Source organism: Euphorbia lathyris, chromosome 7 (assembly GCF_963576675.1).
Source record: "Euphorbia lathyris chromosome 7, ddEupLath1.1, whole genome shotgun sequence".
In the NCBI taxonomy this organism is placed as follows: Eukaryota; Viridiplantae; Streptophyta; class Magnoliopsida; order Malpighiales; family Euphorbiaceae; genus Euphorbia; species Euphorbia lathyris.
In genome coordinates this window covers 68,791,902-68,863,990 of record NC_088916.1, presented here as the reverse complement: position 1 = coordinate 68,863,990, position 72,089 = coordinate 68,791,902, and the positions used below count along the sequence as shown (strand labels likewise).

Below are 72,089 nucleotides of genomic sequence, written 5' to 3'. Positions count from 1 at the left end.
GGACTTAGAATCAAAGCATAGCATACCAATAATGTGAAAAAAGAATATGAAATGAAAATCCATGAGAAAGAGAGAGAAAAATGAAGTTAATCTGAATCATTAAAAAACACTAATGAAATAAAATGAACTATAACCAATCATTTGCTTCCTTCATTCAAGACATTAATGAAAAAGTACTTGAAAGGTATGTTCACCTGTAGTCACAAGTTGTATTAAATTCATAAGCATTGTTTTCCAATTTCCAAAAGGCAAGAAGTTAGTTCTTAAAATTTAGAAAGCATAAACATGCAATCATAACTTATTTCCTATTCATTCCCTCTTAATCACCTCACTCCACACTACTATCGTTATACTCAAAGCTATCCATGATTATCATAACTAAATTTGCAGCTAAGCTTGAATATCAATGCAAACTATATCTAGCTAAGTCGTTTTTTTCTCATTAGCATAAGTGTACTGTCCCTCCGCCCTTAATCCCACCTGATGGCAACAACTCTCCTCAATCAAACTATAATTGTGTTACTTGGTCCATAACTATGCATAGATAAGAGACATTCTCAAATGCATTATAAAACTGGACATTCTAATAACCAATAAATTCATGCAATATCTGCACCTAGATCTCGCTTAACATCTTAAACAAAAAAAAAAGAGTGAACCACTTTCTCCTATATGGAATAAATATGACATGTCATTGAAAAAACTGAAAGGAGTGGAAGCATACCAATAGAAAATTCAAAAAGAAATAATTTTACGTCAATATGTAAGTAGTGTAATGAAATGCTTGTGCTTGAATACCTTCATGTGCGTGTTTGTGGAAAACTGTTCTACAATGTTGAACAATTTGGCAAGAACTCAAACTGTTAGGGATATAGGAAAAAACATAACAATTTTTATTAAACCTATAAACAGAGCCAACCCTCTGCTTATATATAATGGTAAGAGAGACAAATAAACATGATCATGTCATGACTTTGTACATGAGCCAAAGTCCATTATTCTTCAATCCATTGATTAACCGTGTATTAATTGAACTTTTTCCCTGAATAGCTAACCCATTGATATTACCTTCAACCCGTTGTTTTACTCATTTCACTCAACACCCAAGACCCTTAGTCGTCCACCCTTCTACTGTTATATATACTTGTGAAAAAAAATTAAATACAACAAACTAAACGCACTGCATTAAATTGAACAGAAATTGGAAGAAAATGGACCTAGTAAATCAAGTACATCGTGCAACTTCAAAAGTATAAAGCCAAATGTGTAAGAGCTTATAGATTCAATTTCACTGAAGAAAAAAATATTGAAGCTCTACTCTGTTTACAGCTACATAGTCAGTTTCCCCATTTTGACTACCAAAGGTTATAAAAGCCGCAAGATTTATTAACTGAGATTACCTAAAAGTATCTGAAAACTAAAATGATCAATAAAATGTCATAGTTTTTCAAATTCACAGCAACTTGCAATAGGAATCACTCTAAGAAGAAACACAAATTTGAAAACAAAAAGTTCTAGAAAACTTATTAATAGGCTATAAAAAATTCAATTGTCTAAATCTGAAAATTTAGTATCCTGCCACAATTCATTAACAACTTTGAACGCAAGAAGAAAACAAAGAACTAAAACTAGTGTCAAAATGGAGAAAAGGAACAATAATGCAAGAAACCACATATATAAGAAATTGAAAGAGAATGAACAATTAAATTTAAAAAATTATGAGTGGAATGACATACAACCTTGGAAATGGAGGTAATAGTCACAAGCTTACAGTTTAGACTATATAAGAAACAACAATTGCAATTGAAGAAATCAAACCTTAAAAAACGGCAGCAGACAGTGGAAACTAAAATAACAAACATGTCAATTGAGTATTTTCAATGAAGCATAAAGCTTTTCTTTACCCGAATTGAGTGATCTCCTCCCTGTAGAATGAGGAATAATTAAGATGGAAGTAATAGCTACTGAAAACAATATATAACAAAAGTAAAATTGAATATCAAGGATATATCAGAAGCAAACAAACCCGTGTAAATGGCTTCTAAAGAGAGTAGAGGAAGATTCAATGTAACACCCCGTTCCAATACCATGTAGATATTGTCCGCTCTGGCCCAATTCCAACACATTGGGCCTCACGGCTTTAAAACGCGTCTGCATGTATTGGATTCACATCTTACTAATAAGCCCCAATCACTTCCTCTCCATTTCCGATGTGGGATTCAGTTCATTCCTGCCCCCATCGCCATCCCTTAGGACCGCTCCTTGCTCAGGCCTTCTACCCCGGCGCCACCCACTCCGGATCGGGTCGTTACAGGCCCACCAGCTTCCGCCTGGTTCATCCCCGAACCATACATTGTTGGGGTTTAGTGTCCTATAGACAATTGTTGCAGGATACAAACTTAATGTAAATGAATTGTTCTTTATATCATTTGTTTTAATGAGATATATGTTTTATAACTATATATAAAGGCAATCCCTTTTAAGCACTAAATAAAGTCTAATAAAAGGAAATCCGTAAGTTTGTTTAAAGTGATTATAAAGTGTTCATATAAGCATGAAATGAGACAAAACTTTATAATAAACTAATAAACTTAAAACCACCCCAAGTCAAGTGATATGTTTAGGATTGATATATCACTGTTGAGACTTGTATGTAACAATGTCTTCTGTCCGACAGAAAGCTGATCTCACAAGCTTCATATATATAGATATCTGGACAGTTACATAGATCCGATGAAACGTCGTTCATTAGGATTGGGGATCCGATTTGAGATAACAGGATGGGTAGATTCATCCTTGTCACCTGTTCATCTCATTGGTATTAATAGGTATAACTAATCCTCAGACTCAAAGGAATGTTAATTGGTCATCCTGAATTACTGAATGTGAGACTTTGATCCCGCGGTCCCACGATCCTTAACAGAGATGACTCTGGGGTGTGAACTGCAAAGGTTGGGTGTCACAGGAGGTAATGTCAGGGTAGTTATACATTGGATTGAGCATTTATCACTCCCGATTAATGGGAGATACATCCAAGGATCGCTTGTGGAAGACTCGACTCTAAATCCTTGCAAGGTGATAGCTTAAGAGTAAGAAATACAGATTTCACTTAACCTATCTATTTGAGTTGACTCGGCCTATACAAGTAAAATGAACGTCTCGCTATATGTGACTTGACATCACCCATAGTCATAAGATTCAGTTCAAGGATGTAGTTGATAAAGGATCGAATTATACTGTAACTAATACGGAAGGGTTAACGACAGAATCAACCTGTCTTCTTAACGGACTCTGGGGGAATGATTACAGACTTGCCAATAACATACTCAGTACATCATTCCGTTATGCAAGGATTAAATATAATTCTTGAAGAAATTAATTTAATAGTTGCATACGGCCAGAAGTAGTAAGAACCTAATGGATCACACATAAGACTTGGAACCAAAAGAGAGATGGATGTCATTAATAGATGGAAGCCCAATTGAGCCCAGTAAGGCCCATTTAAATAGAGGGGGCCGAAATTTATATATAATAAATAAGGAATTATTTTAATTCCATTAATCCTAATTTGATTAGGTTTATGAATTAAATTAATTAAGAGATAATTAAGTTAGGAGTTTTAATTGGATTAATATACTCCTATTATTATCCAATTAGGTTATTTATTATTATCCTAGATATATTAGATGTATTATAAGATAATAATTGGGAATCCTATTCCGAATTGAATTCCTATTAAGTAACCTATTTCTATCTAACTAGGGTTTAGATACAAGTTATTATATATACCCCCCTACTACATGAATTTCGACTAAGCCTAACCCCTCCCCTCATTGTGATTTTCGAAACATACAATTAGAGAGAGAAAGTGAATTCACATCCCCTAGTTCGTGGACAAGAATTCATACGGCTTCCATCGATCGATTAATTTCATCTATCTTTCTTTCTCTTTGATCTTGTGTTGGTTAATTAGAGGCAATCTATTTTGGTTGCATCTCATACGGTTGATTCTAACTTAACCTCACCGTGTTATACTTCGTGCTTGGGAACTCGGAGAAGAATTGTGGGCGCTTCTTTAACAACGGTAGATTGTTCTTCAAAAGGTATTTCTTCTTATCCCTCTTTATATGAAATAACAATTAACGGATCCTATGGTTAAAAGGAAGTAGGCTAAAATTTTATATTTCCGCTGCTATACCTTAGCCTTAATTTCCTTCAGTGGTATCAGAGCCATCGTTAAATCCGTTATTTCATATATGAAAATTTAGAAGTTTTTCAATAGGATTGAATAAATATTTATGGTTAGGATTAATTAACAAATAATTTGATTAATTAATTCTAAAGATAAATAAATTTTAGTTAATTGTTAATTAAAATAGATTATGTGTATGTTCCTAATTATTTCGGTTGATAATCATTATAACAAAATCTATTAGTTTTATAGTTAGGTTAATAAAATTAGTTTTATTAATTCTAAAAGATAAAACGGAAATCTATTGTAGTTTTTCCTATTTCTGAAAATCGTTTTTAAAACCGTTTTAAAATCTGATATATATTTTTTTTAATAAAACATATATATATATATATATATATATATATGTTTTATTAAAAAAAATAAATAAATACGACAGCGGCTCGGGTCGCGCCTCACGGCGCGACCAGCCGCTGTCGCGTGGCCGCTGTCGCGCGGCTGCTGCCTCGCGGCGGCAGCCGCGGGGCTGCTGCCAAACGGCAGCAGTCCAGTTTCGGGCCCCCGGTCCGAATCCCACTTGATTTTAATTGTTAAAATCAGCTTGAAAACAATTTGTATATATATATATGTTTCAGAAATTAATAGTTTTCTGTTTTGATTATCGAATGAAAATTCGTTTAAAAGTTTGTTTTTACCAAGTTGTAAATCAAAGTGTTAAATGAATTGAAATCAAAATAATTGGGATATGCATAATCGACGTTTTATATGGTTATATTAATCTAAGGATTAATATAAAGATACAAAACGATTAGAAGTAAAATTGGATGAAAGTTAATTTGACAAGTTAATGTGATTAACCTAAATATTACATAAGCCGGTTATGTAATCAACCAATTAAATTTATTTAATTGAGTCTATGCATGTTTGGAGTTATGGACATATTTGGACCCTCTTTTAGTCTTTTTGTATTTTTGAAATAGGGCCTGCGCGTCCTGCCTTTCTACTATCTATTGTAATTTCTCCTCTCATTCGATTCCCTTCAATTCAATTGAAGTTTTCTTATAGTAGTATAGAAATTAATATGTAATTTCAAGGCGCCATGGAGAAGACGGAGGACCTAAAGAGAAATATGTAATAGTTAGTATTTCCTTAGGTTTGCCCTTTTATTCCGTCTCTGGCTCGACAGAATAATTTAGATGATATGTCCATAACGCCAATGTATGTGAATGTATGTGTCTGATGTATGCTAAATCAAATCAAGACTAAGTTAGATTATGAGACTTAAATAAAATCTCTCGTTAAAAAGTTAAGTAAATAAGCAAGTTATTAAAATCGGTTGCCCCTCCCTAATATTATAATTCAGCCGGCAGTACTGGGGGCCTTTGGGTTGTTGAGCAAACTCAAGCTCGGGGTCTTATGGTAACACCTGAATTATCGAAAATCATTCTTTCATGAATATGGGGTAATACTTAAATTAGATTATGATAATTGGATGAGCAAACTCATGTTGTCATAAACTAATGGGCAATATGGTTGAGATTAATGTGAATAGCATATTAGTTACTAATGTGGTTAGTAACCCAATAACCTAGGAGTCACATTCGAGATGTGATTGATTACATAAATCTACCTAACAAATGAGACTAGCTTGTTGAGCAAACTCAAGGCGAAATCTCAGGAGTTAGGATCCTAGCTCACTAAAGGATTTGTGAAATTCTTCGAATTAATATGGAGGGCTATTAATTTGGCAAAATAGTGGGAGCAATCTGAAATAAATTAAAAGGCCTATAATTTTAGATTGTTATACTTTAAAGCAAATGAATGACATACGTTTACTCTTTCTCGCTCTCAGGTTTTATTTAAACACACTCTTAAAATCATGACTAACACCGATCTGCGTTACATCCTTACCGATAACAAATTGAATGGTTCAAACTTCACTGACTGGTTTCGTAACCTCAAAATTGTTTTGAAGTTCGAGAGGAAAGGGTATGTACTTGATACACCGATACCCCCTTACCCAACTGATGATGCTCCCTACCAAGAATTTTATGCTTACTTGAAGCATAAATCTGATGATGATCAAACGGGGGACATCATACTTGCATCTCTGACACCGGAAGTTAAAAGGCAACTACATTCAGATATGGATGCCTATTCCATGGTCAAGCACCTCAAAGAGTTATTTGTGAATGAAACTCGGTGTGAGCGCTTCGAAATAACCAAGGAGTTATATAAAAGCAAGATGCAGATGGGCACATCTGTAATGGCACATTGTGCAAAGATGATCAACCTTATCACCAAGTTTTCTAGTATTGGAGATGCGATGGACCATGAACTAAGTGAAAACTTACTTCTTCAGTCCCTCCCCGAGAGTTACTCACAGTTCGTAATGAACTACCAAATGAGTGGCTTGCAAACCTCTCTTGTAGAGCTTGCACATATGCTCGAGTCAGTCGAGCCCATTATAAAAGAAAACGAGGAGATACTGGCCCTTGCTATTGAAGGATCGAGAAAAAGGAAAGGGGTCGCTCCCAATCCAAACCATCTTGATAAATGCAAGGGGGCTATGCTCATCGAAACGAAGGGAAAGGAACCAAAGAAGCCCAAAGGAAAGTGCTACTATTGTGGTGACTTAGGGCATTGGAAGAGAAACTGCATGGAGTACCTAACCTTCCACGAGAAGGAAAATAACGGTGCTTCAGCATCTGGTATGTTTTATATTGAAATAAATACAGTTTCACTGTCTGAATCTTGGGTACTTGATACCAGATGTGGATCTCATATTTGTACGAATATGCAGGAGCTAAATCAGACTAAGGAACTAAAGAAAGGAAGCATAAACTTGCGAGTGGGAAATGGAGCAAGAGTTGCCGCCCTCGCAATTGGAGATTATGTTTTACCTTTGCCCTCTGGGCTTGTAATAGAATTAAGGAATTGTTTATACGTTCCTGAGATGTCTCGTAACATTATTTCTATTAGCTGTCTTGTTGACGACGGTTTTCATATTTCAATAAAAGACAAGAGTTGCAATATTTATAAAGATTCGATCTTTTATTTTTCGGGAATTTCACAAAATGGGATTTATGTGTTAGATAACAAAATTCCTGCTTTTGCAATTGATACCAAAAGACATAAGCTAGATAATTCAACTTACTTGTGGCATTGTCGTTTAGGCCATATAAACAAGAGACGCATGCTAAAGCTACATTCAGATGGGCTTATATATCCAATCGATTCCGAATCATTGGAAATATGAGAATCATGTTTAAAAGGTAAAATGATAAAGACACCCTTTAGCAATAAAGGTGAGCGTGTATCAGACACTCTAGGACTCATTCATTCAGATGTATGCGGTCCTATGTCGGTCCAAGCAAGAGGAGGATTCAGATACTTCATAAGCTTCATAGATGACCATACTCGATATGGTTACATCTACTTGATGAGGCACAAATCAGAAGCTTTTTGACAAGTTCAAATGCTTCAAGAATGAAGTAGAAAATCAATTAGGAAAGAAAATAAAGACGCTTCGATCCGATCGAGGTGGCGAATATCTTTCTGATGATTTTCTGAATTATCTAACTGAATGTGGGATATGCTCACAATGGACACCTCCCTATACACCACAACACAATGGTGTATCCGAGAGGAGAAACCGTACCCTATTAGATATGGTACGATCCATGATGAGCATGGCCTTACTTCCAAAGACGTTCTGGGGCTATGCCTTAGAAACTGCCCTCTTCACCCTGAACCGAGTACCAACTAAATCCGCTAGTTCCACACCATATGAATTGTTCGTTGGTAGGAAACCCGTGTTCTCATTTATGAGAGTATGGGGTTGTTCAGCGTATGTCAAATGCATAGCGTCCGACAAACTAGATTCTAAATCTGATAAATGTTTCTTCATTGGATATCCCAGGGAAACCGTAGGGTATTACTTCTATCATCCAGATGATCAGAAAGTAATAGTATCCAAGCACGCAACCTTCTTAGAGAAAGAGTTTCTCGAAGAAACATAAAAGGGAAGCGTGATTGAACTCGATGAAGTTCAAGAGGAAGAAACATCGACTGAAACAACAGAAGCGGTTGAGGTACCCGAAGAAGTCCCATTAGATGAGACTCCAGTGGCACCTATTCGTAGATCACGAAGAGTTCGTGAACTCCCAGTTAGATATGGTTTTCTAGTGGGAGATGATAACGAGGTTCCCGTGTTGGACGACGAACCCGAAAACTACGAAGAGGCTCTTACTAGTCCAGATTCTAAAGCATGGCTTGAGGCCATGGATTCTGAAATGGATTCCATGTATGCTAACCAAGTGTGGACTTTGGTTGATCCACCCGAAGGGATAATTCCCATTGGGTGCAGGTGGATCTTCAAAAAGAAGACTGACATGGATGGAAAGGTTAGCACCTACAAGGCTAGGCTGGTAGCGAAAGGATATCGTCAGAAACAAGGTGTTGATTATGACGAAACCTTCTCTCCTATTGCTATGTCCAAATCAATCAGAATCATGCTTGCTATTGCCGCTCACTACGATTATGAGATCTGGCAAATGGATGTGAAAACAGCTTTCCTAAATGGAAACCTGCTTGAGGATGTATACATGATGCAGCCTGAAGGTTTCATATCAAAGGATGCAAATAAAGTTTGCAAACTTCAGAGATCCATTTATGGACTCAAGCAAGCATCTAGAAGCTGGAACAAGCGTTTTGACGAAACCATAAAACAATTTGGTTTCGAACAAAATTGCGAAGAAGCTTGCATTTACAAGAAAGCAAGTGGGAGCTCTATAGCATTTCTCATACTATATGTGGACGATATACTGTTGATGGGAAATGACATTGCTCTATTACAGTCGGTAAAAGTATGGTTATCCGGTAACTTCTCAATGAAAGACCTTGGTGAAGCAGCTTATATACTTGGTATAAAGATCTAGAGAGATAGATTGAGAAGACTGCTTGGTCTTTCACAGGCTACATACATTGAAAAGGTGCTAAATCGGTTTAGCATGCTTGAATCGAAACGAGGTAACTTACCCATGCTACATGGAGTAAAGTTAAACAATCATCAATGTCCTAAAACTGATGATGACAAACGACGCATGGCTGTAGTCCCGTACGCCAGCGCGATTGGTTTGATTATGTATGCTATGCTATGCACTAGACCTGACGTAGCGTTCGCGTTATCTGTAATGAGTCGTTACCAAGGGAATCCGGGAGACGAGCATTGGATTGCCGTCAAGAACATTCTTAAGTACTTGAGAAGGACTAAAGATATGTTCCTAGTGTACGGAGAAGGAGATCTTTAAATTGAAGGATTTTCAGACGCTAGTCATCTCACAGATGAGAATGATTTTAAATCCCAATCAGGATACCTGTTTATCTTGAATGGGGGCGCGGTCAGTTGGAAAAGTTCCAACCAGGGAAGCGTAGCTTTCTCTACGACCGAGTCAGAGTACATCGCTGCTGCGGAAGCAGCAAAGGAAGCAGTTTGGATTAGAAAGTTCATTACAGAACTAGGTGTGGTGCCTGACATTGTCAATCCCATTACTCTGTACTGTGATAACAATGGAGCCATTGCACAAGCAAAGGAACCACGGTCTCATAATGCATCCAAGAACTACCTAAAGCGATACCACATCATAAGAGAGATTGTGGCTAGAGGAGATGTGAGAATAGAAAGAGTACCTACAGAGGACAATGTTGCAGATCCGTTGACAAAGCCTTTAACCCAGAAAGTACATGATCGTCATTTAACTTCTACTGGGATAAGTTTTAGAAACAATTGGCTTTAGTCCAAGTGGGAGTATGTTGGGGTTTAGTGTCCTATAGACAATTGTTGCAGGATACAAACTTAATGTAAATGAATTGTTCTTTATATCATTTGTTTTAATGAGATATATGTTTTATAACTATATATAAAGGCAATCTCTTTTAAGCACTAAATAAAGTCTAATAAAAGGAAATCCGTAAGTTTGTTTAAAGTGATTATAAAGTGTTCATATACAAGCATGAAGTGAGACAAAACTTTATAATAAACTAATAAACTTAAAACCACCCCAAGTCAAGTGATATGTTTAGGATTGATATATCACTGTTGAGACTTGTATGTAACAATGTCTTCTGTTCGACAGAAAGCTGATCTCACAAGCTTCATATATATAGATATCTGGACAGTTACATAGATCCGATGAAACGTCGTTCATTAGGATTGGGGATCCGATTTGAGATAACAGGATGGGTAGATTCATCCTTGTCACCTGTTCATCTCATTGGTATTAATAGGTATAACTAATCCTCAGACTCAAAGGAATGTTAATTGGTCATCCTGAATTACTGAATGTGAGACTTTGATCCCGCGGTCCTACGATCCTTAACAGAGATGACTCTGGGGTGTGAACTGCAAAGGTTGGGTGTCACAGGAGGTAATGTCAGGGTAGTTATACATTGGATTGAGCATTTATCACTCCCGATTAATGGGAGATACATCCAAGGATCGCTTGTGGAAGACTCGACTCTAAATCCTTGCAAGGTGATAGCTTAAGAGTAAGAAATACAGATTTCACTTAACCTATCTATTTGAGTTGACTCGGCCTATACAAGTAAAATGAACGTCTCGCTCTATGTGACTTGACATCACCCATAGTCATAAGATTCAGTTCAAGGATGTAGTTGATAAAGGATCGAATTATACTGTAACTAATACGGAAGGGTTAACGACAGAATCAACATGTCTTCTTAACGGACTCTGGGGGAATGATTACAGACTTGCCAATAACATACTCAGTACATCATTCCGTTATGCAAGGATTAAATATAATTCTTGAAGAAATTAATTTAATAGTTGCATACGGCCAGAAGTAGTAAGAACCTAATGGATCACACATAAGACTTGGAACCAAAAGAGAGATGGATGTCATTAATAGATGGAAGCCCAATTGAGCCCAGTAAGGCCCATTTAAATAGAGGGGGCCGAAATTTATATATAATAAATAAGGAATTATTTTAATTCCATTAATCCTAATTTGATTAGGTTTATGAATTAAATTAATTAAGAGATAATTAAGTTAGGAGTTTTAATTAGATTAATATACTCCTATTATTATCCAATTAGGTTATTTATTATTATCCTAGATATATTAGATGTATTATAAGATAATAATTGGGAATCCTATCCCAAATTGAATTCCTATTAAGTAACCTATTCCTATCTAACTAGGGTTTAGATACAAGTTATTATATATACCCCCTACTACATGAATTTCGACTAAGCCTAACCCCTCCCCTCATTGTGATTTTCGAAACATACAATTAGAGAGAGAAAGTGAATTCACATCCCCTAGTTCGTGGACAAGAATTCATACGGCTTCCATCGATCGATTAATTTCATCTATCTTTCTTTCTCTTTGATCTTGTGTTGGTTAATTAGAGGCAATCTATTTTGGTTGCATCTCATACGGTTGATTCTAACTTAACCTCACCGTGTTATACTTCGTGCTTGGGAACTCGGAGAAGAATTGTGGGCGCTTCTTTAACAACGGTAGATTGTTCTTCAAAAGGTATTTCTTCTTATCCCTCTTTATATGAAATAACGATTAACGGATCCTATGGTTAAAAGGAAGTAGGCTAAAATTTTATATTTCCGCTGCTATACCTTAGCCTTAATTTCCTTCACACATCGTACGTGGAGAGTCGGCTCTGATACCAATTGTAACACCCTGGTCCAATACCATGTAGATATTGTCCGCTCTGGCCCAATTCCAACACATTGGGCCTCACGACTTTAAAACGCGTCTGCATGTATTGGATTCAAATCTTACTAATAAGCCCCAATCACTCCCTCTCCATTTATGATGTGGGATTCAGTTCATTCCTGCCCCCATCGCCATCCCTTAGGGCCGCTCCTTGATCAGGCCTTCTATCTCGACGCCACCCACTTCGGACCGGGTCATTACAGGCCCACCAGCTTTCGCCTGGTTCATCCCCGAACCACACATCATACATGGAGAGTCGGCTCTGATACCAATTGTAACACCCTGGTCCAATACCATGTAGATATTGTCCACTCTGGCCCAATTCCAACATATTGGGCCTCACGGATTTAAAACGCGTCTGCATGTATTGGATTCACATCTTACTAATAAGCCCCAATCACTTCCTCTCCATTTCCGATATGGGATTCAGTTCATTCCTGCCCCCATCGCCATCCCTTAGGACCGCTCCTTGCTCAGGCCTTCTACCCGGCGCCACCCACTCCGGACCGGGTCGTTACATTCAAACCGTCTGAGACAACCTACAATAAATCAAAAAATTCATAACCAAAGGAAAATCCAAATCACTGAAATGTAGAGAGACAACGAATCGGAAGCAAACTCACCAGCAATTCGCTTTGAAATAGATTAGATTGAGCTCTCTCCCTAGTGCATCATTTATGAAAAAAAATAAGAAAAAATAGATATTTATAATCTGTATTGAACCCATCAACTAACTCAGGAGTTCAATTAGTATTGAACCCAAGAAGAAGGAAATCGATCGAGCTAGGGAGTTACCGTCACATTTGGAGAAGAAGTTGAGAGAAAGAAGAAGACCGTAATCAATTTTCTACAAACACAGAGAAGTCAAAATGAGGAAGACAGTAGTTTGAGGGTGGAGATGATAAGGTTTAGAGCGAGAAAAGATAAAAATAAGAATCAGTTTTCACAAAAGGTGGTATTTCAAGCAGTTGAGAAGAATATGGAAATAAGCAGAGTTGGTTTCTTTAACAAACACTTACAAAAATACGATTTTAATTTAATTTTAATTGCATTATAAATAATAAATAAAAATTAAAGAAATACTTTAGAAAAATGCCACATCACCAAAAGCTTTAAAATGCAGCCACAACATCAATTTTAGTATCTAGTTTTTAATATATTAATAGATAGATTATAAAATAATATTCATCCTAATTGCAGATAAATCACGCATTTAAAATTAATAAGTGCTAATTCAGTGTCTAAACACGCTAAGTAATTGTATTTTGACATGTAAACGTAAAATCTAGTGTTGCAACAGGTTACAAAATGTAAAAATAAAAATTAGTGATGCTATGGTTTAGTTTAGAGGTCATGGATGTAATTTACTCTCTATATAGGGTAAATTACATCCATGGTCACTGAACTTTGTTCGCTTTCATGGTAGGAACACTAAACTTCAAAACGTGATATAAAAGCCACTGAACTTTATAATAAATTAAATTTATAACCACTATTACCATTGCGTATTATGACTTTTGACTCCTCTTTTTAACTTGTAATTCTAAATTTAAAGTTTTCCCATTATTTTTTTTGAATAAAAAAACAATGCATTAATGAGCCAGATTATGACAAAATTGTAACAATAAATCAAAAACAGAACTCGGCAATAAAGTAAAAAAATGAAGGGCAAGTGGATAAACGAGAAGACTGTGCTAATACATGTGTCATCTCATTCGCTTGCCATCGTATCCATTTGACTGAGTAAGAGTCATTTGATGTTAGAATCGATCGAATTTGAATAATTCTATCCCCAAATTCAAAATCATCAACAAAACTAGAATTTATTGCATCAATCACTTGTTTAGCATCAGATTCGAAAACCACATTCCTTATTCCATCAGTTTTGAGCCATTGCATAGCCTGTAATAGAGCTTCAGCCTCACATTCTCGTGTTGTCGGACAACATAAAAGACCCGCACATCTCCCCATTACAAACTGCCCCTGTGCATCTCGTACTACTGCTCCCATCCCTGCACGACCATCAGTGTTAAAACATGCGGCATCAACACAACACGAGAGAAAACCTTTCGATGGCGGGTGCCAAGCCGTGCAACTAGCAAATGAAATTTTCCTGCTACTGTATTTCTGATCTGCTATTCCCCCGTAGTAGTCTGATTCCTCAAGGCATTTGCTTCTGACTAATCATTAAGTATTGTGCAAGCTTGAGCCACAATTTGATCTGTTGTGTGAATCTCATACTGCCAAAGACGGGTATTTCTACCATAAACTCCAGAGGTGCATCAAAAATGTTTTCACAATTTGTTCTGGTGCTGCTCTAATCATATTATGAAACCATGCTATCAAGTTCTCAACCACTGTTGCCTCCACATTAATTCGATCCACAAGTTCCGCCTTCTGCCACACTCTTATAGCTCATGTACATTCAATAAAAAGATGCCATCCATCCTCCCAAGGTTCGTTACATATCACACAAGTACTACATACATGTAGCCCACGTAATTGAAGATTCACACGCGTTGGGAGACAATTGCGTGCTAGTTGCCAGCCAAAATACTGAACCTTGTGTGGAATTTCAGCATACCATAATTTTTTCCAGGCTCCCTGAATATGAAATCTCTCTCCTGCTTCCAACGTTGTAGCCAATCGGTAAGAACTTTTCACTGTGTAACGTCCTGAAGAATGGAATTTCCATATTAACCGATCCTCACTACTCAAAGTACCCACAGATAGTTTATGAATTTCTGTAATATCTCTATGCTCGAAAATTTCCTTCAATAGCTCTTCATCCCAATCCCTAGAATTATGGATAAACAAATCATTTACTTTCAAATACTCCAACCCTTCCACCACAGGAGTTCGTATATACCATCCTCCTCATCACGCAACCATCTCTTACTCCACACATTTATTTATTGACCGTTTCCAATTTTCCATCTGATTCCTTCTTTAATGATTAGTTGAGAACTCCAGATACTTCGTCATATAAAACTTGGTGAATGCCCTAATGAGGCCCCATAAAATCCCCTTTCGGATAATATTTAGCTTTGAAAACTCTACTAAAAAGTGAAGATGGATTGGTAAATAACCGTCATCCCTGTTTTCCCAACATAGCAAGATTAAAGGGTATAAAATTTCGGAAACTCAATCGTCCCAACAATTTTGGAGCACATAATTTGTTCCATGCCATCCAATTCAGTCCTCTCTCACCTGACTTTTTATTACCCCACCAAAACGAATTCAACATTCACTGTAATTCCTTAGCCGTTGATATAGGGAGCATGAATACACTCATGAAATAGATTGGGATGGCTTACCCTGCTGCTCGAATAAGTGTAGCCTTGCCAGCTTTTGATATTCCTTTTCCTCTCCAGCGCTGTAGCCGTTGCCATAACCTGTCTCTGAAGTGTGCAAATATTGCTCGTTTCGTTCTACCCACCAACGATGGAAGATCCAGATATCTTCCCATATTCAATGGACTAGTAATACCCAAAATGCTAGAAATTCCCATGGTCAGGTCATTTGCCACATTTTTACTGAACATGATTCCAGATTTTTGAAAATTTATAGCTTGCCTTGAAGCTAATTCATATGATCTGAGTAATTTTTTTAAGACTTTAATCTCAGATATGATAGCTTGGCAAAATAAGAATGCATCATCAGCAAAGAGCAAATGTGAAATTGCAGGCGCTCTTCGCTTAACTCGGCAACTATGCAGTAAACACATATTCTCAGCTGCCACCAATAATGACGTCAACCCTTCAACACAAAGCAGAAATAAGTACGGTGATAGTAGACCACCTTGACAGAGTCCTCTTTTTGGGCAAACAGGACCAACCAATTGATCATTTATTCTAACCATATATTGCACAAAAGATACACAATACATTATCAAATTAATCCATTTATCTGCAAAACCCAACTTTAGCATCAATTCTCTTAGATAATTCCAATCCACGTGTTAACAATCATTTGTTATATATTGGTGTTAGAAAAGGTTGGGTACAACAATAAAAGATTGAGTACTATAGAATATAGATATAATTTACCTATTAATTCATGATTAAATTATATTTTGCCCATAAATTGAATGGGTAAATTATACTCATGGCCATTGAATTTTACTCATTTGGCCACTTAATTTTAATTCTTGATGGTATGACTACTGAATTTTACACATTTTCAAAATCGGTAGCCACTCAACTTTAATTAACGCCTCAAAATAACCGTTAACGACCTCAAAAGGAAAATATTCAAGCATTAACGTTGTTCAGAACAACATTTACCATGAAACCACATTTTTTATTTTCCAAAATCACATTTTTTTGGAGTTTTCTCTCTCTAAAAATTCACACTCTCTCCTAAACAAACAATCATATGATTAACTTCAAAACGAAAATTTTCAAGAATTAAAGTTCCTTAGAATATCATTAAATCTTCGAATTTTTTATTTTGAGGCCGTCATAGGTCGTTTTGAGGCGTTGAGTGACCACCAATGTTAAAAAGTGTAAAGTTTAATGATCATACTGTTAAGAATTAAAGTTCAGTAACCACAAGGTTGAAATAGATAAAACTCAATGGCCATGGGTGTAATTTACCCTAAATTGAATATATGATTGAATAAAAAAATAAAAAAATAAAGGCAAAACGCACCATTTGGCCCCTGACCTATACAAAATTTGTGCATTTGGCCCCTGACCTATTAGTTGGTCACATTTGACTCTTGACCTATACAATTAAATAAGGCTTAATGCATATATACACACTTAAACTTGGCAAGTTTTGCCTAATGACACTCTGAACTTTTAAAATAACCTATCACACACTTATAGTTGGTTTTAAAAACGTATCGCACACCTATAGTTGGCTTTAAAAACCTATCGCACGCCTATAGTTGGCTCATTCGGACCTCCTACACATAAAATCGTTGATTTTTCGTCTTTGACGGATGAAGTGGCATACCGAACGAACTCCCGTACTTTTCCTTTTTTTCTATAACACGCATACCATCTCGTTCGTTAAAGACGAAAGATCAACGATTTTGTGTGTAGGAGGTCCGAATGAGCCAACTATAGGTGTGTAATAGATTTTTAAAGCCAACTATAGGTGTGCAATAGGTTTTTAAAGCCAACTATAGGTGTGTGATAGGTTATTTTAAAAGTTCAGGGTGCCAATAGACAAAACGTGCCAAGTTCAAGGGTGTAATTATGCATTAAACCATTAAATAAAATCTAACCCATTTTGAATGGAGATTTAACAGAATTTTATTCTGTTAGTGACGTGACAATTATAACCAATATAAAAATGACATGTCTTATAACAAAAAATTATTTTCGATATAGACATAATGACATGGCAAGATAAATATTTTTACAATAAAAAAAACTTAAACTATTCAACTTCCTTCCTTTCACCGTTGACGTTCGCAACTTTCAGGACTCCTTCCGACTTCTGCAACTCTCATTTTTCCATTGATCAGGTTCAGCAACTTCACGATTGTGACTCTTCCTTCATCCTTCCCTGCGATTTCGTGATTCCTGCCTACTATTCCTTCCCTGTTGTCGTCTTAGACTTCTCCTTCCTGCAAGTTCGCGATTCAGGTATCTTTTATTGTTCAATCTTTTACTGCAAATTCATTCACCTTAAACGACTCAGAGACTTCACATAATTTGTTCCTATACCTTTATCTCAAATTCCAAGTATCTTTTACTTTTTTTACTTTTCAATCTAAGAGAAATATGAATTCTAATAGAAACGAATTAGGGAAACATGTTATCTCAATCCAATTATATGTGTAAATCCTTAAATCATTAAGCTCTAATGTCTGCTATATTTCTAATTCCTAATTTAGGTGTGTAAAGCCTTTTACCAATTGATGTCATTGGAACCTCCATTTCTAAGCTGTTTGCGTGGTATTTTTTCTGTGTCTTTGTCTGAAACCTAGAGTCTGTATTGCAAATGGAATATATTAAATCTTGTTGGTTTTGCTGATTGTTTTTTTCAGTTTTGCAAAATTTGTTCGAGTACCAGGAATCTTGGTATTGTGCAAGAGGTCTCTCTAAGCCAAATTATAGCTTTTACTTCACAAATCTCCTTATGTAGCTGATATGTTGGCTTCTATTCTTTTTCCAAAAATCTTCTGAACTTTTTTGATCAGTTTACTGTTATCAGAGATGGTTCTACATGATTCTTCCTTTTAAAAGAGGCTTGAGTACAAAGGTATCAAAAGTTTTTGTTAACTCCCCAATTTCCTAAAGCTTCAATGAAGAACAATATTTTTTTCCTTAGACATCATATAATGATTATAAGTACTATGACCGAGAAGGTTGCTTGCTCTGATTGACCATTTAATCTGATATACTATCACTTTGAAATTCGTTAGCATGATTTGCTTTATTTTTTTTCTTACCTACATGAAGACACATTTCAAGTAATGCAGATTTTATGAATTGTTGTGTTCTGAGATTCTGTTTTTTTATTGTAGAACCAGAGAAAGAAAGGAATATGTAACTACTAGAACTTGAAGATTTTATGAACTGTTGTTGTGTTCTGAGATTTTGTTCTACAATTGAAGCTTGGTAAAGCGAGGAGCAAAGATCATTCAAGTGAATTTCGCTTTTGAGGACTTGAAGATTTGACAATCTTTGTTGTATTGTAATTACTAGGAATTGTGGACATTTTTTGTTGTTTCAAAATTAGTAGAAATAGAAATTTGGTTTGTAATTGCTAGAAATTGGACCATGTCCTATGTACTATCCGGATATTATTCGTGGAATGAATGTCAATCTTGAGATATTATTTGTGGAATGCAATGTTTAGACATTATTTTTGGGATAAGGTACCAAAATAGGCCTATGATTTTTGGAGAAGTATCAATTCAGGCTCCACGTACAAAATAGCACAAATATAGGTTTAACGTTTAAAAAATGTATCAATTTAAGCCTCGATAACGGATTGAACACGTCATTCCTATTACTCCATTAGGTTCTCATTTATCCCTCCACATACAATTGACATAACTTAACAGAGTGATACAATGACGTGTCTCGTTCCGTTATCAATGACTAAATTGATACCCTCTTTAAAACGTTAAGCCTATATTGATGTTATTTTGTACGTGAAGCCTAAATTGATACTTCCAAATTTATATTTATTTGTCGATGGGTTTGACTCATTTTTGGAGTGCTGTAATGTGTCTAAAACTCTCCACTAACCAAAATTAACAACATTGAATTGCACTAACCAAAATTCTCATCTACCAACAACTTATCTTCATTCCAAATTGTTTCAATGGATTTTTAGATTTGTCAGTAGCTACTTCATATTTCTGATATAATTTGTAAGGAGTGAAATGCTAAGTCCTCTACATATGAAAATTAACAAAATTAATTACCCTAACTAGGAAGTTTATCCAGAAGTTATCAAGAAAACAACACACAAATTACTCATTGTTATCCACTTGTCCAAATGTGTCCTCATTGAGAAACATCAAAAGTGATCTGGTTTTCTCCAGCTCACTATGCATCATCTTGTATCCATCTTAACTAGTTGGTCAATATGAACTAATAAAGTGGTGAAACTCAAGTTTATAACCAAATCCACCACAATTCTCGTCATTTTTGTCTAAGTGCAGCCATAGCTGAAATCAACCCAGCAGCAGCATTAGCTATCACTGTTGTTGCTGTAGTATAAAAAATGTGCCAAAACCCCTATAAAAACCTGTAATTCCTTCATGTTGCATTAAATATTACCAAAATATACCAAAATGACCTAAAATATATCAAAATGTTCCAAAATGACCCAAAATGTGTCAAATATACCAAAATGAACCAATATGTACCGAAATATACCAAAATGAACCAATATGTACCCGGAATGTACCAAAATATACCAAAATGAACTAAAAAGCTTAGCCAAATGTTTTTACACCACCAAACTAAACAGCTTCAAGCTACGGTTGACTACTTGACCCTTCAATAATATTCTTTGTTTTCTTCACCATGGCGAGTTGTGCCAAAGTCATTTGTCTTATCTCTTTCTTCGAATGAGATCTTGGAACACTCATCTCATTTGCAAACTTGATAGATTCACTAATGGAAGATTGTAAATTTGCTTCATTTGATGTTCTGAATCATGCCCTGCTTGTTGACGGTGTTGGTTCAGGGGTCGTTGTTGTTACTGTAGATTGCTGAGATATTGTCATTGCTTGTTTCTTTGATTTTCTCTTCCTAGAAGGAGGAACGTACTGTATAGGGGGACAAATATAAAAACAGAATGATGAGATAACCACTTAAATATGTAGCAACTAAAAAAAAGGCATATTTGTAACAAATCATCACTAACTAAAAAATGGCATCTTTATAACAAATCATTATAAACTAAAAACAATATTTTATAACAGGTGATTATCAACACCAAAATGACAGATTTATACAAATCATTATCAATACTAATACCCGACAGATTTGCAATATATAAACAAACAAAACTTATACCTGAGGATTATCCTTTTTCTTTGGACATGTTCTAACATTGTGACTTGTATCTTTGCAAAGGCTACATTTCATAACCAATCCTAACCGTGTAAACTTGCATGTCTTCTTTTTTCTTTCTTCAGTTGGATCTTTTCTCCTGTTTCTCTTCGGCCTTCCAGGCATAACCTTAAATGGCGGTGGTAAGCAACCTCCCAATCCCAAATCATCTAACATATCTATCCCTTTCACCGGCTTGAAGCTAAATGAATACGCCATCACATAGGTCGCTTTGTTGTACCATGAACTCATATAGTCCGTTACTTCTCTCTTTGATGCATGAATGCATGCTATAGCATGGAGACAAGGTATCCCGGTCAGATCCTATTCTCTACATGAGCATTCTCTCTTTGAAAGATCAACTGTATGACGCTTTGCAAAATTGAAGATTAATGTCACCTCATAGGCCTCCTCACCGTTCCAGTCAATGATCCAGTCATGTGATTGCAATTCATTTTTCCCAACCTTTTCCATTGCTTTGGGGCTGATATTTCCTTTCCAACTATCAACTGATTTTCTCTTACTCACATTTCTTTTCATAATTTGTTGCCTAATCTCATCCACCATACTGATGATAGGCTTCGTCCTAGCATCCAAAATCCACCCATTAAATGTTTCACACATATTGTTGTCTACCAGATCACACTTGGCATCTTTGGAGAAAAAGGCATTACACCAAGTGTGTAACGGATACTCTGCAACTGCCTCAAAAATACCATCACCCAATAATTTCAATTGTTTTGTATTCTCTGTCAGTTGATTCATGTATGTACTTTTTGACACTGCCCAAAAAGCCACTTTCCTCTCATCACCCCTAAACCTCTTTGACCACGCAGCATAAATGTGTCTCGCACACATTCTATGATAAGCCTCTGGTATCACTTCCCTTACTGCAACAATCAATCCCTACAATCATTGCCAACTTAATATATGAGAATAACAATACAATGTAAATTTAAAAGATAATATATGATATTCCAAATAGAATGTAAATTACCTTTTGCATGTCTGATATAATGCACCTTCCTTCAAGTCAAGATCAGCTTTTAACCGTATCAAAAACCATGACCAATTAGTTGTATTCTCAACCTCGCACACAGCCCATGCAATAGGAAACATCTGATTGTTCCCATCTCTCCCTACAGCACATAGAAGTTGTCCTTTGCATATCCCCTTTAAAAAGCAACCATCAAACCCAAGAATTGGTCTACAACCAGCTTTCCATCCTTTCTTCAAGGCCTCAAAACATACGTAAAACCTAAAGAAAGTTGGTTCCCCCCCTTCCGATAGTAGCCTACTACTAACCAGACATGTAGTCCCAGGGTTCGACTTCCTAATTTGACCAACATAGTTATATAATCGTGCATATTGTATTGTGTAATCCCCAATCAATTCTCTAAGAATTCTTCTTTTTGCATTTCTACATGCTGAGATTCCAACATGGATTTTAAGATCACTCTTTGCAAGTTTCACCAAGTCAGATAGTTTTATGGCAGGGTGAATGATGATAAATGTTTTATATTGTAATGCAATGAATTTACTGTTGGCTCTTTGAATCTTATTCAACCTACGACATTGGTGATTGGGAATGTAGGTTCTCACAGTTAAATGCCCTTTTGCTCCTATGTCACTAACATACAACACCCATGGATAACCCTTATCCCCTTTACACACGACCCTTAACCTTAATGGCTCATTCTTAGTCATTCTGAAATCTACTCCTTTAATGATAGCATATTTAGTCACTGCTAATCTAAATTGGTCTGCACTATCAAACACCATATCAAGACAAAAAACTGGCAAATGGGCTTTACTATCAAACTTAATCACATCTCTCTTAATTCTAAGTGCATCATTTTTATACTCATCATCAGAATCACTGTAATAACTTCCATAATCGCTGCTATCGTAATATACAGACCTATCAGATTCTTCACTACTACTGTCTAACCCTCCAAGATCATCCATCTCATTGTAATTGACATTCTCATCAATAACAATCTCACCTCCTACATTCTCATCAATAATATCATCCCCAATAATCTGTACTTCTAATCCTCTACACAACTTCTCTTTAGAAATTCCTTTCAACCTATTCCTATAAGTTCTCACATTTTCCCTAGCATTAATAAGCTCATCATCCTCATCATCAGTTAATTGGTCGATCGACACAACAAACTCATCATATGTTTGGTGATGGTCTATGGTGTTTTTCTCAATATAAGGTTCATAGTGAAACCGCAACTCATCGGTTTCAACTTCATTTTGCATATGTTCACCCCTCACATCATTTACAAAGTCATTTTGTGAGAAACCATGCACATGTTGTACAAATATATCTAAACTGTTCCCGTTACCTAAATTTTGCAACTTAGCAATTTCAAGTACCTCCTTATCATTCCTCACTAAACAAAGCTTATTAGTCAATTTGCATTTCACATATATGTACTTTACCTCACTACACCCTAACTCTTTAATGTATGATAATATGTTTGGATAAGAAAGCATATCGAGGTCCAATGAATTATCCACAATTTCAACCTTTCCCCTTAAATACTGAATCGGCTCATCTGATGTTAACAACCCACTATGGATAACTACTAACTTAATATATATATTGTCCCCCATCCTGTATACAATCCAAAAAATAAAACAAAATTCAAAGTTAAGTTAGTATGTAATATTCAGAGTAATACCATTTAGAGTATGATTAAAGTTCAAATTATGTTCTTTCTACATCATAATTTCAAACAAGGTCAATTTTTACTCAATTAAAGCACACCAACAATAAAGAAAAAAATATAAAGTAAATCATGTTAATGAATTTTAGAGTGATAGCATATCAAATTAAACAGTCAATCAGAGCAAGCAACCTCCTCGAGCATAATACTTATCATCATTATATGTTGTCTAGAGGAAAGAAGAAAAAAAATATCATTCTTCATTGAAGCTTTAAGAAATTGGAGAGTTAACAGAAGTTTTTGACACCTCTACGCTTAATGATCTTCAATAAAACATCATAGAAAAGGAAAAAAATATACAGAAGATACTCAAGTCTCGATGTGATAAAGACGAGATTGATGACTCAGGTTAACAAGGAGGTATCAGGTGCAATGTATGGCGGGGTTTTTGAAACTGTGAAGCAGATATTGAAAGAGGAAGGATGGGTTGAGTTTAGCAGAGGAATGGGTCCTAGAGTTTTGCACAATGCATGTTTTTCAGCGTTGGGTTACTTTGCATTTGAGACTGCTAGACTTACCATTTTGAATCACTATTTGCACCGTAAAGAGTCGTCTGAATTGGATGTTGCTCCTACTTGAGTGTAGTGATGCCGTCAATTCAATTCTAATCCTTTTTATTTGAAGTTTTTCAACTTACTTAGAACTGCTTGTTTGTTTATTTGTACACTTTTGATTTTTTGACGAATCATAAATGTCGTCTGAGTTGGATGTTGCATACTGCCAATTCCAATTCCAATTCCAATTCCAATCTCAATCTTAATCTGGCCTTTCATTTTTGGTTTGCAAGCTAAAATTGGTTATTGTTTGTTTATTTGTACACATTTTGATGTTTTTGTGATACTCTTTGACATACTTTTTTGCACGCATATGGATTGTTACAATCAAAGTGGTTTTTTACATTACTCCAATCATGTGATTGTATAGGTGATGTTGAGTGGAAAGGTTGAAGATATGAGTTTGAAGTGCTTGTAATTGATACTAATTTCATGGTCAAGTTATACTAATTTATTTAAAAAATTATGTGAAGTCGTCTGAGTCGTTTAAGGTGAATGAATTTGCAATAAAGGATTGAACAATAAAAAAATACCTGAATCGCGAACTTGCAGGAAGGAGAAGTCTAAGACGACAGCAGGGAAGGAATCGCAGGCAGGAATCACGAAATCGCAGGGAAGGATGAAGGAAGAGTCGCAATCGTGAAGTTGCTGAACCTGATCGATGGAAAAATAAGAGTTGCAGAAGTCTGGAAGGAGTCCTGAAAGTTGCGAACGTCAACGGTGGAAGGAAGGAAGTTGAATAGTTTAAGTTTTTTTTTACTGTAAAAATATTTATCTTGCCATGTTATTATGGAAAATAATTTTTTTGTTATGACACATGTTATTTTTATATTGGTTATAATTGTCATGTCACTAACACAGAATAAAATTCTGTTAAATCTCCATTTAAAATGGGTTAGATTTTATTTAATTGTATAGTTCAAGTGTCAAATGTGACAAACTAATAGATCAGGGGCTAAATGCATAAATTTTATATAGATAAGAGGCCAAATGGTGCGTTTTGCCAAAAATAAATAACAATTCAATTTGAACTATAGCTCGTTTTGATGGCGCACGATAAGCTTAATAGGTTCATTGCCACTGATACAGATGAGCTACACGACTCTCACCCTTTTCCTTCCCGCCTTTTTTTTATTATTATTTGTTTAATTCTAATTGCAAATTCCCTAATTTTGCCAATTCAAAAGCACACCCAGTCTCAGACACTGTCTTTGCAGCAGAGAAGATGTTGAAGACGAAGACATTCAATGGGGCGAATGTGTTCATGTCGCGGAACTTAGTTCCACCGGAGGTTTTCGACGCTCTTCTTGATGCTCTCAAGCTCAACGGCGCCGAAGTCTTGCTTTGCTGCGATCCTTCCCGAAACGGCCCAAACGATTACCACATCATTTCCTCTCCTGACCACGTTAGTAATGCCTACTCATTGTATGTCTTCCCTACTTTCTCTGTTTCATTTCGCTTAAATTTTTATTTTCCTCTTTCAGGAGAAATTCGAGGATCTTAAAGCTAAGGGATGCAATTTGCTAGGTATTTGTTGTCAATTTATATTTTCTTTAGGTTTATGTTTTGAAGTGTTTTTGCTGCTTCGAATCTCATTTTTGCCGCTTGATTTTGATATTTATTAGCTCTTAACTCTTTACTGAAGAGTTTGAATTTTGATGTAATGACATTTATTATTTGATAAATAAATAGGACATGGATAATGTTGGTTCAACTTATTTTAGTTCAATGCAGTCTATTGTTCTTGTGAAAGCCTCTGATCATATTTCTACTTTGTCTGATTAAATTTATAGTCAGCTTAATAAGAAAAAGAGAAGTAAAGAGGGGAAACATAGAAGAAGATGCAAATGATTTTGCATAGTTCCATTACCATGCTGTAGTATACACAAAGTAAATCCAGAAAGGGCCAAGTAGTCAATGAACTCTTATTGGATAAATAACTTAGGTGTCCTAATATTAATGTGTATTATGGAGTATTGCTGACACTTTTTTTTTTTTCCTAATCTCATTTATTACCGGAAAGGTCCTCAGTGTGTGCTTTCATGTGCAAAAGAACATAGGGCACTTCCCAAACAAGGTTTCACTTGTTGCCTTGCAATGGATGGTGTTCGAGTACTTGCCTCTGGATTTGAAATCGATGAAAAGGTAGGATTATTACAGGCCTACAAAAGGTTAAAATATGTATTGCTCTTGTTTCTGAACCTACTATAGCTTATGGTTGGATTCTTGATTGTTTCTCCTTCCCATCATTATTGCCCGATCATTGTTACTGACCTTTTTGATTATTATGATTGCAACACAGGTTAAAATAGAAAACATGGTAACAGCAATGGGAGGACAGTTGCTCACTAGAGCAACTTTGGATGTTAGTTTTGTTGTTGTAAAGAATGTTTTGGCTGCAAAATACAAGGTTGGGAACTGCACTTAAGTTTATTTTGTGATTAATTTTTTTTTTTACTAACAAGTTACTGTTTTGCGAATGTGATTACTTAAATGTCTTGTTTGCTCTCTTTTTCTCCCTTACATATGTTGCATGTATGCATCTTAGGTTGTTACTGGGAGGAATCAACTTCAAATTCTTGAATACTTGTAATTGGTGATAAATAGATCTTGTTGGACTTGGCTTTGCTCCTATTTGGTGTTTTGGGTTGTTGACCACGATTATTGAGCTTGAAGGCCAAAAGTTCAATTTAGCCCCTGAATTTGTAGTTTATGGCCATTTTTGGGTCAGAATGATCTTTTTTTTTTTCTTGCCAAATCAGCCCAATTTGGATGAAACAAAAAAGTCTATAGTGAACTTTTATTAGAGAGATAATTTTCGGAAAGTTGTCCCTCAAATAAAATTTAGTGGTTAAATTGGATCTAGAGCCCATCTGAGTTTAATAGTCCTCGTTTAAGCCTAGATGTGAAAGAGTTATTGGTTATTTTGCTACAGGAAAGATTGCTTTGTTATTCACCTCGTGTATTAGAGATTTATGTTGTCTTCTCATTTCATAATGGTTGTTAGTTAATGCTAACCTTTCCAAAGTTAGATTTTTTTCTTTTGAACTTGTCTGAGTGTTTGGATTTGTACACAAGGTGGTCCCATCCACATGGTTTGTGCTTCTGCACAAGCCTTGGAACTTCAGATTAGAAAGCTTTTACCATGGTACTGAGTGGCTGCTACCATCTGCCTCATAATCACTGAATCTCTAATATCCTTGTAAAGATTTAGGATATTTTCAACCAATAACCATATATTTGTAATTCAATAAGTATCAACTTCTTAATTTCTTTTTCCTGCTGCAGTGGGCCTTAAATATTCTGAAGAAACCAGCTGTTACTGTTAATTGGTTATATCAATGCTGGACTGAGCATCGTGTTGTTCCTCAAGAGTCCTACAAAGTTCTTCCATTTTGTGGATTAGTGATATGTGTTACCAGAATACCTGCAGGTTATGACATAAGCTATCTGTCATTGTTACTCCAATGTAACTATCTCTGCTAATACTATTTTGTTGCCCTCTCTCAGATGAGCGGAAGGAGATTGAGAAAATTATTACACAAAATGGTGGGAAATATTCTGCTGAGCTGACAAAAACTTGCACCCATTTGATCTGTGATATATCCTTTTCATGGTTCCTCAAGAAATATATCTTGATTTTTCTTTCTAATGTCATTCTTGAATTTATTACTTATCTCTGCATTATGGTGTGTTTTATCATCCCTCATATGCCCTTGTCTCCTTAAATTGTTGATTTAAAATAAGCGACTGCTGTTTCTTGCATGACTTCAAGTACTAATACCGTTTCTTCCTACAGTACCTAGTTTTTATTATAATCCTCTTTAGCAATCAAAATCTAGAAAGAAAAATACCTATCTTTTAGGATCATTTTCCTACAAACTTTTTCTTTGCAAATTGCACTTCCCGTCATAATTTACATTTGAAAGGTTTCTTAAGTTTTAAATGAGGATGGAAACTTTTATTTTCTTGACTTCTGGCAAGCTCCGGAAGGTGATAAGTACAAGGTTGCTCGAAGGTGGGGCCACATTCATATTGTAACTCAGAAATGGTTTCAACAATCTATTGCTAGAAGAAGTAAGCTTTATGTCAATTATGTTCTTTCTTGTTCTGATAATCTTTGATTTCCCTTGAAGATTTTTGAGTTCTATCAGCTGTAACCAACTCTGCATTTTATCTTCTTTGATGTATAGCATGCCTTAATGAGGACTCCTATCCTGTTCAGGGTGGTTCAGTATCTTCAAATAAGACTGTGAAGACTTCCTCATTACTGCAGCATAGCCAAGACAAAGCTGCTGGAAATTCATCATCCGTCCAAACTCCAGTGCCTGCACAATCCTATTTGCCATCTCATTCTTGTGCTGGGTTTTCTGATTCAGATTTAGAAGCTACTCTCTCACAGAACATGTCTTCTATGTTTTCGGATCCTCCTGTCTTAATGAAAGAGGTGCTTGATGAAATGCCTGCAGCACAACCCAGTAACCAGACATGCTTTGATGATTGTGTTGCCGATGACTCTCAATCTGAAGATGATTTGTACTTGTCAGAGTGTAGGATTTCACTTGTTGGATTTGAAGCTTGTGAATTGCGCAAATTGGTTAATATTGTGCGTAGAGGTGGGGGTTCCCGGTATATGTCTTTCAATGATAAATTGACACATATTGTAGTTGGAGCTCCAACAGAGGTGTAAGTATTTTCTGAATATGCAATATCAAATTAATGAGTGCATTTCTACATGCTAATTAATGTTCAGTGCCTTTCGTAATGTCATATTTGTTTCAGCTTGATCTCAATTTGATAATGTTCTACTACTGATTAAGTTTACCTGCTAAGCTAGGTGATATTGAGGAGTTCTGTTATACTGCATTTTCTATTTTGTTGGTCTAAGATATGCTTACATTTTTCATCCAGCGAAAAAAGGGAGCTGAGAGGGCTTGCTGCTTCAGGTGTTATTCATGTTGTTAGATCCACCTGGCTTGAAGATTGCGATCGTGAAAAGAAAGAAATACCTGTTGTCAGGCAACATATTGCATATGATTTACTTCTTCCTAAAGGTTTCTGTGATGCTTCTCTTTTAGTTTGTCTTTTGAACCCATTGCTAAAAGCTTAAGCTGATAGTTATGGCCCAATTCATATTAATATCTAAAACACCCCCGCACGCGAAAACCTATTGGGCTTGAAGCATGTGCAAAACAGATACCATGTCATGGAACCAATTAAACTAAAAGCTTAAGCTGATAGTTAAAGCCCAACTCATATTAATGTCTATTGTTTCTTCCCCATATTTGTGTTCGTGTGATGCAGATATGTTGCGAGGTTTTTTTTTTTTTTTTTTCATTGGGTTGATTTATTTTTAAAGTATATGGAATTTCTGGCATGCATGCATGTGCTATATCCTGATGCTATGTTCTCATTACTTAGATTCTATGGTCTCCAACAAAGGAGCAGTAGCTGGTACATATGGTACCAATCAAGGTAAAATCTCCAGTATCAAGTCAAGCTCTCAATCTGACAAGTTTCTGGCAAGTGAAAGCTTTGGTGATGTGATGGTATCATCATTGGAGAAAAATGTAGAAGTGAAACAAAAAATCAACACAAATGGGAGTGCAAATGTGAGACAATCCCAGCAGAACCTGTTTTCAGTTAATGATCAAAGGAAAGGTGGTAAGAAGATGCAACATAATTCCAGCAGTCAAAATCAGAAGGAATTGAATGTGTTCAAGGGGAAAAGTTTTTGCTTTTCTAATTCCTTTCCCAAAGATAGGGTATGTACGTTGAAAATTGTGTCCAAGATAGGTAGAACTATCTACTAGAGTGAATCAGTTGTTTGAGAAAACTCTTAGTGGTTTATAGGTTTTATTGCTTAATTTACTCTGTATAATCATGCTGTACTTATTTTTTTCTCAAATGGCCTATGTTCATTCGTCATCATGTATTTAACTTTTTCATTTCAGAGAGCTGAAATTGTTTACTGGGTGAGCCAAGGGGGAGGGAAAATGGTGGAAGATCATGCAATACAGAATGTGAACTTCATAATTGAATGCCATGGTGTGGTACCAAGGTCTAGTATGGATGTTACTAGAGCTACTTGTGTATCTAGTCATTGGGTCCGGTCTTGTTTAGAGGTATGCTTCACTGACTTTTTAAGTGACCGTATTGTATTCCTGCTGAACTTTAAAGCACAGGAATTTCACTTGAACTTGTCTTATGATAAGAGAAAATTTGGAATGAGAAGAAGAGCTAACATTTAGAACTTTTCTTATGCTCCTTGCTCTTCTTAGATTATGTGCAGATCATATCATCATGCTTCTAATATTTTACTGAATGGACCTTTATTATAATCACGTGTGCATTGAAAGGAGTGAACATTAGGTTTGCAAACTTTGCATGGGATGCTCTTTTGATTCAAGATCAGGACATGATATTTCTCCTAAATACTTTTTGGACTTCTTACAGCTTTTTCATCATGTATGTGCAACTTATACTGACTCTATCTCTCCAATAACATTAGAAACTGAAATAAAAACGATCTCTTTTTTCTATCTGGAGAGCACGGAAAGAAATGCCTTTTCACCTGACAAGTTCTATGCCTAGGTTCTCATTGCCACCCCACCCCGAACTTTTCTTGACTAGTAGTCTTCTTGTTGCTGCTATGTCTATGGCTGTGGCTACCGCTTTCTGTTCTTGCTATTTCCTGTTTCCAACTTGAGAAACTTTTTAATCGATAGTACTTGGATAGTGGTTTTGTTTGTTTAGATGTTTTCTTAATCCACCCCACTTTGAATTTCTAATGATTGTTGCTTCTATTGAAGGGTGAAAGCTTGCTGGATGTTTGTAGCCATATTATATATTCTCCGCTTCCCTGCCAGATACCTTTGCCTGGTTTTGAGAACTTAAGGTTTTGCATCTCACAGTATGAGGAGAAAGATAGATTACTGTTAAGAAACTTGTGCTTTATTCTGGGAGCTAAATTTGTGGAGAAACTGACTAGAAAGGTTACCCATCTATTATGCAAGTTTACAGAAGGACCAAAATATGAGGCTGCTTGTAAATGGGGCATATGCTCAATCACATCTGAGTGGATATATGAAAGTGTCAGGCAGGTATATTCTTGATACTCTCTGTGCATTGTGAGTGGTGTGATCATTAATATTGATCTAAATAAACATTAGCATGCAATGTGCTCCTTTTGACAGAATAAAGTTGTCGCGGTTGATGGGTTTCACCCTAAAGAAGTTACTTCTCAAGACCGGGGGGCAGGAACATACATGGTAAGCCAAGCTTGTGGAATGATATCTGGAGAGTCATCTCAATTTATAAGCCAGTCACAGGACCTTAGAAGTTCAGTTATTCAAACTAGTTCTAGAAGAATCAATAGCTTTACAGAAGAGGCCCAAAAGCCTATTGATTACTCTAAAAAGGCGAGGCTCCTTGAAACTGGTGAGGAGAAGGTGTTGCTTTCTTCTGAAGTTCGTTTAGATGATCCAATAGGCGACAAAAAATCCGTTGGAGACGAAAATTCAAAAGATAATGTAGAATCTTCTCATAGTGTTCCTGATGTAGCTGCTGCTATTGAGGACTTATTAGAGCAGACAAGCAAGGTTAAGTTGCTAATAATGATTTATCAATTGGTGTGTTGATTTTAGTTTATTTATTAATTTATGCTGTTTTTACTTGTAGATTCATGATCAGCAATCTCTGGGTGAAACAGTGTGTGATAAAAATGTATCCCTATATTCTGATTATTCTTTTTTTTTGTTTTTGTTTTTTTAATATGCATATTAGACTTGTACTTCTGTTTAATCCTTGACCATGGAACAGCTTTATTCATCTGATCCGATTCTTGGTGAAGAACATGGGGGATCTCCCTCTGTCATTGGGTTACCGACCCACTGGCTAAACAGGTAACCTGCTTATTCTTGTAGTAGCGTATTGTTATCTATAACTTGGTATTGAGTTCTATTTGTTCAAGTGATAGTTTAATCCTGCGATGTGATGATTTCATGATATCATGTACTTAATTCTGCAATGCTTCACAATCCATCACGTAGAGCTTGAAACTTATACAATACATACACAGCCCTCCAAGTTGGCCATAAAAAGCGGATTGCTCCTGGACTTCGAAAATAACTTGATTAAAGCAATCATTTGGCTCCTTGAACTTACTTAAAAGTTACATATTGGCCTCCTGAACTTAGAAAGTGACATGTTGGCCTCCTGAACTTGATTAAAGTGACCTATTGGCCTCCTGAACTTGCTTAAAGTGACCTATTCGTCTCCTGAACTTGTTTAAAGTATTACACGCTGTTCAAACCTCCCCTTGCTCTGCCACCTAGGACTTAGCTGGCTAAACAACTTCAAAAGGCTAATTGGTCTTTTTCAAAGGGATCAGTGTTGTTAAAGGCGCAAGGCGCACTAAGGCGCAAGGGGGGTCCTGGAGCCTTGGCGCAAGGCGCAACTTAAGGCGCGCGCCCGAGCGACTCGAGGCGCACCAAAAAAAAAAAATCATAAATTTATAAAACTAGTCATAAATAATCAAAAACCAACAATAAACCATAAAATGCACTAGTTAAGTTCTAGTTAACTACTAAGACATAATCTAAAACTCATAAAATTTTGGCAGCTGCGAGTTATGTGCGATGATGTCTTCTATTCTTTTCTTTTTTGAAGTTAGAAAACCCTAAAATACCCTAAAAAACCTAATATACCCTCAACTCAACCCTAAAATACCATAAGGAAGCCAAGGCGCGCCAAGGCGCGCGCCTTACTGCCCGCGCCCGCCTTTGGTCACCAGAGGCGCTAAGGCTGGAGCCTTAGCCGAGGCGCGCCTTTAACAACACTGGATCATTAGACTTTTATGTACAAGTTTGGGGGGTAGGGAGGTATTAAACATATAATTTAACTAGGCTTCTTTGTTTCTCCTTTCTCTTTTACATGTATCCTTTGCTAATCCTCTATTTAACTTCTCTGTATGCTTATTTCTTTACAGAACTGGGGAAAAAGATAAGCCATCCAATTCTTCTAGAGACATAACCAAAGGAATATATTATGGTTTCAGCGAAACTCAAACAGAGTCTCAGGTTTCTTCTCGTGCTCATGTTCAATTTGTTGGTTATTCCATGTCGATTGTATTTTGGCAAAAAGCATCCTGAGGCCTATGGATCACTCCTATTTTGGTGGATTGAGCCTCTAATCTTTTATTTCGACACATCATACTCTTGATCATTTAGTTTTGTTCACATTAAGTCCCTTGCTTGCCAAAGTAGTTAGTTGTGAATATCAAATCCATTTAAAAGATCGTTACCAAATATCATGTGTCTGAAATTGTATCTTTTACAGTTCCAAATAGAGTTTTTACAATTTCTCTATAGCTACATTACACATTTAACAAACTGCATTCAGACTGTTAAAAATGCAAATTCTGAACACTCATAAAATGAATAATGTTTTTGTTAACCGAATTTTATGTTCAAGGCTGATTTTTTCTGGTCATCAAGAGCTTAGTGTGACCAAAATATAAAAAGAAATCAAGGTCTTAATGTATTGAAATAAAAAATCAGGGGGTCAATCTACCAAAATCAGAATGATCAGGAGTCTCGGGATGCTCTTTTTGCCTTATATTTTTAGTATTCCATTGGTTTTAAGTGGATATATTCCATGCTGATAATGGTTCTGGACATTGTGAAAACAGGTGGTTGTTTATGAAGAAGATTTGTCAGGCAGGCAAATGCTTATAGACAGGGTTCGAACCCGAAGTAGCTTAACATAAGAGAGCACAACTTCATAAAAGGAGATAAAATTTTATGGAACTGAGGTCCAATTGCCATTCCAAGGCTGTCATTAGCTGATCGAGGTAAATGTTTGTGGTTTCGAATCAGTATATTGTCCGACCTTGATATCATGAACCGTAAGGAAATTTTGTAGAAGGTTCCGGAATCAAACTGGTCCTGAATCATTCAGATTATCGTGAGACAGTCAAGAGTATACAAAGCTCACGTAGGAACTGGAATCAGTATGCCTGGTGACTGAGGCATTAACCAGTTCCAATTTATGTAGATCGAATTATAATGATGTGTATAAATTTTCATGCAATTTTTGTTTTCATCAGCGTAATACAGATGCATAATGCAAATTTAGTTTTCATCCAAATGCCTCGATCGCTACAGCATGGGAAATAAAAGGAAAAAGTATTCTTAGGCTTTTTTTTCTTCTTCTTTTTAAGGTTAGCCTCGTTAAAAAAAACCTTCCCCAGGTCAAGGGAACCCAAAAAAGGAAAAAGAGTGCTAATGAATTTATTGCATCTCGTGTCAAACTGTCGGAATAGTATAGAGTTCTTGAGCTATTGATTAATTATAACACATTAAGGAAAAGACAACTTTAGGCCTATTTTTTTCTCAAAAAAAAAAAAAAGTTTGCATTTTTAGTAATTCGGAACAATTTTTAATGTAACTAATGTGACTTTAAAGAAACTATAAAATCTTTCTTATGAACTGTAAAAAATGCAATTTGCAATTTTATATGGAGATGAAATAAGTATTTGATGCTAATAATGAAAAAGCTTTGAGGATATTCCCCTATTTCAAATCCTATTTTCTGGCTTTTTTGTTATCTTTTTGTACAGATTTTCAGATACAGTCGACGAATCCTAGATTTAGCAACTTAAGAATAATAGTCATGTTCTCTCTCTAAACAAGATAATAATAATAAGGGTAATTAATTTATTAGTCTCTATATTTTGACAAAACACACTGTTTAGTCCCTGTACTTTCAAAAACACATGGTAAAGTCCCTAACCTTTTTCTCAGTGAACTGTTTAGTCCTTCCGTCTGTTTGTTACATTTTTTACCGTTTATGACTTCGGAAATGACTAAATTACCCTTTACTATTTACCTTCAAACTTCAGAAGAGTAATCCAATTTAGAAGAAGAAGCTATTTGCATGGAGAACAATAAAAAGAACAGACTCAACGCTTACGAATTTGAACGATTAAGAAGAAAATTAAGAACAAGAACACTCAAAGTTGATTTCAGATGCATTAGAGTTTAAAGGAAAGCAAAATAAAGGAAAAGAAGAACACAAATCCAAATTGACTAACAGAATCTTCATGAGAGTCTAACGGCATGGACTAAACAGTTCACCAAGAAAAACATTAAGGACTAAACAGTGTTTTTTGTCAAAATATAGGGACTAATAAATTAATTACCCTAATAATAATAATAATAGTCATGTAATTGATTATTTTACATGTTAATTTGTACATTTTTTGGTAAATTATAAAAATGGTCTAATTGGGAGGTTCGTTTATATATTTAACATTTCTAGACACTTTCAAAGTTAACTTTTCTGAAATACCCGTAGTGTATATCTTATCACAAAATATTTTGTGCAGAACATAATTTGTGCGGAGACGGCTGCGGAGTGATTTTGTACAATTTTGGTGCGATTTTTGCTGCGTGTTTTTGTGCGATTTTGGGGTTCAGTTTTTCTAGAAGATTGTGCGTGTGTGAATGTTAGAAATCCTCTTATTCTGCAAGAAGATAATTTCGTATTCATGAAAACCTTCCGCAGTGGAAGCAAATATGAAGTAAATTTATATAAATCATTTGAATTTTTTCTGCAGTTGCTTCCACTACGAAGAGATATTGCAGTAACTACGAAAACAATTATTTTCACAGTTGCTTTAACTATTTTAATCTTATTTCGCTTTGCAGTGCGAAGAAGTTTATAACTGCGAAGTAGTTTTGTTTTTATGTTTCTCTTATACTTTCTTTCCGACCTTTACCATTGAATTGCACCAAAATCGTAGAAACAATCGCACAAAAAATGCAGTAAAAATCGTACCAAAATCGCTCTGTCTGTAGCTGTCTTCGCAAAAATTATGTTCTACACAAAATATGTTAAGTGATAATTTATATACTAAGGGTATTTCGGAAAAGTTAACTTTGAAAGTGTCTAATTTGGTAAGAGGTATTGCAGTGAGTCTAAGCGCGTGTTTGGCAAATAGTTGTTAACTGATTACATTAACTGTTAGTTGATTACATTCTTCTATTATAAAATTCCAATCTAAAGAATCAAACGCCTTTCAAATGTCTGACTTTCATCGTTATAGAACCCCTAAAGCATTTCTTCTTTAGTATATTAGTTCCTTCAGAAGCTAAAATGACACACTGATGAATGCTTCTACCTTTAATAAACCTGAACTGATTGACGAAACAGTTTTAGAAGCTACTGAAGATGATTGATCCGCCAAAATCTTAGAGATAATTTTAAAGCTGAAGTTGTTCATAACAATTTGCCGAAATTTTTATATAATCCTAACAGTAATAAATTAGGAATTTTTATAAAATAGACATAGCTAATACCGTCTCCTATTCATCTCTGGGAATAAGAATAATATTTTTTCCCATCCTTAACTTTATGAAAATAGGTATTGAAGATTTTTCGATTATAATGGAACAAGATCTAATGGATATAAATATTATCGGTCTCATTAATAAATCTAATTATCCGTTATATATTTTTATGGGATAGATATTTAACATTGTAATTATTGAATGAGAGTAGATTTCCATATAGAAAAAAAAAATCAACTTTAAACGTAATGTTTATCCGATTATCTAATTTCAAACTTATCGATAAATGAGATTTTTTCACTTGTAATTTAATGTTTTGACCACATCCAACCTTCAAGATATTCTGGTAATGAAAAACAACTAAACTTAAATTTAACAAACTCACTAAACTTAAACATAGATTTTGGGGTTAGGGTGGAGATTAAAATTACACTTTTTGTACTCAATCCCTATTTTTATTAAGCCGTCAGAAACTAGTGGAAACAAAAAGAAGTTTGATGTGCCGGCGCAAACTAGTTGAGAATCACATCGAAGTATCAAACAGTGGCAGTCAAATCAAAGCCCAAAATCATCACCACCACAAGAACCAATGATATCCCTTCAAATTCATCATCTTTCTTCTTCTTCTTACCCGCCATTTTCCCGGCGATATTATCCACAGGAATATATCACTGTCACATCATCTACATTTATTTTCCTTTTAACCAATTTCCCTTTACCCAAAAAGTACTTTTGAATTTTGATTTCTGAAATAAAGTAAAATTTGTATAAGCTTACTGAATCTAAGCCCGTATGGTGGCATGTCTCTTCTTCTGCCCCGTGATCGACATGAATAGATTATCGCCGGTCACCGGAATATTGCCCTGTCTTTGCTCGTATGAGCTTAATAGAGAAACTGGGAAATTGGGTTTTGGGTATGGATTGCAGTTGGGCAGAAAAGAGAGGTTGAAGAAGAAGAAGATTAAGTTCGTTGTGAGTGCGGACTTATCGAGTGCTTTTTCCCTGAATTTGGGTTTGGATTCTCAGGTTGTTACTCTCTTTCTATTTCTGCTTTCTATTTTAGCTTCAATTTTGCTGTGTATTTTGTGTTCTAATTGTTTGATGAAATGCCTGAGTGACTTGAGGCTGGTATATAGAATTTCGGTATTGGTTTTCATATTTTTCTCGTTTGGACTATCTATTAGTCAAAAATGTTGTAATTTTAAATTTTTCTTTAGGTAATTTCTTAAAATGAGTACGCAGTTCAGCTTTTAGGATCGTTAGTGATATATATACATTGAAGTCCATATCAAATCTGCTCATAATTGCGTGGAGATTGATTGAATGGTGTGCCCCTACATATTTGAAGCCCTTCATTGGGCTGATTGATCATTAAAATTTGATATTTTCGGTACACTGTGGCTCGTCTATCTCATTATCAATTGAAACTAATTTAGAATTTCAACACTTTGAGCTCAAAAGTTTTCTGCCCCTCATAGCTGATGCTCAATTGAGGGCGAGCCTTGGCGCAACGGTAAAAGTTGTTGTCGTGTGACCTGTTCGAGTCTTAGGAGTGACCTCTTGCCAAAAAATTGGTCTTGCCCCAGTACACCCTTGTGGTGGGATCCCTCCCCGGACCCTCGCTTAGCGGGGACGCGTAGTGCACCGGGCCGCCCTTTTTTAGATCTGATGCTCAATTGAAAATTGTAGTAATGAATGACTCACTGTTGTTTTTGGTTCTGATTGCCAGAGTTTCCAGTCACATGATCCATTACAGTTGCCTTGGATTGGTCCAGTTCCTGGGGATATTGCTGAAGTTGAGGCATATTGTAGAATATTTAGAACGGCTGAACGGCTTCATGCTGCATTAATGGACACATTATGCAATCCTGTGACAGGTGAATGTAGTGTTTCATATGATTTCACGCCTGAGGAAAAACCATTATTGGAAGATAAGATAGTTTCTGTGCTTGGTTGCATAATTTCACTTCTGAATAAAGCAAGAGATGATGTTCTTTCTGGAAGATCTTCCAGCACGAGTTCTTTTGGTGTTACAGATTTAAGCATGATGGAGGATAAGCTTCCTCCACTTGCCGTTTTCAGGAGTGAAATGAAAAGGTGTTGTGAGAGTTTGCATGTTGCCCTTGAAAATTATTTGACACTTGATGATGATCGTAACTTGAATTTATGGAGGAAATTACAGAGACTGAAAAATGTTTGCTACGATTCTGGCTTTCTCCGTCCTGATGATTTCCCTTGTCATATGCTGTTTGCAAATTGGAGTCCTGTTTATTTTTCCACTTCAAAAGAAGAGTTAGCATCCCAAAATTCTGAAGTTGCATTTTGGAAGGGTGGTCAGGTAACTGAGGAAAGTTTGAATTGGTTGCTGGAGAAAGGATTCAAGACAATCATAGATATTAGAGCTGAAACTATAAAGGATAACTTTTATCAAGCAGCCGTGGATGCTGCAACCTTGTCTGGCAAAATTGAATTGATTAAAATCCCTGTAGAAGCTAGGACAGCACCTTCAGTAGAACAGGTTGAGAAGTTTGCATCTTTGGTTTCTGATTGTAGCAAAAAGCCCATCTATCTTCATAGTAAGGAAGGAGCATGGAGAACTTCAGCCATGATCTCGAGATGGAGGCAGTACATGACACGCAGTGCCTCTCAGTTTATTGCTTCTGATAATATGAAACAAAAAAATAAAAATGAAACCCGAGAATTGAAGGAGAAGATGTCTTTCCTGGAACAGAAAAACGGATCACTGCAAGAGGCTTCAAATGAACTTCACTCATCAAATGATGTGTTTCAGGAAGTTATTTCTCCTATTAAGGGTCAAAGCAGCCAAAGCGTCAATGGGGCTTACAATGCCGTTGTTTCTGATCAGGGTACAGCATCTACAGAAACAGTTGATAATGAGAGAAACACTTCTACAAACATCTGTATGGGAAGTGACCCTCTCAAGTCACAAAGACCTCCTTCCAATATCTTCTCTAAGGCAGAGATGTCTAGGTTTTTTGAGACTAGAAGAATATCACCACCTACCTTCTCTGGCTACCGTTTCAATAAGTTCAAGCAGTTGCCTGTTTCCAAAGAGATGCGTGCTGGAGAGGTGCAGCCAAGTAAGATTGTGGGTGTTGATGCTAAATCAAGGGAGTCAAAAAGATCCAATAGGTCAGTTAGCATTGGAAATCAACCTTCAAAACTTCAGAGCTCGTCTGTTGATGGTGAGAAGCATCTGAAAAGTAGTGGCTTTATATCTGTTGGTTCAGGTTTAAATGTAATTGATGAAGGGGGAAGGTTCCCTGTTCTTGAAAGAAATGCCAGTCCCATTACAAGTGACAGTGCAACTAAGAATACTACATCTAACTCTGTGGAAGAAGTTGATACACAAAATGGATTAGCCTCCTTCAGCGCAAGTGATGATGAGTCCGTCTCAATAGACGGAGACATGTGTGCTTCTGCAACTGGTGTTGTGAGAGTGCAGTCGAGAAAGAAAGCAGAAATGTTTCTCGTCCGAACTGATGGATTTTCTTGTACCAGAGAGAAGGTTACTGAATCTTCTTTGGCCTTCACTCATCCTAGTACCCAGCAACAAATGCTTATGTGGAAAACAAAGCCAAAAACTGTATTATTATTGAAGAAATTAGGGCAGGAACTCATGGAACAAGCCAAAGAGGTAATCTGCAAATTGCTAAAAGATTGTTCTCTTACTTCACAGTGATTTTGTAAACTAAGGTCTGTGTACATTCCATCTTTAGTTATTACTAAATCTAGCAATGAAATATGTGAGTTCCACTGAGTAGGACTGATATATATTTTGCCTGCTAGGATTAGGATTCTGACAGTGGATTAGGGCAGAAAAGATCTTAGGAGAAAGAGAAGAATAGAAGAAACAGAGAGTTAGGGAAGAAGAGAGTCGAGAGGAGACGAATAAGGGAAGGAAGAGAACATAAGTTTTCATTGAATATAATTCTGATGATTCCCTTACAAATGCATGACCCTTAATATAGGAATGATACCGCTGATGTGGCAGCAGGTACATAACACCACAGCTGGAATATTATAGCTGTCTAACTAATCCTCTAACAAACTACTAAACTAATTATTAACTTCAACTATAAAATAATTACCACCTAAATAATTCCCATTAATCCTCCTTACTCTAATAACGTGACACATGCACAAGTGCTACTATTAATTTATATTGTGATCTTTTCAGCCTGTCCGTAATTAGTTTTCCAATGATCTTAATGTTAAAAAAGCTCGTAATCTCACTTTGTGGCTTTTGACATGAAGTTTTCCAATGATCAGTAGTTCAAGATAGAAGAATAAGCAAAGAACGCCGTATGATGTTTGATAGTTTTCCTAAATGCTTTTTGGTATTTGTAGAGCTTATGTAGGTAAAATGCTTATTCATCAGTCATTTCTGAAGTCCGTAGTCATACTCTGAAGTAAACCTCAAAGATTAAATCCACTGAAACTGTAACAACCATCAAGAAGACTCTGCCAGTTTATCCTTTCTCTATTATCTTCCTTCTACCACCTTGAAATATTTGCTGGTTTTTTTTTGAGTTAAGTATTTTCTCACTTAACCTAGGCTTCTGCTTGTCATTAGGTTACTTGTTTGTCAGTTTTTAGTTGGATTAGCTGCACTCATGTGCCTTAGGGCTTCCAGTGAAGTGGGTAGAGCAATAGATCCTTGTTAAAGATATCATTCATTGATCACCATAACTTTGTTAGCCTGACTACTTTTATTGATCATCATAAAGTTTCTTGAAGGTGAAATGGAGAATTAATAACCATTTGTTTTTACTTTGTGGAATATTTTCGTTTCCATTTTCATTGATCACCATAACTTTGTTGGCCGACAACTTCTATTGATCACCATAACCTAGGGTAAGAATCATAGCTCCTTCCCACTCATTCCTGCTATGTTTATCAACAACACCATTTATTGATCACCATAACTTGTTTGGCCCACAATGGCAGAAAACTGATGGCTCATTGGGGGCGACATTATATTTGTGAAGTCATTTACAGATAACTGAACGTTTTTTTGTTTTCTCTACTTGTAGAGTTTTGATTCCTTGATTAGTTTATAAATGTACATGTTGATTATCAATGAACTCAAAAAATTAAAAATCAAAAGAACCTCCACATGCTCTCTTTGTGTCAGGAGGGGGTGGCTTCTTATGACAGGTTTCTTAAGTGGAGATATAGTTTCTTTATTCATTGGTCGTCTTGAGTATTGCTTTGATCATTTTTTTTTCTCTAATAGTTTAATTGCATGTTTTCAATTTGATTTGCAGGTTGCCTCTTTCTTATATCACCAAGAGAAAATGAATGTTCTTGTTGAGCCTGATGTTCATGACATATTTGCTAGAATTCCAGGTTTTGGATTTATTCAAACCTTTTACAGTCAAGACACCAGGTAATGCAAATTCTGATTTATAGCAGTAAGAATATTATAATGTTCGTGACATCTCATAGGTAAACTACGTACCTCTCAAATGTCGTAATACAGTGATCTTCACGAGAGGGTTGATTTTGTGGCGTGCTTGGGGGGTGATGGGGTTATACTCCATGCATCAAATTTATTTAGGGGTGCTGTTCCCCCTGTTGTATCTTTTAACCTTGGATCCCTTGGATTTCTCACTTCCCACAATGTAAGCTCTCAGTTTACCTCGTTTGTTTTATTTGCAGTGAGCCTCGTACATGATTATTTGATTGACTTTTTTGCCTTGTCCTGTTTTCGCTTATGATATAGTTTGATGGCTACAAGAAGGACTTAAGACAGGTTATCCATGGGAATAACACAGTGGATGGTGTTTATATAACTCTTAGGATGCGTCTTCGTTGTGAAATTTTTCGCAATGGTAAAGCAATGCCAGGCAAAGTTTTTGATGTCTTAAATGAGGTGGTTGTTGATCGGGGTTCTAATCCTTATCTTTCTAAAGTAGAGTGCTATGAACACGACCGACTCATAACCAAGGTGAGGTCAGAAGTCTTACATTTTTCTACTGTTCTTATACTTCTTTCAAGAGTTGAATATCTGATTTTTATAAAACTCGGATCCTGAACCTCCTATTAAAGAGAGATATACACCGGGAGAGTCTTAGATTCTAAAAGACATTGTCTGAAACAATTTTCTCCGAGCTTCCTGACTTTAAGGGAAGAATGATACAAGTCTATGGTTATTGTAACTTGAATTCTGGTTTATCACAGCAGTGGCTGTTCGTGCTGCATTTTGCATCGTTAAGATTAGGTATAGGATTAAAGAAATTCAAATATCTTCCGAGTATTTCCGTGATTTTCTTTGATGAAGATTTTGTCTTTTAGGTGCAAGGTGATGGAGTAATTGTGGCTACACCTACAGGTAGTACTGCATATTCTACTGCTGCTGGTGGTTCAATGGTGAGCATACTATATTTTTTGCAGTCCATTACTCTTTTTTGTCTTTCTCAAATCTGAAAACGTATCATCATCGACATCTTGGAGTATATTAGCATGTTGAACTAGCATCTTATGGCCAAATGGTGCATCGAAACTGCAATTCTGTGATATGAACAAAACAGTTTCATAAGTTGTTTTCATCGTAAGGGACTGAGGCCCTAATATATGCAAGTGTAGACATGACATAGACATAAAGGTGTTAAAACGTGTCATAATCGTGTTACGTGATTTATGTATTCCATGTGATTATATATGATATAAATGTTACATAAACTTCTACTGGAGTGCAGGTGCATCCAAATGTTCCTTGCATGCTGTTCACGCCAATCTGTCCACACTCGCTCTCATTTAGGCCAGTCATACTTCCAGATTCTGCACGCCTCGAGTTAAAGGTAAATTGAACGCTCATACCTGGCTTAATGATCCATCTTATATTCCTTAGTCTGACAATTGAATCATCCATTAAACTTGGACAGATACCAAATGATGCTCGAAGTAACGCGTGGGTTTCTTTCGACGGAAAGAGAAGGCAGCAACTTTCCAGAGGTGATTCCGTCCGGATATCAATGAGCCAGCATCCACTTCCTACTGTCAACAAGGCCGATCAAACCGGAGATTGGTTTCACAGCTTGATTCGCTGCCTGAACTGGAACGAAAGGCTAGATCAGAAAGCTCTTTGAAGCTTCTTCTTCCTTCCTACTCTCCATTTCCATGTCAGGATTGAGGTTTGTGTAAATTACTGTACAGATTATAAAGTAGAATGACCACAGAAAATTTCATTAACTCCAGAGTAAATTATATTCCTCACTATATAGGCTCCCATATGAAGTTAAGGGTTGCCATTTTTTCCCTCTATTTTATTCCCATGCATTAACTGATTGTAGCAACAATTATTGAAAATAAAGTTGCTTAATTTGATTTAAGATCCAAAATTGATTGATTTATTTTAGTCATTACTCATTTTGAGTGGAGCTAAGCTGTCAATTTTTGATACGACAATACAATTTGTAGAGATAAACTGCCTGACACGATTATCATTTTTGTTATTGTATATAATCATGTGGAATATATAGATCATTTTTTCTATATCGGTTACTTGTTAGGCGAATTACCAAACAAACCCTATACACTTTGTGTTGTGTGAAGTCTTGCTTTGAGTGTATACTAAGATGTCTATTTTTGTCAAATACTCTCTTAATCAAACTTGTTAGGTTAACAACTATCACATGAAAATAACATGTTCATATATTGACCTTTACAGCTTTAAGAGGGCAAAAGTCATATTTTGCCTAAATTTCGTTGAGTAAATAATTTATTAGTCCTTATATTTTTATTTAACACACTGATTAGTCATTATATTTTAATAATCTGCTATTTAGTTCTCAACTTTTGTTCTATTCAACAATTTAATCTTTCAAATATTTTAGCTTATGGATTTGTCTAAATTTCTTTGATAACCTCTTGTAGTTCGAGTTGGTTTTAATTAGTAACTTTAGATGATTTAGCTCTCGACTAACAATTTTGTTAGATATATTTTCTATCCTACGAAACTGTGTCATCATCCACGTTAAATATAATACTTTCTATTTTTTTATCGAGTCAATTAACGGAGAGTCATCATCTGTGTTAGATACAATATTTTTTTTATTTTTTTTTTGAGTCAATCTGCTGGGAGTGAGAGATATCTTTGATAGACTTATTAGTCAATATCTTTGATCGTTCTCAAACTTCTGAGTGTAGTTTTTCATGCCCACAAAATTTTAATTCAGGTAAAAAAAAAAAAAAAAAAAAATCAAGCCCGATGCGCTCTCATTATTTTTTGCTATCACGTCCTAAGTTAATCTCATTATATACTTCAAATTGCTTAAATGGTTTCGAGTTCGAATTATAACGTACACAATAAACTTTAATAAAAAACGAGCTCGTTAAGAAGTTAGATTAGACGAGAATAGACGAGAAGAACGAGTTTTGATTTATACTAATTTACAAGCCACACGTAAATGAAAAAAAAAAACAAGCAAATCTAAAGCAAACACACTGATATTAACCAGCTTTCTTTTCTCTGTGTATATTGTTGAGACTAGAGAAAGAAGCTTTTGGTCACAAAAAAAAAAAAAAAAAAAACAATCCTTTTGTCGCTAAAAGAAGAAGAAGAAAAAAAGATGTGTATCTTCTACACTGCCTTCACAGCTTGAAATCTAGGCTCCTTCGGAAGAAATTTCTGATCAGCATACACAGACATATAATCTCCAAACACGAATTTCGGGTACAGTTCATTCACCTCTTCCCCAGATTCTCCGATCAGCTGTGGCGCTGGAGCTATAGTAGCTGTAAGGGAAGGATTATAGAAAGAAGCAATGGACCTTCTGTTACCGGTCGGAGTCGGAAGAACTCTGTGCCAGATACTCTTATACTTGCCATTGCTCAACACTTCAATCTGATCACCTGTGTTAATCACGATCGAGTTTTTCAGCGGCTGAACATCGATCCACTCGCCGTCTTTCAGGATTTGAAGGCCTCCGACCACATCATCTTGGAAGAGTAAAATGACACCTCCGGCATCCGTGTGAGGTCGAAGTCCGACCACCAATTCGGGATGAGGACACGGCGGATAGTGGCTAACTTTTGTGCCGAAAAACGCATTGTCTCCTCCTCCACCATTGAATGCCTTTTTAGTGTATCCTTTTGGTATCCCTAAATTTTCATCCATTACTTCCATTACTCTCTCCGCTAATTTCTTCACTTCTGCTCTGTATTCTGCCATTGTTTCCCTGTCAGAAACCCTAAATTATTAGTATATACATTTTGAAAAAAAAAAACCGGAGGCTTCGACCATTAAAGTGCCGGAGTTTAATCATTCACGGATAATGTGTATCGATCCGACTTACTTGAATCCAGGAGTATTGGTTGGCCAATCATTATTATCATGGAGAAGAAAAACATCTTCCCAATCAACATTTTCTAACTTATCCCCATTCTTCTTCTCTGCTAAATCTCTCAAGGTTTTCATCATATCTGAGTTGTTAAAATTCGCCTCTCGTTCTTGCTCATAACATTCTGAGCTAACCTTCTTCACTCTCTCCAGAAGCTCCTCTGAAATTCCATGGTTCACCAGCTGCACCACAAACATATCAAAAATTAAAATCAAATTACGACGGAATTCAAGAAAATACCGGCGGAATTTAAGCAATCACGACGGAATTTCGTCGTACCTGAAAGAATCCCCATTCTTCACATCCATTAGCAATCTGAGCCATTGTGGTGGCTCTCTCTTGACCTTGTGCATTGACTTTGGAGAAATCGATAACAGGAATAGCCATTGATGAAGAAGAAAAAGAGAGATTAAATCTTAATGCTTAATTAATTAGTTAAGTGTTTTCTGTTTATGGTTGCAAATAGGGTAGGGAGGTCTATTTATAGCATGATTTGCCGCCACCTTGCATATATGTGTATATATGTATATGTCAACTCCATTAAAAAGAAAAAGGGAAATTAAATTAAGTAGCCGTTAAGGTGGTGAGGTGTTAGTTTTTTTTTGGGACGGTGACAGAAAAAATAAAAATAAAAATCAAGGTGAAGGTCAATGCTTAATTAGTATAGTAATTAATGATTAACTCTTAATTAACCCATTACACAAGCATTCTTCTTTGCTTTCAGGTGATGCATAATTAGTTTTGTTTATTATTGTTATTTTATTTCTGTATTAATGCATTTTCTGCCACTTGGAGGCTTCTCATTGTCCTGTGATAATTCTAATTCATCTTTTTTTTTTTTTTTTATCTTAATGGGACGAAATCTCGGAGCACAACAAAAAACAAGCTAAGTGATACTAGTCATCCTAGGAAGACAAGTATCACAAATATCAGAAAATAAGATATCCAGGATGCCTGCATGGGGTACCTCACACTCGTGAAGATCCATGGGTAAACTTCCTGTGTAATTCGCCATCCAGTCCACGACACGGTTACTTTCGCGGAGAACATGAATCAACCTAACCTCTTCCCAATCATGTCTTAACAATCTTTGACACTCAACAATCAACCAAAAGAACCTATGCCTATGATCCTTACCATTCTTCACCAAATCCACAACCACAAGCGAGTCCATTTCGAATACAACTCTACGGAAATGTCTATCCCAAGCAAACTTCAACTCGAAGTACAGACTCTATAGTTCCGCAAGCACAACACTGCAAATACCTAAGTTAACAGCAAACCCTCCTACCCAAACTCCATTGTCATTCCGAGCAATGCCCTCTGCAGCCGTCGGACCCGGGGCACCCTTACAAGCACCATCACTATTCACCTTGATCCAGCCCTTCGAAGGGGGCTTCCAACTAACCATGACAGTCCTTCTACTTCTATTTCTCATGCGCTGCTCATCTAAAAAGGCTTTCTGACATTCCCCAACTTTACCATATACAAATTCCAGCTTATTTCGACAAACAGCAATATCCGGATTGAACACCGCCGAGCATCTCCACCGCCACAACCACCAGATGGTGTAGACAAACACAGTACTCCACAGCCTATACCACGCCAATTCCTCTTTTTACTGAGACCAGCTAACATCCAAGAACTAAGATCAGCGCGGCAAAACTCAACCCAATTCGCAGCAGGTATCAGGATCCGCCAAAGCCCCACAGCCTCACTGCAGTCCCTCAAAACGTGCAATAATGACTCCGACAAATCGCACGCTAAGCACACATCAGACTCGCTCAGATGTCTCGCCATCCGAACCGTATTAACCAAAACAACTTCATACATTAGTAACCAAATAAAGTATTTCAATTTGAGAGAATTCTAATTAATCTATTATACTTATACTTAGTGCTGTAATCGAGCCGAACCGAGTTTTGACCTGCTTAAATTAACTTACTATAAAATTAACGAGCTCGAGCCTGAGCCGAGCTTTGGCTTACTAAGCTCGGCTCAACTCAGTTCATTAGAAAATAAACGAGCTCGAGCTGAGTTTCGAATTTGTTTTGAACCCAAAATCCTCTTTGAACTTGGTTCGTTAAGAAAATTATCTAACCGTGAATTGTTTAGTAAATCGTTAATTATATTTATGAAGTTTGCTCGTAAATAGCTCTTTAATTGTGTATATAAACAAGCTAACAAGCAAAGTTCGTGAATAAATAAACAAGATGCTTACAAATAGTTCGTCTATTACTCATTTATTATGTCCGTGAACGAACTCATCTAATAGCAAATGAAATAATATTAAGTTTAGATATTTGTGATCTAACAATTTTGTACAAAACTATATAGTTTTCTACAAAACTAAAATTTGTCATAAATGTTCTAATCGAGCCTGAAGTCGCAAGCATTCGAGCCAAACTTTGACATGCTGAAGCTTGACTTGTTTACGAACCGAGCCAGTAAATCGTGTTCACGAGCAGCTTGTTTACAAATCGAGCTGAACACCGAACCGATAATGAGCGGCTCGGTCCATTTACAACCCTAATTATACTTAGATGAATTATATATATATTAATATTTTTATAAATTGAAATCGTTTTCGATCGAGAATCCAATTAACGAATGATAAATTATTAAAATAAAAATCTAGTAAAATATTTATATTTCTTCTAAAACAAATGTAAATGTAAGTATAACTTGTTGAAATATTAACAAATGCTAATCTTTTAGTATATATATAAAAAATTTATTGATTAGGTTCGTTTTTCTTTCTACAGTATATAATTTGGGCAGGACAAATGATTCCATCATTTCCTATCATTATCATTGTTGGTTAGAAAAAACAACATTTCCTGTTTGTTTTTTATATCTGAAAAGCAATCTTTTACAAAAAAAAAAAAAAAAAAAAAAAAACATAGAATCTATATTTTTTGGAAAAGCAGTTTTTTTCAACAGAAAACAAAAAAACAATAGATAAAACAAATCGATCTTAAAGTTTAGATTTAATAAGCCTAAATTTAACGATAAATGATTAAATTCGTTCGGTCATTAAGACATATGATATATATATATATATATATATATATATATATATATATATATATATAGAGTAGCCAGTATATATATTAAATATAAATTAGCTAAAATAATCATAGAAATTAGAAATGGGTGTGATTTGCCAGTTAATAAGAACAGTCTGAATTATTGTCCAAGTGGCATGATACCAAGTAATTCATGTGCAATATTATCATATTTAAAAAAATATACTATGTATTATATATAAATAAAATATAAAATATATAGATTTTACTTAAAATTGAATTAACTCTCTACCGACTGTACGTGTTGACTAGTACTCCCATTTTGTTGCAACCCTTAAATCTCACATTAATTATGAGTTTCACACATAGTAATTTGTATGAGAAGTGATCATATAATTAATTATTACAACACTTATTTGCAGGCACAGTTTCAGGCCTAAGGAAGGAAGGCAAGGCCTGGCCTATATTAATTATTAAAATGTAGACTTTCACTACTATTATAGGTTAATCAATATATTATTTATTAATTAATTGTCAACTCCCTATTTGATTATACATCATTGTACACGACACTATGCATATTTTTAAACCATAAAGTATTGTTATCAGATACTAATTATTCCCATTTGATGGGATGAATTTCTTATTTTTTAATTTCCACACGCTAAAAAGTATTTTTAAAAGATACATTTATTAGGATGTATTTAAAAATTTATGGTAAAATCTAACTTGAAGAGCTTCTTAGATCATCCTCAAATCAATAAGGATGTATTTAATTGGTATATAGATAACACAATAAAATCAAGAAAAGAAAACAATGAAAAATGAATGGAATGATCCTAAATTATTTTATCTGTTTATTTCGATTCCAGAGAAAGAAAAAGCATTATTGAAATATCAATATTGATTTTTACGTGGAAGTATCTAGCAAATTAGACTTTTCTAAATTCTAGATTAATCTATTTGAAATATTTAGGATTAGTCATAAAAATCTTTAAAACGTGGTCTTAATTTGTACAAGTTTATGGTTGTATTTTGTACAAGTTTGTGGTTCAAATTTGTACAAGTTTGTAGCTCAAAATACTTTGAAACTAGTATAAATAGGTGTTGATGTATTGTGAGTGCATGCAAGTAAGTAGCAAAAATAGAAAGAAGAAAGTGAAGACATAGTAGGCTACTTAAAATAATCGAGTGAGGTTGTGAGATTTTGTAGCAATTAAAAGTGTGAGTTCTTGTGTCGTATATTATTGATAATAAAATTTTCTTTATTAAATTAAGTCCTCTATATTTAACAAGCATGATATACATATGATTCTCTTTGTGATTGTTTAGTTCAAATGAATAATTTTTTTTTTTTGGTAGGAACAGAAAAGAAAAACAAAAAACCAAAAAAATTAACCTGGGATTAGCCTAGGGAAGCTAACACCCACAACATCTTCTAAAAGAAGAGAAGATAAATAATCAGGAGGATAATATAAAGTTGTGACGCCTAACATCCGCTCATGCCCATCAGCCGCCAAACGATCCGCAACACGGTTTTGCTCTCTGAAGATATGGCTGAAGCTGATGAAGTCAAAGGAAGAACAAAGCCTTCTAATACATTTGATTAAGTTTTGGCTATTTAAACAAATAGCTTTCTTATCGAAGATCATTTTGATGGCCTCGAGGTTGTCAGATTCTACAAGCAACTTTTTCAACCCCAGACTCTTGACCAGTCTTAGGCTAGAAAAAATCTCCCAAAATTCAGCCGAAAAGGATGAACCCATGCCCAGATTACGAACGAACCCAGACAGCCAAGCACCCCCAGCATTCCTTAGAACACCTCCTGCAGAAATTTTACCGTTACTAAGGCAAGAACCATCCGTGTTCAATTTAACCACCCATTCCCTAGGCCTACACCAGCCAAGGATGTGAAAAATCTTCTTTTGGGTAGAACTATTGAGTGCATCTCCTTTGAAGCTATCAATAATTTCTATACATACACATATATACACTAATAAATTAATCACATGGAGAAATAAGAATTAAAATCAATTACTTTAGTCATTAAAATCAAAAGACGGCGAACAGAAAAAGATTAATCAAAGAAAAAGAATGAGTATTATATTTTAAAAATAAAACAATCATTTTAAAATAAATAATTAAAAGTAAATACTCAAACTGAATAATATGATAACAAAATTTGATCAAAATTATTTTTAGGATAAAAAAGTAAAAATAAATAAGTACAAGGATCAAATGATAATTAGTCTAAGGATAAAAAAAGTATAAGAATAAAAAAGGAAATTGAAAAACAAAATTTGGTAAAAAATATTTTTGTAGGAAAAAATCAATTTAAGTATAAGGATCAAAAGTGAAATTAATTCGATGATAAAAAAAAGTAAAAAATGAATAAATACGTAGACCAAAATAAAAATTAAAAAGTAAAATATAGACTGAAGTAGAATTTCATAGAGATTGAAGGTAGTAAAATAGGGGAAAGGTAATAGAAAAGGATTGGGTAATGAGATTAATAGTTAAAATCAATTTTTTTTTCTCATCATAAAAGGTTTAATATCATTGAAAAAATCAGATGCTTAATTTATTGAATTGAAAAAATCAGAAAATGAATCTACCAAAATTAGAATGATTAGGGGGGTTGAAGATGTTTGTTTTTTCTTAATTTGAATAGGAAATGATCTGTAAGTCACACCAGCCAGCTATATATGTTGTAAATGAATGAAATTAGTTGGCTTTTGTGATTTTGATTCCAGTGATGTCCGAATATTAGGGCTACATTTCTGTTAATTATACAGACAATTATTAACTATGTTTTCATTCCATTATATAAGACTAAATGCATGTTAGAAATGCAATCTTGTGTACTGTACTTTCAGTACTTAATTAATTCATAAACCACTGTCAAAATTCGGTTTCTGCATGTTTATGTTTTCAGATCTCATCATTAGTGTATTTTTGGCAAATTGGTATTGTTTATATCTCAAATGAATAAATTCAATCTATTGCATATGTTATATTTCCCAAAATAAATTTAGGTAATCATTGTCATGAAACTATTTATTCGCTGTGATTTTTAACATCTAAAAAGATAGGTAATGAATCCGGATCTATCAATTAATATATAACAGATATAGCTTTATCTTTTGTATTACAAATCCATTGATTTACAGTGGAAAAAACAAACCTTCCGTATCACCAATCTAGATGAGGCTACACCAGTGGAGCAAATATCGTAGCTTCACGAACTAAGAATGCACCGAGATGGAGGGGGGCGGTGGCTTGGTAGTGAGAGGACTTTTCTAGGTTTGCAGTTATTCGCAGAATCTGTAGTATTCCTTGTGTTAGGTTTAGCCTCCCTTAGCTATCTATTTATAGCTAGACTAAATCCTAATCCCTAACCAATAAGGTTACAGACGGGCTTGGTGTTAGGCCAAGGCCCATTTAATCCATTAATTCCTACATCTCCCACTCACACATAACATAAACATATTTCATTACTCTGTCTCGTTCATACGCAAATAGTTTGTGTGACCGGCATACAATCGAGAACTCAAACGATGTATACTTGTTGGAGATATACCACTTCTCGTATTATATTTGTAAATAAGAAAAGAGTATGTTTTATGCTAGACTGCATATCGCATCCGATGTAACCATTATCATCTCAACCGTTATCTATTTTCATAATAATTCCTTCAAAATGTGAATTTAATAGAGTCTTTACCTATTACTACGTTCTTTCCATAATAATTCAATTTGTTTGCCTAGTTGGCCCATTTCTGAGCTGAATTAGCACCCAACTCTTGAGAGCAAAGTAAATTACACTTCTTGAACTAGTTAAGGGTATTAAGGATAACATTTCGAGAAAAACACGATTTCACGAAGTGAGTCCCACGATATTAAACATGCTAGATTGTCTCTTTTTCCATCTCTTAGTCACTAAGAACACACGGTATGAAAAACATGTGCTATGGTGTTTAATTCCTTCCATATGAAGGAAGCATATGTCTGTTCTCAAAGCAACACCATACGAATGTTTCAGTTCCGATGTACCATAACATCCAACCTTAGTATCTCTCATTATAGGACTACATTCAGCTGTCTAAGACAGAAGATTTCATTAAATGACTATAATCTTAGATTATGAATAATCTTTTGTATACATACTTATCCACTTGTATGTATATCTCTATCTTGCTATCTAACGAACTCAAATTCATTATTACAGCAAGACAACCTCAATTATTGAGCAAATTCTCGTTCATTACAAAATTAGCCTCATCATTATCTTTGTCACCACAGTAAGAAAATAAGGACAAACACTTGTATGAGTGAGCTACTTCTCTGTCCGACAAGCGCAATGGTAAACATTAACATACAACATTTACAACATGTATTATAATAAATTCAAAAGTACTTTAATGAAATATAAATATATGTTCTACAAATTACAAGTATGTTTAAATCCTTAACAATCCCTGAGACCTGATATGTTTCACAAAAACACCTCTCTTGACAGATTTTGATAGAGGGTCAACAACCATGTCATGAGTTGAAACATACTTCTTACAAACTTTTTTGTGTGCAGCTAAATCTCTAACAAAGTATTACTTAATCTCAATATGTTTTGCCTTGCTATGAAATCTTTGATCCTTAGCAAAAGCAATAACAGACTGACTAGCACTGCTAATTATTACTAGAGAGCTTGCAACAACAATGATCAGGTTATCCAAAAATCTATTCAACCAAACGATTTCCTAGCATGCAGATGAGTAAGACACATACTCAGCTTCCATGGTGGATAAGGCTATACAAGTCTGTTTCTTGATGTTCCACGAAATTGCCCTATTTCTGAGCAAGAAGACATAGCCAGACGTAGATTTCCTCTCATCTAAGTCTACTCATCTAAAATGGTTCATAACAGACGGAACATGGAGCTAATGAATTTGATACCAATATTGGCTCTAATATTTAACCTTTAAGGGACGTGTAATGAACCTGGATCTATAAATTAATATACAACGGATATATGCTTACCTCTTGTAGCGCGTTGATTTACAGTGGAAGAAACAAACCGTGGCTTTATATCATCGATCTAGATGAAAGCAATCACTGTAGCTTCACAAACTAAGAACACACACTGAGATGGAGGGGGTGGCTTGGTAGGGAGAGAAGGAGAGCACTTGCCTTTTCTAGGTTTGCAGTTATTTGTAGTATTTGCAGTATTCCTTGTGTTAGGTTTAGCCCCTCTTAGATATCTATTTACAGCTAGGCTAAACCCTAATCCCTAACCCATAATGATAGGGACATACTTAATGTATTCATGTTGGGTCAAGACCCATTTAATCCATTAATTCCGGCACCATTTGAACTAAAAGCTCAAACAGATAGTGTTTTTATATTAATATATGATACACCTCCGCATGCGAATGCCCCATGGACTTAGAATTTTATTCATTAATGACTGTTTCGATTTATTTGATGTTGGAAAAAGTATAATTTTTATTTTTACAAAACACATTTCTTCTTTATCGTTATCTTTATAATATTGAATGACAAAGTTTTACCCCTTTCAATAAATTATTATTTTAAATTATTATTTAGTTATTTATATTATTGTTATTAATTTATGTATTAAAATTTGTATGTTTTAAAATTTCATTGTTGATTAATTTAAAAAAATGTCACCATTACATTTTACAAACTACCAATAATAATTAATCACAATTTTACCAAACACTAATAATTAATCAGTTAATAACAAACAACTAAAAACAACAATAATAGCTAACTGGAGCAACAAATAACTAACACCAACAACAACAACAACAACGATTAACTAATAGCTGAACCAAACTAGCTTTAATCATCTATTCTATGTTAAATATTCTCTTTTAGTTAATACATTTCTAGCTTCTTGTACTTGTCCAAAAAAGTTATCTGCCTCACTATATTTTTAAAATATCATATTTACCTTCTGCACTTATTTAAAGTGATCTATTAACCCATAAAATCTATGTGGCGGAGTAAAAAAAGGATTTTGAAAAAGTTGAAATATATACACTTTCATCAAGTTCAGATAGTAAATACATCTGTAGGTGCCGCGGCCTCGCCCGGACGGACCGGGGGGTGGACACCGTTGACGACAGATGCTGTGATTGGCGCCGAAAGCAACCAATCACGGAATCAAGCTGCTCGGCAGGACCGGAGCCTGGAGTATGGAAGAGTCGCCACCCACGAATGGGAAATGAACAACGATCCCTTGCGGGAGACCGGTGAGGGTTCGGGAAACTTAGGTACGAGCCGAGAAGGCTAGCTCCTTTCCGGAGAAAGGCTACTAGGCACCCCGACATCGCCCGATTATGAACCACCGGCCTCCTACTTAGCGTGTTAGGCGATAACGGACTAATCGCATATTTCTTTAAGTTTAAAATTCATTTGAAACCTTTTCTTTCTCGCTTTGAAAACCGTTTTGAGCATGTTATTGAAAGCCATTTTAGTAAAGAATCACCCATTTTGCATAAATTTAAAGTATATAGGAGAGAGAGGGAGAAGAAAGAATTGATTTATTCACAGTGTGATTTTATGCTTTAAACTATGCACTAACTCGAAGCTAATCTCATTCCCCAAAAGCGAGTTTATTTACATGGTTCGTACCTTAATCTCCGTTGGAACGATTTAGGTAAGTTTCAAAACCCCGTCAGTTTACATGATATCGACTCGAATCGCCGTTGGAACGACTCGAGCGTTTGAAAACGTGAGATAAGAAGTTTTTAAAAAAAACGTGATTAAGCATACAAGTCCATTAATTTTTGTAAAAAACCGCTTAGTTGGGAAAACGATTCAAAAATCTATTAATTACAATTAAAAGACGATTTTAATTACAAGGTTCGCTTAATCCGTCGTTGGAACGAATTAAGGTTTTAAAACATGATATTTGAGAAATCGTTAACGATAAAGAATTAAGGAGAAACCTTTTAATTACGTTAGGAACCTCTAGAAACCATTAGTTTAAATAATCAAGTTAAAATCTCTTTCGTGGTTTATTTTTCCCTTTTTCACTCAATTTACTCCTTACTTAAACACAATTACAATAATAAACAAATTAAATCCAAACCTCACCCTAAATACATTTGAAATATATATATATATATATATATATATATATATATATATATATATAAATGAGTAATAATACCCATTAAAACTAAAGAGAGAAAATAATACATATTAATAGGTGAAAATAATGATGAAAATACTATTAGATATAATATACTTTTATTCAAATTAAAATTATGTAAAACAATGAACAAAGTTCATAGAAAAACAACCTTTAACCCAAAATAGTTTTTACCTAATAAACTCTAAACCAAGGTTTATAACCCCCCAACATCATCTATTAATTGATTACCCCAAAAACCCCAAAAAAACTATACATATATATATATACATATACTTTACTAAAGCTAATTTAGTATAAATGGTATGAAAATAACGAGTAAATAGATGTATAATTAGTATTTAATAGTTATATACCCCAAAAATAATTCTGATAAACATATTACATAGTTACATATATACATATATAAGAATCAATTCCAAAAAGGTAAGAAAAATGTTCAAAAATGGGTTTTTTAAAGTTCCAGCAGGTTTACCGACGGAAAATCCGTCGGTAAACAGCCTTTAGCGACAGAAAATGGCAGAATTATAGAAACAACACCTAACTTTCCAGATTTATTCAAACACTTTAAATCTAAGCTATTCTATCGTTTAGGGTCTCCGAACTACCAAAATTGGATCATAGTCAATAATGGAGACTCCTAAAACGATGTTTTATTTCAAAACGTTATTTGGAAATATTTTTTTAAAATTTATAATTACAACGTTTTGATCCCGAACTACCATCAACTCGGGTCACGGTTCGTGTTGGGATGTCAAGACGAGGGTTTTTTATTTAAAACAAAAATATTTGTTTAATACGAGACGGGAATTAAATAAACGCGGAAAAGTAAATAACCGAGATAAATAAATAATTAATTAAATAAATAAAACTATGTCCTAAAAATAAATAAATGAAATAAATAAAATAAATAAATAAAACGAGTATAGTCCTCGGATAATACCTCAAGTTCGGTATTGACAGCTGAAGTCGGTTGATCCCACGAATTATGATTTTTCGGTGTTTTTGGTAAAATATTTAACTTTTAGAAAATTTGGATTTGTTTAGGAAAAAAAATATTTTCTCCCAAAAAATTGACTTTCTCTCTCTAAAAATGTCTAGAGTGAGAAATCTCCAAGAAATCCCTTCCCCCTAAATGCATGGGGATCCGTGCCTTTTATAGGCACGGATCCCAAAAAAAATTGGGCGTCGCCCGATGAGAGTTGGGCGCTCGTCCAACTGCCCGCGCCGGCTGCCGCTGGGCGCTCGTCCAACGCCGCTGAGCACTCGCGAGCCGTCTACTTGACGACACGCAATCCTTCCGAACCTTTTCGTGATTTTTATTGTTTAAATTATTGGAATCAAACGCTTCAACCGTCTTGTTATGGGTTTTCGTCACAGGTCCTCCGACTCGGTGTCTACAGTTGCCCCTACTTTTCTATTTTTGACAGTGACGTGTGTGCTTTTTGAAAAAACTTTTTTTAGAATACAACACATGTAATGCGAAATATATTAAAGTAAAAGACACATATAGAGTGGGAGGAGGACTCCCTGAATACCTGATCTTCACGTCGTATGCCTCCATATCGACTGCAAGCGTAGATCTCCGTGGGTGATTCTTCATTCCCGGTCTTCGAGTCGACCATCAAACCCTAGCCTATACATCGACCGGAGGTATATAGCTCTTTCTAGCGACCCTAATCTCTACATCGATCGCAGACATTTTCTTGTATTATAGATCTCCAAATCGAACATCCGACCCTAATCTATACATCCATCGTAGGCGTCCTTTCGTTTGCATATCTCCAAATCAACCGTTCGACCCTAATCTATACATCGATCGCAGGCGTCCTTTCGTTTTGCATATCTCAAAATCAACCGTTCGACCCTAATCTCTACATGGATTGCAGGCGTCCTTTGTTGATGATAGCTGGGCTTTATCACTCGTCCGAGAGTTTGTTACCGTAGTCACTTTTATATTTGGGCTTTATCACTCGTTCGAGAGTTTTGACCGCAGTCGATTTGATATTTGGGCTTTATCACTCGTCCGAGAGTTTTTGACCGCAGTCCTCTGTTATTTGGGCTTTATCACTCGTCCGAGAGTTTTTTACCGCAGTCGCTTCGATATTTGGGTTTTATCACTCGTCCGAGAGTTTTTGACCGCCGTCGCTTTATTATTTGGGCTTTATCACTCGTCCGAGAGTTTTTGACCGCCGCCGCTTTGATATTTGGGCTTTATCATTCATCCGAGAGTTTTTTACCGCAGTCGCTTGATGCCTTAGATCGAAGTCTGTAGCGGGGTGATGCGCCTCCCGTAAAGGAGACTCACTAAGGGATAAGTGTACCCCGTCGTTATCAAGTAATAAATCTGGAAAGTCCAGGTATCGAATCCACAGGACTTATTTACCACAAGTATCGAGCTACTTGGTCTCAGGTGTTATCTAGGCTTTGTGGGTTTTGAGTTTGTTTGTTTAAGTTAATCTACTCCTAGGTTGAATTACGCTACTCCTAGCTAAATTATACTAATTCTAACTAAGTTATTCTACGCCTAATTAAGTTAAACTACTCCTAATTAAGTTATACTACTCCTAGGTGATCTTTCACTAATGTAATTACCCGAAGGAACATGGTATGAACGATAACAATGACGTTAGGTTATTAGGTCTATTGATTAAAAACCTAATCTAAGTCACTTGTATTCAAGGCGATTAACCCTACTTACCCTCCTGAAGTTCCTAGTGCGTGATTCCCTTGTAAGGCCGAAACTAGGTCTAAGGCTCAGCAATTTGGGCTTAATCAACTAAGAGGTCGTCAATCTCCTAGGTTCTGACTAGGTCAGATTCAGCTCACAATATGTGCCTACTAGATTTTAGGGCTTTTGAATGAGTTAAACCAATTGAATAAAGCGTAAGACAAAGATTAAACAAATAAGCATAGAACAAAATAAGAGCTAAAATATTATTAAAGATGAAGAATAATATCACAGGATACAATTAGCCTAGGATTCATAGACTGTATCAAAGAGTACAAACAAGGAAAGGTAAAAGGAGATACGAAAATCCATTTCAAGGAACCTGTCTACTCTGCAGCCGGCTTCCTAGGTCTTAAGGACGGACCTTGAATATTCCTCGAAGAACAGCTTTGAAGGAGCTTCAATGGAGGTTGAAGAAGATAGAGGAGATGGAGAGGAATTTCAAGGGGAAAGCTAAAGTAATTTACAATTAATGAAAGATGTCTAATTTACATTGGAAAAATCCTATTTATAGGCGCGGCTCGGGCCCTTTTCTTGACCTATTTCGTGTCCTTATACAGGTAGGAAGTCGTGGGGCCGGTCGTGGAGTCGTGGGGGAGGAATTGGTCTTTTTGACCAATTCCCGCAGGTCTGCTCGCCGAGCAGGGTGAGCTGCTCGGCGAGCAGGCACAGCCTGCTCGGCGAGCTGGCCTACGAAGGCCAGCTCTCCGCGAGCTGGCCTAAATAGGCCAGTTCATCGAGCAGTCTTGCCCGGCACGTCTCTGAGCGGTCGCTGAATGCCAAAAGTGTGTTTTTCGCCCGAACTTATCCCTGCGCATGCACAAAAACTCCAGATAGCACTAGTCCAAAGGCTAAATTGACCCGCCAATCGCTTATTTTGAGCAAACGCTTCGTTTGGTGCGACGTTTGACGGATCAATTAGCTTCAAAAGATAACGGAATTATAATATGCATGCCATTTTGGCCGTATTTGCCTAAATTGATCATAAAACGAGCCTAAACAACGAAAAGTAAATAAAACATTTCCAATTTCTAACTAACTCACACAAAAGCATTTAAATGCGAGAATTGCTTGCTTATTAACTAAATAACGCTAAAAACCATCCTAAAACCGTACCCAAAGATAGGGGTTTTTGACCCCTATCAAACCTCCTCGTACTTAAAACTTTACTTGTCCCTAAGTAAACTAAAAAACTAAACCCGCAATCACAAGCAAGCTAGAAAACCTCCTGGTTTGACTAGGTGCTTGACACAATTTCGAGCATCTGTAATTACATGCATTCGGAAATACAAAGTAGAGACACGATATCCAAAAGCCGCATTTCAATTATCACAGGCCATATGTTTAAGGAAAAGGACACATGTTCAATTAAACGAGTTTAAGGGGATAGCTAAGTAAAACACCTCACCATAGGTAGTTCACTCAATTCACACAATTTTGGTGGCTAAAGTGTTTACTCTCGGCTTATGTTCTTGCTTAGGACTACGTTGATTTTGCACGTTCATCCGAGTTCCTCTACTATGCTATATGACTCCGATGATATCAAAAACAGCCTCGAATTGGGGTTGTAATATGGTTAGCAGAGGGTTAAAGGTACAACAAGGGTTAATAGTTCTAGCGCTAAAAAAACAAAGTTAAAATGGCTTTAGCAAATATGAAGCGACTGAGCTTTTTATTCATTTTTTTCTTGAGACATTCTGATTTTAAGAACTGGGGAATGAAGTTCTCCCCTTTTTGTTCGTCTCTTTTCTTTTTCTATTCCTTTTTCCTCTCTCTTTTTTTAATAGTGATGCTCATTCACCTCTTAGCCTTTTTTGGCTTGCTACTAGAATGCCATAATCAAAGAAAAAGCGCTAGAAGAAAACAAGGCTCAATATGAGCTTTGCAAAAACTTGGGTTAGGTAACAAACTAAGTGATAGTTTGCAAAAATTGGGTTAGAACGAAAGAAAATATACAAGATACAAAATACAGGCTCAAAGGGGCTTCCTAGAGTAGATGAAAAAGAGAAAATAAGGTAAAGAAAAGGTTAATTCTCATGAGGTTGATTCATCGTTTAACATCTCAAATCATCGCATGTAGGTTCAACTCAGTATTAGGTGCAAAATCTGTAATCTTTCCACAAGTCAAAGCATTCACACAAAAATATCAAGAAAAAGAGCTTTTTGATGTTGCTCTTGGGCTCAAATTCAACTCACAGTTCTTGGGTTTCAAATTTGTGCTTACTAGTTCTCCCCAAACTCGAGTTTAATATCACATGCCTTCAATTCTAAGTTATCTACCTAAGTAATGATTTTAGCATTTCTTCAAAAGTAGGGTCTAAATGCAAACTTTAGCTCATGCTTTTACAGATACAAGGATTGTGTCCTACACCTAAACTAGTTGTCATGCAATCTTAGATTCGGTTCTCAGCCCTCAAGGACAAATAACGAAGTTTAGATTCGAAGGAGGTTCACGGTTTTAGGTCCTAAACATGCAAAAAGATAAATAAAACCCGAAAACATTTAAACTAAACTAGACACGACGCAACAAAAATTTAAAAATTATACAAAATTTTGTAAGTTTGTCTACCCCTCCTCCTCGCACTTAAATCATGCAATAAGTTCCAACATTACATATAAAACAATAAAACACATGTGAAAGAAGTTAGGGTGGAGAAGACAACTTACTAACCAAAGTTAAAAACAGAAATCTATAATTGAATTAAAAAGAAAAACAAACCTAGAAAAAGTTTAATCCAAACTTGGGTTGCCTCCCAAGAAGCGCTACTTTATAGTCGGTTAGCTCGACATGGAGTTCCTTCCTAGGTGTAAGCTTCTACTCGCGTTAGGAACTCGAACTCCTTGAGAAATAACCCGTACCTACAAAACGGATTAAGAGCCTCTAATAAGTTTAATGAAAGCAGGAGGTCGAATTTAAACATATTATGAAAAAGTTTGGTTTGCTCCCTTTTGGATTCTCTTGGTAGGTCGAAGAGAATGAAAACTTCTGAGCATGAAGCAAACCTAAACTTTTCTAATTTTTGAGGAAAAGGTAGTTGAGATACACAAGTTTTGATTTGATCTTTTATCTCTATCACATGATTTAGAATTTCAGATTTTGGACCGGGGTTGCTTACCGCTTCCGGTTCCTCACTTACCTCGAGTGATGCATGTGATAGTGGACTTGGTTCTACCTTTTTGTCATTCCTCAAGGAGATGGCTTGAGCTGATTCCCTTTGTGGGATTTCTATGTTTTCCTTTATGCCTGGGAGAGCATCTCGGGATTGCTCTTGCATCTCATGGTTTATTTGAGCCAATTGGTTGCTCAAGTCCTTGCAAACCTCCTCGTTGATTGTAAGTCGGGCTGATATTCCTTTCAAAAGGGAAAGCACCTCATCTCGTGAGCTAGAGGGTTGTGGAGGAACTTGGCTTGCTTGTTCGTAAGGGAACATTCCCAATTCGTTTTCCCTGTGCTCATTAACAAACCTATTTGGAGGCCTCAACATGTTAGGGTTCCCGTAGGACAGATTTGAGTGTTGAGGTCTCCTCCAATCACTACCATAAAAGCTGTAAGAATTGGGGTTAGAATTATACCTTTGGTGATTACCCACAAAACTTACACTTTCATTGGTGTTGAGGCTCAGTTTCGCCATCAAGATATCCATTTTCTCATTTAAGTCGGCCATGGAGGGATTGGGAGCCTCATTCTCCAGGGCATGAATGTATTGTCTTGATGGGATAGTAAACTTTTGAGCTTGCCACTCGACTTTTTCTTGCCAATTCATTAATCAGAGAATGCTGAGAAAAAGTGAAGTTCTAGCACAAAAGTTGATAAGTAACAGTATACAGATATGAACAAGTATAGAAAAGTATAAAGAAATTATATATCAACAAGTATAGATGATATAAACAAAGATATTCACAAAGGAATGCCTAAACTAACAAATCAACCTTTGGTTCGATATTGCAGAAGAAATAAATCCCCGGCAACGGCGCCAAAAACTTGATGCGCCTCCCGTAAAGGAGACTCACTAAGGGATAAGTGTACCCCGTCGTTATCAAGTAATAAATCTAGAAAGTCCAGGTATCGAATCCACAGGACTTATTTACCACAAGTATCGAGCTACTTGGTCTCAGGTGTTATCTAGGCTTTGTGGGTTTTGAGTTTGTTTGTTTAAGTTAATCTACTCCTAGGTTGAATTACGCTACTCCTAGCTAAATTATACTAATTCTAACTAAGTTATTCTACGCCTAATTAAGTTAAACTACTCCTAATTAAGTTATACTACTCCTAGGTGATCTTTCACTAATGTAATTACCCGAAGGAACATGGTATGAACGATAACAATGACGTTAGGTTATTAGGTCTATTGATTAAAAACCTAATCTAAGTCACTTGTATTCAAGGCGATTAACCCTACTTACCCTCCTGAAGTTCCTAGTGCGTGATTCCCTTGTAAGGCCGAAACTAGGTCTAAGGCTCAGCAATTTGGGCTTAATCAACTAAGAGGTCGTCAATCTCCTAGGTTCTGACTAGGTCAGATTCAGCTCACAATATGTGCCTACTAGATTTTAGGGCTTTTGAATGAGTTAAACCAATTGAATAAAGCGTAAGACAAAGATTAAACAAATAAGCATAGAACAAAATAAGAGCTAAAATATTATTAAAGATGAAGAATAATATCACAGGATACAATTAGCCTAGGATTCATAGACTGTATCAAAGAGTACAAACAAGGAAAGGTAAAAGGAGATACAAAAATCCATTTCAAGGAACCTGTCTACTCTGCAGCCGGCTTCCTAGGTCTTAAGGACGGACCTTGAATATTCCTCGAAGAACAGCTTTGAAGGAGCTTCAATGGAGGTTGAAGAAGATGGAGGAGATGGAGAGGAATTTCAAGGGAAAAGCTAAAGTAATTTACAATTAATGAAAGATGTCTAATTTACATTGGAAAAATCCTATTTATAGGCGCGGCTCGGGCCCTTTTCTTGACCTATTTCGTGTCTTTATGTAGGTAGGAAGTCGTGGGGCCGGTCGTGGAGTCGTGGGGGCGGGATTGGTCTTTTTGACCAATTCCCGCAGGTCTGCTCACCGAGCAGGGCGAGCTGCTCGGCGAGCAGGCTCCCTGCTCGGCGAGCAGGCACAGCCTGCTCGACGAGCTGGCCTACGAAGGCCAGCTCGCCCGAGCAGGCCCCGGCGAGCTGGCCTAAATAGGTCAGTTCGTCGAGCAGTCTTGCCCGGCACGCCTCTGCGCGGTCGCTGAATGCCAATAGTGTGTTTTTCGCCCGAACTTATCCATGCGCATGCACAAAAACTCCAGTTAGCATTAGTCCAAAGGCTAAATTGACCCGCCAATCGCTTATTTTGAGCAAACGCTTCGTTTGGTGCGACTTTTGACGGATCAATTAGCTTCAAAAGATAACGGAATTATAATATGCGTGCCATTTTGGCCGTATTTGCCTAAATTGATCATAAAGCGAGCCTAAACAACGAAAAGTAAATAAAACATTTCCAATTTCTAACTAACTCACACAATAGCATTTAAATGCGAGAATTGCTCGGTTATTAACTAAATAACGCTAAAAACCGTCCTAAAACCGTACCCAAAGATAGGGGTTTTTTACCCCTATCACGGGGCATGTGCCCATTGATGATGTCGTAGACCGCAGTCCGTAGCGGGGCCTGTGCCTATTGATAATGCCGCAGTCCGTAGCGGGGCCTGTGCCCATTGATAATGCCGCAGACCGCAGTCAGTAGCGGGGCCTATGCCCATTGATAATGCCATAGACCGCAGTCCGTAGCGAGGCCTGTGCCCATTGATGATGCCATAGACCGTAGTCTGTAGCGGGACCTGTGCCTATTGATAATGCCGCAGACCGCAGTCCGTAGCGGGGCCTGTGCCCATTGATAATGTCGTAGACCGCAGTCCGTAGCGGGGCCTGTGCCCACAGATCGAATTTTAATTTGCCTATCGAAGCCTGCCTAGACTTGCACCAATGTTGTGGAGTTATCCGAGTATTTCTGCGTGCGGCTTGACTTGAGTCACGCCCCTCACCTGGTGAGTATTTTTATTGTATAACCTAGTGTAGTGATATGCATGCACATGATTATGAATGAATGTATATATATATTTTTCCCTCTTTTTTTCACATTGCTTCCCTCCTATTTTTCTTTGTAGGGAGACTTCCATTCCATTGTCCTGAGAGTACAAGAGGGCATGGTGGTCGGGCGAGAGGATTCACTGCGGGATGATGATGCTCAGATCGGACGTCGTTATCGGGATATGGAGGCTGAGCGCTCCAGCTGGGAGGAGCGAGGCCGGGCAGCCGAGGAGAGGAGCCGTATGGATATAAAAGCTCGACGGGCTACTAAGGAGAGTTTGCGGATTGCGGTGGAGAGCCTCCGAGTTTCGGATGAGGGTTGGCGGGCGACTATGGATGCCCGTTGAGTTGCCTAGGAGGCCTTAGCTGAGGAGCGGGCTACTTACTTCAGAGATTTTGATCCGCTAGGGCATTTTTGGGATCTCGGATTTCCTCCGTATTGATATGACTGTCATTGTTTTTGCCTTATATCATCCCGATATATAACTTGTATATATGGAAAGGAGTGGATATCGGTGTAGGCTTTTTATCTCGTAGTTAGAGAAAGGGAATGTATAACTCATGATTTATAATACAATGCATTCAGTCGATTGTAACAATTCCAATCATTCTCTTCAATATATTCATGCCTTTATTTATTTACAAACAACAGAAATACTTAGCCAATTATACATTATTTTCGTAATTGCTCAAGATATAACTACTGTTACCAGGACCCGCCTTTTTTCGGTTTTTAGATCCTAGTGATTTTTCAACTCTCCTTTTATTATCCCGGAATTTTCAAATGAGCGCCCCCTTGGGTTTTCACTCATTGGGATTTCCCTTATTGTTGCATAGATCGCCCTTTGCGGGTTTTCAACCTATCGGGAATTTTTCTTTTTTTTTACGAAAAGTATTTCTTAAGCCTATCCAGATTGGTAGGTTCGGAGAACTCCATGCCGTCCATAGTAGTTAGCTTAATCGCGCCTTTGCTGAGCATCTTCTTCATGAGAAACGGTCCTTCCCAATTCGGCCTAAACTTGCCCCTAGGGTCGGTGTGTGTCATCCGGATCTGTTTCAACACCATGTATCCCTCTTTGATGGGATTGACCTTAACCCTTTTGTTGAAGTCCCGGGCCCTCTGATGCTCCTTCCGTAAAGAAGACTCACTAAGGGATAAGTGTACCCCGTCGTTATCAAGTAATAAATCTGGAAAGTCCAGGTATCGAATCCACAGGACTTATTTACCACAAGTATCGAATTACTTGGTCTCAGGTGTTATCTAGGCTTTGGGGGTTTTGAGTTTGTTTTTCTTAAGTTAATCTACTCCTAGGTTGAATTATACTATTCCTAGCTAAGTTATCTGATTCTAACTAAGTTATTCTACGCCTAATTAAGTTACTCTACCCCTAATTAAGTTAAACTAATCCTAAGTGATCTCTTACCAATGCAATTATCTGAAGGAACATGAAGGGATATGATGATAATGAAAATAGATTGTATAAGCAATTGAATTAAAACCTAATCTAAGTCACTTGTGTCCGAGGCGATTAACCCTACCTATCCTCCTGAGGTCCCTAGTTCGTGATTCCCTTGTAAGGCCGAAACTAGCTCTAAGGCTCAGCAATTTGGGCTTAATCTTCTATAGGGTCGTCAATCCTATAGGCATTGACTAGGTCAGATTCAGCTCGCAATATGTGCCAACTTAATTTTGGGATTATCGAATGAATTAAACCAATCAGACAAAGCGTAAGACAAAGATTAAAGCAATTAAACAATTGAATAAACAAAAAAACTATAATATATATCAAAGATGAAAGTATTGTCACGAAGATACAATGAGCCTAGGATTCATAACATGGATCAGAGGCTAGACAGAATATAAAAGAAGAAAAATCCCTTTCAGGGAACCTGCCTACCAATGTAGGCGTCTTCCTAGGACTTAAGGATGGAGCTTGAGCAATCCTCGGTGAACGGAGCTTCGGAGGTGTCTTCAATGGAGGTTTGAAGGATATGGAGGAGGTGGAGAGGATTTCTCAAGGTGGAAGCTAAGGAAATTACAAAGATAAAAGATGCCTAATTTACATTGGAAAAATCCTATTTATAGACGCGGCTCGGGCCCTTTTCTTGACCTATTTCGTGTCCTTATGCAGGTAGGAATTCGTGGGGCCGATCGTGGAGTCGTGGGGGCAGAATTGGTCTTTTTGACCAATTCCCGTAGGTCTGCTCGGCGAGCAAGGCGAGCTGCTCGCCCGCGCAGGCCCCTGAGGGCCTGCTCGGCGAGCTGGCATAGCCAGCTCGGCGAGCTGGCCTAAATAGGCCAGTTTGTCGAGCACTCTTGCCCGATACGCCCCCGTGCGGTCGCCGAATGCCAAAAAATGCATCTTTCGCCCGAACTTATCCCTGCGCATGCACAAAAACTCCAGATAACATTAGTCCAAAGGCTAAATTGACCCGCCAATCGCTTAATTTGTGCAAATGCTTCATTCGGTGCGACTTTTGGCGGATCAATTAGCTTCAAAAGATAACGGAATTATAATACGTATGCCATTTTGGCCGTATTTGCCTAAATTGATCATAAAACGAGCCTAAACAACGAAAAGTAAATAAAACGTTTCCAATTTCTAACTAACTCACACAAAAGCATTTAAATGTGAGAATTGCTCGCTTATTAACTAAATAACGCTAAAACCCGTTCTAAAACCGTACCCAAAGATAGGGGTTTTTGACCCCTATCAAACCTCCTCGCACTTAAAACTTTACTTGTCCCCAAGTAAACTAAAAAAACTAAACCCGCAATCACAAGCAAGCTAGAAAACCTCCCGGTTTGACTAGGTGCTTGACACAATTTCGAGCATCTGTAATCACATGCATTCGGAAATACAAAGTAGAGACACGATATCCAAAAGCCGCATTTCAATTATCATAGGTCATATGTTTTAAGAAAAAGGACACATGTTCGATTAAACGAGCTTGAGGGGATCGCTAAGTAAAACACCTCACCATAGGTAGTTCACTTATTTCACACAATTTTGGTGGCTAAAGTGTTTACTCTCGGCTTATGTTCTTGCTTAGGATTACGTTGATTTTGCACGTTCATCCGAGTTCCTCTACTATGCTATATGACTCCGATGATATCAAAAACAGCCTCGAATTGGGGTTGTAATGTGGTTAGATGGTTAAAGGTACAACAAGGGTTAATAGTTCTAGCCCTAGAAAAACAAAGTTCAAATGGCTTTAGCAAATATGAAGTGACTGAGCTTTTTATTCATTCATTATTCTCTTTTTAGGATGTTTTCTTGAGACGTTTTGATTTTAAGAACTGGGGAATGAAGTTCTCCCCTTTTTGTTCGTCTCTTTTCTTTTCTTCTCTTGTTTTTGTTTTTCTTTTTTTTTTGGGATAGTGATGCTCATTCACTTCTTAGCCTTTTGGCTTGCTACTATGATGCCACAAACAAAGATAAAGCGCTAGAAACAACAAAGGCTCGACGTGAGCTTTGCAAAAACTTAGGATTAAGTAACAAACCAAGTGATGGTTTGCAAAAAAAATTGGGTTAGAACGAAAGAAAAATCTATAAACTACAAAAATATAGGCTCAAAGGGGCTTCCTAGAGTGGATGAAAAAGTGAAAAATAAGGTAAAGAAAAGGGTTAATTCTAATGAGGCTGATTCATCGTTTATCATCTCAAATCATTGCATGTAGGTTCAACACAGTATTAGGTGCAAAATCTGTAATCTTTCCACAAGTCAAAGCATTCACACAAAAATGTCAAGAAAAAGAGCTTTTTGATGTTCGCTCTTAGGCTCAAATTCAACTCACAATTCTTTGGGTTTCAATTTTATGTTTACTAGTTCTCCCCAAACTCAAGTTTAACATCACATGCCTTCAATTCTTAAGTTATCTACCTAAGTAATGATTTTAGCATTTCTTCAAAAGTAGGGTCTAAATGCAAACTTTAGCTCATGCTTTTACAGATACAATGATTGTGTCCTACACCTAAACTAGTTGTCATGCAATCTTAGATTCGGTTCTCAGCCCTCAAGGACAAATAACGAAGTTTAGATTCGAAGGAGGTTCACGGTTTTAGGTCCTAAACATGCAAAACATAAATAAAACCCGAAAAACGCTAAACTAAACTAGACACGACGCAACAAAAATTTAAAAATTTATACAATTTTTGTAAGTTTGTCTACCCCTCCTCCTCACACTAAAAATATGCAATAAGTTCCAACATTGCATCACAAACCATAAAGTACAAGTGCAAAAAGTTAGGGTGGAGAAGACAACTTACTGATCGGCCGGTGGAGGTGGCCACGGCATGTTGTAGCGCTCACAGTAGTCTGCCGCTACATATTCAAGGCTCGTGAGCCTCCGGTCCATGTTCTGTTCGAAGGTAGTGAACCGTTGGTCCATTTGTTGAACAGTATTGAAGGTCCGAAGGTTAAGGTCTCTCATTTCTGCCATCAAGGTGTTAATGGCTTGGAATTGGGCCTCCGTCCCCGGCCTTTGGTGTTCCGTTTGGTCATCTGCTGCTGCAGCTTCTTCTTCCTCAGGTTCGTCGTGCTCTCCCTCTCTTTGTCGTGGTGGGTTTCTTGCCCGTTTTCTTGCCCTCCCACTTGAGCTTGCTCCTCCATATGAGTTCCTGTTCAAAACTGAATGGAAAGTAGATTTCCCCAGAAATGTGGAGTTAAGCAAGGTGGGGTGGAAACCATCTTCCTGAATGTCCAAATCTTTGAATTGGTTATCAAGGAAGTTGGTAACCAAATGTCCGAGGCCAACGGACCCGCGTTTTTTACTTGTTTGGCTTGAAAAGCCTTCAAAGATGGCTTTGATACTATTAACGGGTTTATGGTTGGCCACACACCACAGTATGAGCAATTCTGTCTTTGAGATCTTATTGCTCTCATTTTTTCCTAACAAGTTGTGAGCCACAAACTTGTGTACAAGGTTTAACACTGGGTCTAAGAGGTGGATTGGGCTAGCAGTGCGGGAGTCAAATTTTGATAAGCCTGTTAATTGTTCCCAAGCTTTATCCTTTGTCATGGGTTCCTCAAAACCCGAGACTGCCTCTGGATGGTTATAGACTCCCATCAAGGCTGCTAACGTAGTGTCACTGAGACGATAGGGTACACCGTTCAGTCTGAAAGAATGCTTACCACACCCCACAGGCAGCTCCTTTTTCAAGGTGGTTAGAAATTCTACAGTGAAGTCGTAATACACTAGGGTCCTTTTTGTGGCCAGTCTATGCCAACCGTGGAATTTTAGGATTTCATTGAAATCCTTTTCCAGACCTATAGACGCTAGATATTTCTGGTCAACAATGATTAGAGTGGCAAGTTCTTGCCTAGAAAACCAATGATATAACAGCCCCTCTCGCTCATCTACCAGTCCAAAAGTTGGGTTATACTTAGCTTGCAGGGCGTCACTGAATTCGATGTCAGAGTCGGCTTCATTATCAACCGTGATCTTGGCCTTGCCTTTCCTTCCCATCGTACCTGAGAGATAGACCAAACGGACTAGTTAGAATTTCTTCACAAACATAAATATAAATCCCCAAACAACCAACAATTAGGCATAAACCATAGCTTAGAAGCTTAGGGACCAAAACTATGAACTTTCAGTCCCTAAGTAATTTACCTGTAATTCCAAATTCGTGCAAAATCAACGATGCCCAGTGACCAAAATGTGTTAAGAATGTGATATAGAATTCTATTGGCAAGTTTTCAACTATAAACTGAATAGTTGAACTTTGAGCTAAAATGGAGGTTTTACCCAAATTGAGCAATTTCTCCAAACATTCACAAATTAAGAACAAAAATCATACCCAAACCACATATTGATCATAATGTAACTATATATTGCAAGAATATCAAGAATTAAAAGCAGATAAAATGTTATTTGAGAAAAAAGATAAAAAACCCAAAACTTAGGTTTTATCCCAAATCTCAAAAATTAACATCCTAAACTAAAATCTAAACCTAGAAACATGTTAGAAATCAAAAATAGGTAAGAATACATACCTTAGTTGTTGAATTCGGGTTAGTATGGAGGATTTGGGGTTTAGGTTCTGTGAAAAAGAAAAAGAGAGAAGGAAAGAAAGAAGAAAATAAAAAAAGAAAGAAAGAAAGAAAGAAGAAGGTAAGGAAGGGGATGATGAGTCATCCCCTATCCTTATCTTTACATAAATATGTTTATTTATTTATTTATTTATTTTTTATTTATTTATTTTTTTTAGTTTGGGATTAAAAATCCCGAACAGCCCGTGTCGGCCGAGCAGCTGACTCGGCCGACCAGCTCGGGGTTTTTTTTTATTTATTTATTTTAGAGAGAGTATGGGGTGCAAAGCTTGACAATGTAATAAAAATGCGAATTAAAAATTAACAACCAAATTTAACAAAAACAAAAGGGAAAGAAAATTGCAGAAATAATTGTTCAAGCTTTGAATTTAAACCGAGGAGAACTCGATTTCTCCCCCTTACTCAATCCTTTCTCAGGATCTTTGGATTCTTCTCCGTTGTGCTTGGGAGAGAACCCTGTGGCCTTTCCTGCCTGTCCCTATTGATTTGGGCTACCTGATTGCTCAGATCCTTGCAGAAAGCTTCATTGTTGGCAAGCCTAGCCGAGATCTCCTTTAAGAGAGTAACCACCTCGTCAGATTCCTTAGGAGGTTGCATTGGCCCTTGATTCTGCTGTTGATATGGGGGCATGCCAAGCCCCTGATCTCTATGCCCCTGAATAAAACCTCTAGGAGGTCGAAGCACATTCTGATTTGAATTCCCGTAAGATAGGTTTGGGTGCTGAGGCCTCCTATAGTTGTTGTTGTTGTTGTAGGAGTTATGGTTGTTGGGGTTGTAGTTGTTATAGTTCTGGTTGTACCTCGGTTGCCCCCCAACATAATTGACCATCTCCACCCCATCTCCAGCGAAAGGGCTACCTGCCTGACAGTCCTTTCCATGGTGGTCGCCGCCACAGTGCACACAGGTGGGAGGTTGGCTGAATCTAGCCAACAGGACGTCCATCTTCCTACTTATATCCGCAACACTCGGATTTTGTTCTTGTTCTTCCACAGCAAACACTCGCTGCCTTGTGGGGCCAGCGAGCTTCTGTTCTTGCCACTGCACACTCTTCCTAGCCAGCTCATTAATCATGTCATATGCCTCTGTTGCTGTCTTTCTGAACAAATCTCCACCCGTTGCGGAGTCTACAATAGCCCTATTGGTGGGTGTCAATTCGTGATAGAAGACGCTCACCAATTGATGCTTAGGTATGTCATGATAAGGACACATGCGCAACATTTTTCTGAATCGGGTCCAAGATGTATGGAGCGCTTCGTGCTCAGGTTGGTGGAATGAGGTGATCTCTCCCCTGAGCATCGCTGTCTTCGAGGGAGGAAAGTAGTAGGATAAGAATTCCTTCTCCAATCCTGCCCAAGTCGTGATTGATCCGGGCTCCAGTGTTATTAGCCATTCCAAAGCTTGCCCAGTTAGAGAAAATGGGAACAACTTCAGCCTAGCAGCATCTTGGGGAACCCCATTTGTTCTCGCAGTGTCTGCGCACATTAGGAAGCGATCCAGATGATCATTCAGGCTCTC

At 36.5% G+C, this 72,089-nt stretch overlaps 4 protein-coding genes and 1 long non-coding RNA gene across 5 annotated transcripts; 3 read left to right on the top strand and 2 right to left on the bottom strand.

Moving 5' to 3' along the window:
* The first annotated feature begins 17,351 nt into the window (after nucleotides 1–17,351).
* On the top strand, nucleotides 17,352–18,744 carry LOC136201211 (uncharacterized). Its single transcript, XR_010673743.1, has 2 exons — nucleotides 17,352–17,549; nucleotides 18,434–18,744. It is a non-coding gene; the product is annotated as an uncharacterized lncRNA (long non-coding RNA).
* Nucleotides 18,745–19,682: 938 nt separating this feature from the next.
* On the bottom strand, nucleotides 19,683–21,491 carry LOC136235789 (uncharacterized). The gene is made up of 3 exons (XM_066025818.1): nucleotides 21,478–21,491; nucleotides 20,445–21,386; nucleotides 19,683–20,194 (listed from the first exon to the last, which is right to left on the bottom strand). Exons 1-2 carry the CDS (start codon nucleotides 21,484–21,486, stop codon nucleotides 20,805–20,807), a joined length of 591 nt encoding a protein of 196 aa, XP_065881890.1. The 5' UTR covers nucleotides 21,487–21,491; the 3' UTR covers nucleotides 19,683–20,194; nucleotides 20,445–20,804.
* A 3,344-nt stretch (nucleotides 21,492–24,835) lies between these two features.
* On the top strand, nucleotides 24,836–33,877 carry LOC136201285 (uncharacterized). Its single transcript, XM_065991914.1, has 17 exons — nucleotides 24,836–25,180; nucleotides 25,260–25,302; nucleotides 25,799–25,920; nucleotides 26,078–26,185; nucleotides 27,064–27,208; nucleotides 27,286–27,377; nucleotides 27,759–27,852; nucleotides 27,969–28,461; nucleotides 28,687–28,829; nucleotides 29,197–29,540; nucleotides 29,730–29,900; nucleotides 30,588–30,878; nucleotides 30,972–31,376; nucleotides 31,456–31,500; nucleotides 31,597–31,679; nucleotides 32,765–32,855; nucleotides 33,467–33,877. Exons 1-17 carry the CDS (start codon nucleotides 25,001–25,003, stop codon nucleotides 33,542–33,544), a joined length of 2,928 nt encoding a protein of 975 aa, XP_065847986.1. The 5' UTR covers nucleotides 24,836–25,000; the 3' UTR covers nucleotides 33,545–33,877.
* A 2,652-nt stretch (nucleotides 33,878–36,529) lies between these two features.
* LOC136235348 (NAD kinase 2, chloroplastic) lies at nucleotides 36,530–43,481 on the top strand. The gene is made up of 8 exons (XM_066024977.1): nucleotides 36,530–37,154; nucleotides 37,858–39,786; nucleotides 41,420–41,541; nucleotides 41,635–41,776; nucleotides 41,878–42,102; nucleotides 42,450–42,524; nucleotides 42,854–42,955; nucleotides 43,040–43,481. Exons 1-8 carry the CDS (start codon nucleotides 36,921–36,923, stop codon nucleotides 43,241–43,243), a joined length of 3,033 nt encoding a protein of 1,010 aa, XP_065881049.1. The 5' UTR covers nucleotides 36,530–36,920; the 3' UTR covers nucleotides 43,244–43,481.
* Nucleotides 43,482–44,514: 1,033 nt separating this feature from the next.
* On the bottom strand, nucleotides 44,515–45,967 carry LOC136235867 (1-aminocyclopropane-1-carboxylate oxidase). Its single transcript, XM_066025940.1, has 3 exons — nucleotides 45,776–45,967; nucleotides 45,452–45,678; nucleotides 44,515–45,334 (listed from the first exon to the last, which is right to left on the bottom strand). Exons 1-3 carry the CDS (start codon nucleotides 45,881–45,883, stop codon nucleotides 44,737–44,739), a joined length of 933 nt encoding a protein of 310 aa, XP_065882012.1. The 5' UTR covers nucleotides 45,884–45,967; the 3' UTR covers nucleotides 44,515–44,736.
* Nucleotides 45,968–72,089: the final 26,122 nt, after the last annotated feature.

Coding starts and splice junctions, on each gene's coding strand:
- LOC136201285 (XM_065991914.1), top strand. CDS start 25,001: ATGTTGAAGACGAAGACATTCAATGGGGCGAATGTGTTCATGTCGCGG. Junction 27,378..27,758: donor GCACCCATTTGATCTGTGAT/ATATCCTTTTCA, acceptor GACTTCTGGCAA/GCTCCGGAAGGTGATAAGTA. Junction 29,901..30,587: donor GGGTCCGGTCTTGTTTAGAG/GTATGCTTCACT, acceptor CTTCTATTGAAG/GGTGAAAGCTTGCTGGATGT.
- LOC136235348 (XM_066024977.1), top strand. CDS start 36,921: ATGGTGGCATGTCTCTTCTTCTGCCCCGTGATCGACATGAATAGATTA. Junction 37,155..37,857: donor ATTTGGGTTTGGATTCTCAG/GTTGTTACTCTC, acceptor TCTGATTGCCAG/AGTTTCCAGTCACATGATCC. Junction 41,542..41,634: donor TTTTACAGTCAAGACACCAG/GTAATGCAAATT, acceptor GTCGTAATACAG/TGATCTTCACGAGAGGGTTG.
- LOC136235867 (XM_066025940.1), bottom strand. CDS start 45,883: ATGGCTATTCCTGTTATCGATTTCTCCAAAGTCAATGCACAAGGTCAA. Junction 45,679..45,775: donor AAGAATGGGGATTCTTTCAG/GTACGACGAAAT, acceptor TTTGTGGTGCAG/CTGGTGAACCATGGAATTTC. Junction 45,335..45,451: donor ACCAATACTCCTGGATTCAA/GTAAGTCGGATC, acceptor GGTTTCTGACAG/GGAAACAATGGCAGAATACA.